General features: G+C 47.2%; 9 protein-coding genes and 1 non-coding gene across 17 annotated transcripts; 4 read left to right on the forward strand and 6 right to left on the reverse strand.

Annotated features, from left to right (window-relative positions):
• The first annotated feature begins 2,181 nt into the window (after positions 1-2,181).
• Positions 2,182-7,303, forward strand: LOC112876394 (probable LRR receptor-like serine/threonine-protein kinase At2g16250). 2 transcript variants are annotated; one of them, XM_025940493.1, is made up of 5 exons: positions 2,183-4,616; positions 5,325-5,453; positions 6,057-6,079; positions 6,297-6,879; positions 6,913-7,303. In XM_025940493.1, the coding sequence occupies exons 1-4, from the start codon at positions 2,977-2,979 to the stop codon at positions 6,869-6,871; spliced, it is 2,367 nt and encodes a 788-aa protein (XP_025796278.1). In that variant the 5' UTR covers positions 2,183-2,976; the 3' UTR covers positions 6,872-6,879; positions 6,913-7,303. The 2 variants fall into 2 exon arrangements, with proteins under 2 accessions (XP_025796277.1, XP_025796278.1); XM_025940492.1 differs by having other exon boundaries at positions 2,182-4,616; positions 6,297-7,303.
• Positions 7,304-7,573: 270 nt separating this feature from the next.
• Positions 7,574-7,646, forward strand: TRNAR-CCU. The gene has a single exon. It is a non-coding gene; the product is annotated as a tRNA-Arg (tRNA).
• Positions 7,647-8,174: 528 nt separating this feature from the next.
• On the reverse strand, positions 8,175-11,259 carry LOC112873507 (phosphatidylinositol transfer protein 3-like). Its single transcript, XM_025936465.1, has 6 exons — positions 11,011-11,259; positions 9,810-9,885; positions 9,497-9,673; positions 9,300-9,398; positions 8,935-9,180; positions 8,175-8,792 (listed from the first exon to the last, which is right to left on the reverse strand). The coding sequence occupies exons 2-6, from the start codon at positions 9,870-9,872 to the stop codon at positions 8,484-8,486; spliced, it is 894 nt and encodes a 297-aa protein (XP_025792250.1). The 5' UTR covers positions 9,873-9,885; positions 11,011-11,259; the 3' UTR covers positions 8,175-8,483.
• Positions 11,260-12,445: 1,186 nt separating this feature from the next.
• On the reverse strand, positions 12,446-15,841 carry LOC112876258 (phosphatidylinositol transfer protein 3-like). Of its 6 annotated transcripts, none has more exons than XM_025940327.1 (6): positions 15,536-15,841; positions 14,508-14,562; positions 13,597-13,773; positions 13,427-13,525; positions 13,084-13,329; positions 12,446-12,923 (listed from the first exon to the last, which is right to left on the reverse strand). In XM_025940327.1, the coding sequence occupies exons 3-6, from the start codon at positions 13,651-13,653 to the stop codon at positions 12,621-12,623; spliced, it is 705 nt and encodes a 234-aa protein (XP_025796112.1). In that variant the 5' UTR covers positions 13,654-13,773; positions 14,508-14,562; positions 15,536-15,841; the 3' UTR covers positions 12,446-12,620. The 6 variants fall into 6 exon arrangements, with proteins under 6 accessions (XP_025796112.1, XP_025796110.1, XP_025796108.1 ...); XM_025940325.1 differs by having other exon boundaries at positions 14,508-14,599; XM_025940323.1 differs by having other exon boundaries at positions 14,508-14,609.
• A 3,689-nt stretch (positions 15,842-19,530) lies between these two features.
• On the reverse strand, positions 19,531-22,696 carry LOC112878232 (phosphatidylinositol transfer protein PDR16-like). 2 transcript variants are annotated; one of them, XM_025942672.1, is made up of 7 exons: positions 22,386-22,696; positions 21,749-21,808; positions 21,164-21,256; positions 20,875-21,051; positions 20,667-20,765; positions 20,297-20,542; positions 19,531-20,110 (listed from the first exon to the last, which is right to left on the reverse strand). In XM_025942672.1, exons 3-7 carry the CDS (start codon positions 21,224-21,226, stop codon positions 19,811-19,813), a joined length of 885 nt encoding a protein of 294 aa, XP_025798457.1. In that variant the 5' UTR covers positions 21,227-21,256; positions 21,749-21,808; positions 22,386-22,696; the 3' UTR covers positions 19,531-19,810. The 2 variants fall into 2 exon arrangements, with proteins under 2 accessions (XP_025798457.1, XP_025798456.1); XM_025942671.1 differs by lacking the exon at positions 21,749-21,808 and having other exon boundaries at positions 22,386-22,695.
• Positions 22,697-23,986: 1,290 nt separating this feature from the next.
• On the forward strand, positions 23,987-25,486 carry LOC112877446 (UDP-glycosyltransferase 73C4-like). Its single transcript, XM_025941757.1, has one exon. The coding sequence runs from the start codon at positions 23,987-23,989 to the stop codon at positions 25,412-25,414; it is 1,428 nt and encodes a 475-aa protein (XP_025797542.1). The 3' UTR covers positions 25,415-25,486.
• Positions 25,487-27,727: 2,241 nt separating this feature from the next.
• Positions 27,728-28,843, forward strand: LOC112875106 (forkhead box protein G1-like). Its single transcript, XM_025938818.1, has one exon. The coding sequence runs from the start codon at positions 27,987-27,989 to the stop codon at positions 28,593-28,595; it is 609 nt and encodes a 202-aa protein (XP_025794603.1). The 5' UTR covers positions 27,728-27,986; the 3' UTR covers positions 28,596-28,843.
• A 133-nt stretch (positions 28,844-28,976) lies between these two features.
• Positions 28,977-32,975, reverse strand: LOC112875105 (BTB/POZ domain-containing protein At1g63850-like). Its single transcript, XM_025938817.1, has 2 exons — positions 31,749-32,975; positions 28,977-29,516 (listed from the first exon to the last, which is right to left on the reverse strand). Exons 1-2 carry the CDS (start codon positions 32,919-32,921, stop codon positions 29,241-29,243), a joined length of 1,449 nt encoding a protein of 482 aa, XP_025794602.1. The 5' UTR covers positions 32,922-32,975; the 3' UTR covers positions 28,977-29,240.
• A 3,589-nt stretch (positions 32,976-36,564) lies between these two features.
• LOC112875107 lies at positions 36,565-37,435 on the reverse strand. The gene is made up of 3 exons (XM_025938819.1): positions 37,111-37,435; positions 36,894-37,021; positions 36,565-36,796 (listed from the first exon to the last, which is right to left on the reverse strand). The coding sequence occupies exons 1-3, from the start codon at positions 37,392-37,394 to the stop codon at positions 36,717-36,719; spliced, it is 492 nt and encodes a 163-aa protein (XP_025794604.1). The 5' UTR covers positions 37,395-37,435; the 3' UTR covers positions 36,565-36,716.
• A 3,375-nt stretch (positions 37,436-40,810) lies between these two features.
• Positions 40,811-42,841, reverse strand: LOC112875108 (SCARECROW-LIKE protein 7). Its single transcript, XM_025938820.1, has one exon. It carries the CDS (start codon positions 42,735-42,737, stop codon positions 41,052-41,054), a length of 1,686 nt encoding a protein of 561 aa, XP_025794605.1. The 5' UTR covers positions 42,738-42,841; the 3' UTR covers positions 40,811-41,051.
• Positions 42,842-51,004: the final 8,163 nt, after the last annotated feature.

Raw genomic sequence — 51,004 nt, forward strand, 5'->3', positions numbered from 1 at the left:
AGGTTACAGGTAGGAGGGGAGGCTCGATCGACCGGTATGATGCGGGCAGCTCGATCGGCAGTGCACCTAAACCCTCCCCGGCCTAAAGAAATGGGAGATCGCTTTGCAACCGGGACCTCATCGTTTTTTCAAATCATTCAAATGCGGTTGTTTAAGGTTAGCAACACTCAGAATAGTGCTGCATCCACCCTAAGCACATGCATTTACACGGGACGCTTCAACTAACACGAGAGCTTGTAGCTAGTGGCAGCAGCTGCGTGTGTGCATGGGTCCATGCAGATCTCGGCTGCACAGTGGAATCGAATCTGGTTGGCACGTTGGCGTGGTGCCTTCCGAAGGAAATGTGAAAGTAGTGTGCGCCTTTTCTGCTCTTCGGGAATAAAGGTACGTATACCATATGAGAGGGCACGAGCGAATAAAATTTGCTTTAAAAAAGCAAAGTTCAAATATTTTTGAAATACTAGTCACGGTTCAAATCTGCAATGGAGACGTAAGGGCGTATTTTAAAAATACCGTGGCTTTGATGAGCACATGCTTTTGCAAACCACGATGCATCCAAAGGGGAAGAGAAGAAACGCCCCCGCGATCCGCCTCGGCACGACCACCCGGCGCAGGAGAAGCGGTCAAGTCAAAGGCGCAGGGCGCAGGCAAGAGGCGCAGCGCAGGGCCGGAGCGGCGGAACATTCCCCCGTGCGGCCGGCGCCCGTGGAGCGAACAGGGACGCGCAGGCGCAGATGGTTCCATTCCTCCGCGCTCCCGGTCCTGTCTCCAGCGCCAGCAGCCGAGCGCGGGGGCGGCAGCCGGCAGGGGTGGTGATCGCGCTGCTGCTCGCTGCGGTGGCTGATGGGCGCGGCGTGTCAGAGGTGGCTTTCTCGGAGCCGTGGCGTGGCGGGTGGCGCGGCGGCTGCTGGGGTGCCTCGTCCGCTTTGGCCTTGCCGCGCGTCCGGCCTGAGCGCCACACCCATGGGCGAGAGGGCGAGAGGGCGCGGGGTGGCTCCACGAAGGCAGCCGCCAAGTGGATTCAACGCGGTGCTCGATCGGCCAGTTAAACAAATACGAGTCACGTCGGGCGGCATGGGGCTCTAGCGTTTGTCTGTCTTTTCTGAACGAACGCCTGGTTCAAAATTCAGGCCGCGAGGTTTTAGCTAGTCAAATCGATAGGCAATTTTCTGCAGGATTTGCTCCGAATACAGCTAGGGCCTTGTTTAGATTGTAAATTTTTTTCAACCGGTGATACTGTAGCGATTTCATTTGTATTTGACAAATTTTATTTAATCATGGACTAATTTTGGGACACATGCATGGAGCAGTAAATGTATGTAAAAAAACTAATTGCACAGTTTAATTGTACATCACGAGACGAATCTTTTGAGCCTAGTTAGTCCATGATTAGATAAAATTTGTTAAATACAAACGAAATCGCTACAGTGGCACTGTTGCAAATTTTTTGCAATCTAAACGGAGCCTAGGTTTCTCTAACCATTTCCAGCTCACCAGGATGCTGAACGCTCGAATTTTTTTGGCAGGTAATGATCTGCCGTAAAAGGAACCGTTAACGCGCTATGTTCGCCTGCCAATTTTGCTCCAGCACTCGCGAACACAACAGACGACGTCGAATCACTACAGCTAACGCGGCCAGTAAATGCTTAGATCTAGGCAGTCAATGCTCCAGAAAATGGACAACCATGGGTGTGCTATTCACGAGCTACTTTTTCGGAAGGAACTGAAAGTGGAAACATAATAGACAGCATACGTATTCAGAAAAAAAAATCACGCACATTCTACAGCCTGTAACATTTAATACCGTTCGATGCTTACCGATTACCGTCATGGGGTGCCAATCTACCCTGCAGTGCAGATCGTTCGGACGCAGAAAAAAACCGAACCACAACCCAGCGGCCGGCGGCCGCCCACGGTCCACCACCAGCGGCCGCGCCGGCCAGCCGGCCGCAGCCGCAGGCCGCCCGCTTGACCCAAGCAGCAGCGCGCGTCCCCTCATCCCCTGGCGTCGTTGAACCTCCACCCCAATCCGTCCCGCCCCCAATGCGCCCGCCCATCCCATCAAAAACCCCACCAAACCCCCCGAACCGGCCACTAAACGCCCGCACCCACCCGACCAACCCACCGCGAACCAGTTCATCTCATCACACCTGCGCTGCGCACCACGCCCACTGCCACGGCGCCGCGCTCGCTCGGCTACCCCATTCGGCCCCAGAGCCGAAGGGCCAGCGCCGCCAGATCGATCCCCAGGAGCCTGAACTGCCACAGCCAGCAGCCAGCCCGTGCCTACACCGCGCTGCGGCCCGCGCGGCTCGGCCTGGCTGCGAGCGAAACCAACCAAACGTGGCAACAAATCGCGGACAGCGCAGAGGGAGGGGAGGCCAAACCAAACCCTTCCCATTCAAAGCCCCCGAGGATTTCAAAAACATTTAACAGCCTGCTTACGCAAAACAAAACCCCGCAATACGAGCACCGGCTTCCTTCCTCCTCTCCCGTCTTCCCCCCCCCCTCCGCTTCGTTCGTCTCCCCCCCCCTCTCTTCCCCAGCTCCGGCCGCCGCCGCCGCAGGCGCCGCGCCTGCTGCTCACTCCGCGCACGCCAGCGCGCGTCGTGGCCGCGGCGAGCTCGGGAGGTGCGGAATTCCGGTGCTGCTCGTGCTGGTTTCGAATCGGAGGGAGAGGGGGAAGTGAAGGAGTAATAATTGGGAGGCAGTTGGGGGGAGTGTAACTTTGGGCATTAATGGCGGGGTGGTGAGAGACGCCAAGGGAAGGGAGGGCTCGCTCCTCTGGTGCTGGTGGTGGCGCCCTGTAGTTACCTGCGTAGCTCTGCCTCTGCGCCCCTCCTCGCCTTTATTGCGTTTAATTTCCCTCCGAATTCCAGCGCTTCCGCCTCCTCCCCAATCCCATCGACACCTGTAACGCGGAGTGGCCATGGGGGGCGGCGACGCCGGCATCGGGAGGAGGAGGCGCTCGAGGTGATGATGCGCGCGCGCGGGCTCTGGGCGCTGCTGCTCGTTGCGCTGGCGGCGGCGCCCGGGGCGGTGCTGGCGCAGGGGAACCTGACGTCGCGGTCGGATCTCCGGGGCCTGTACGCGCTGCGGGGCTCCCTCGGCCTCCGGGCGCGGGACTGGCCGCGGCACGCGGACCCGTGCGCGGCGTGGGCGGGCGTGGGCTGCCGCGGCGGCCGCGTCGTGTCGCTCACGCTCGTCGGGCTCCGGCGCACGCGGCTGGGCCGCCTGAATCCGCGCTTCCAAGTCGACGGGCTGCGGAACCTCACTCAGCTCGAGGTCTTCAACGCGGCGGGGTTCGGGCTCCCCGGCTCCATCCCGGCGTGGCTCGGCGACGGGCTCGCGCCCACGTTTCAGTCCCTCGACATCTCCGCCTGCGCCGTCTCGGGGGAGATCCCCGCCTCGGCGCTCTCCGGCCTCGGCAACCTCACTACACTCAACCTCGCAGGGAACAAACTCTCGGGGCCGCTCCCGGCCACCGCGCTCGCGGGGCTCACGCGGCTCAGGACCCTCAACCTCTCGGGCAATGCCTTCTCGGGCGCGCTGCCTGACGCGGTCTGGTCGCTCTCGGGGCTCAGCGTTCTCGACATCTCTCGGGCCAACCTCACCGGTACATTGCCCACGACAGGGCTTGCGCTGCCAGCCAATGCGCAGGTGGTGGATCTGTCGGGGAACCTCTTCTATGGCATTTTACCGGTGGCCTTCCGCCGGCTGTTCGCTGGGGTGCTGCTGGCCAATATCTCTGGGAACTACTTTGACGGCAAGCTAAGTATGACCGATGGTGGTGGTGGGAATGTGTCGTTTGAGTTGAATTGCTTCCTTGACGTTCCGGGACAGCGTACCCAGGCCGATTGCCAGCAGTTCTATGTCAGGCGTGGGTTGCCGTATGATGGTCCAATCAATCCACCCGCGCCGCAGAGTGCACCTGCACCGGCAAGGAAGAAGAAGCACGAGAATCTGAAGTACATACTGACTGGGGCCATTGGCGGAGGCCTCCTGCTGGTAGGTGCGCTTGCAGCTCTTGTGTTTTGTTTTGTGTATTCTGGGAGGAGGAAACATGATCAGAGGGAAAGTGGGGCAATGCCAAGTGTGCCGTCGGGAGTGGCAGCTACCGCCGCGGTTGCAGCTACTGGTAGCACACAGCCTTCTGCATTGTCTGCAAACACGGCGAAAGTTGGTGATTCATTTGCTTACGACCAACTTGCCAATGCGACCTCAGGATTTGGGGAAGAGAGGCTTATCAAGCACGGTCACTCAGGTGATCTATACCATGGGGTGCTCCAGGATGGAACTGCTGTGGTGGTGAAGAGGGTCACTGCGCGCGTGGCTCGGAAGGGTGCATATCAGGCAGAGCTAGATTTGTTAGCGAAAGGATTGCATGAAAGGCTGGTTCCATTCCTAGGGCATTGTCTTGATAAAGAAGAAGAAAAGGTTCTTGTGTATAGGTTTGTTCGGAACGGTGACTTGTCAAGTGCACTGCACAGAAAATCAAGGGATGAAGATGAGGGCATGCAATCTTTGGACTGGATAAAGAGGTTGAAGATTGCAACAGGGGTGGCTGAGGCTCTTTGCTATCTGCACCATGAGTGTACTCCACCGATGGTTCACAGGTACCAACTTCTGTGTAGTTTTGTGGATGTTATATTCATTTCAGTTGAGTATTTGTTAGCAATTTTTTTTGTTTAATATGATAAATTCATAGATTTATTGCGGAAATTGGATCGTTTATCTCATCTCCTTCATTCTTCTGATCATTACATGGGGTTTAGTTGTTGAACATCATTTGTCACCATTCGTATTTCACAATTGATTTTTCTTCCTATTCGCACTGGGGGTTTCAGCAGTTGCCGCCACCAAATGTACCCATAGAATTGGTGACAGCTAGGAGTACACCAAATATACGTAATCTATCCCAGCGACCCTGAATCAGCAATTAAGTATTTCGTGCTAGATGCGACATATTCCATACCTTATCCAAGTCCTGGAAATTCGATGCGGCAATGATGTTATTTGTTTTAATTTCTTGGTAAGAGATTTTTTTCTGCTGGTCTATATCATTTAAACACCCACCAATTTCAGCATGCAAAAGGTGGGAAGTTCTTTGTTGCCCTGATTTCACCAGGCATTTTTTTTTGGTTTTGTTATCAATATGAAGCATGTAGTAGATGACAACAGATACTGATTTGTCGTTTTCTCAGTTTTATATGGCAACACAAAGTATTCTGACGGCACTTGGCAGAGACGCCTTTTTCCAAGATCAATAAATTAGATGCAATGCAAATGCGCTGTTGGCTAATTTTGTCAGTTATCTATTACAGGGATGTGCAAGCCAGCAGCGTCCTTCTTGATGATAAATTTGATGTACGCCTTGGCAGCTTGAGTGAGGTGTGTCCTCAAGAAGGGGAAGGTCACCAAAACGTCATCACAAAGCTGTTGAGATTTTCTTCGTAAGTTTAGAGTCCATCTCTGCATGGCTCGTTTCTCTTTTCCATGCTAAACGCTTGTGTGTAGTTTGCAAATCCATACTGCATTCATTCATCATCCTGTTTCATCGGTAGCTTTATTAAACTAGGAGCTTCTATTATTTAGAGTAAGCTAACCAGGATTTTTTTATTACCAGCCTTGTTGCGTGACTTTAGATGAATTAATTTTAAAATGAGCAAATTAATATTTGGTGAGCTTAAACACCAGTGTCAGCATTATTTCAGCCAATCACTAGACGACCCTACTGAAAATTCCTGGGCCTGTTCTTTGTCATGTTGATATTGTCCTTTGTTGGCGTGATGCAAAAAATCCAAATGATATCAATAAGTGTGATAACTAGAACTAGTAGGAAAATGCAAGCCTAGGTGCCGTAAGCTATTTTGTTTCCTTTCCATATTTTAGCATCCATGAATGCATTTTTGTGTTATATTAGCATCCATGAACTAGTAGTACCCTTATTTTATTTGATAGTCACATGACTGATCCTGTTATTTCAGTACTTTCATTTTCTTATATTAAGTAAATCCCTTTCCATCTTCTGATGCCGTATCTTTGTGGAAACGCAGGACAGCGGATCAAGGTTCTTCTGGTGAGTTTGTGCATACAACCTTTCATTTGTTTCAAGCATTTTCATTTTTCAATCTATAGAATTGGTCATCAACCCTCAGTTTCCTGGTGAAAATAAACTGATAAACACTCCAGTCTCCAGTGTCCCAATTGTCTGTGATAAATGCTTCAATATCATCTCTTAATTCTAGTTGTTAGTGGATGCAAGTTAATTGACCAAATCTCTCTGATGTAAACAGGTTCTCCATCTGCAACTTGCTCATATGATATCTATTGCTTTGGGAAAGTTTTACTGGAGCTGGTGACCGGAAGACTTGGCATTAGTGCATCAAACGATGCTGCCACAAGTGAATGGCTTGATGCCACCCTGCGGTATGTCAATATTTATGAGAAGGAGCTTATGAGCAAGATCATCGATCCAACGCTCATCATTGATGAGGATCATCTGGAGGAAGTCTGGGCAATGGCGATTGTTGCCAAGTCCTGCTTGAATCCACGGTCTTCCAAACGCCCACCGATGAAGTACATTCTAAAAGCACTAGAGAACCCCTTGAAGGTGGTCCGGGAAGATAACGGTTCCACCTCGGCCAGGTTGAGAGCAACATCATCACGGGGTTCATGGAACGCCGCACTCTTTGGGAGTTGGCGGCATAGCTCGTCTGAAATAGGTCCTTCAAGGGATGATAACATTCTGAAACGATCAGAGACAATCAAGTCATCTGGTGGGAGCAACGGTGATCATTCTTCCTCCCGCAGGAGGCAATCCAAGGAGATCTTCCCTGAGCCTTCTGGCTCTCGTGACACCGAGGAATAATGATAAAGGAGGATCTTTCTTTCTGATCCTTTCGGTAAAAGGGGGATCTCCATGGAGGGGGCTATGTTGGAGCTCCGCTGGCAGCTTCTGATAGAATTCATTCGTCCAAATAGTCAGGAATGTGAATTCTCTCTCTCTCTCTCTCTCTCTCTGTGAATGGCTACACATCAGCACTGGCGCCATGGTAATCATTTTTGGGGGAAGTTGCGGATGGTATGTACGGTGACCTTGGTTGACGACAATGGCGTGCAGTTGGTGGTAGTCAAAAATTCTTTCACTGTTGGAAGTCTGGTGTCTCTCTTCTGTCCATTTTTCCTTTTTTTCTTTTCCCTCTTCTCGATTAAAGAAAGAATGCGAGCTGATTCTTTTTCTTCTCCCTACTGTAATTGATTGCTTCATTGTTGATCATAGTAGAAATGTTCGTTTAATTCATGCCTGCCCTCTTGTGTTTTGTCTCGCTCCTTTTGGATTTCTTCTTTTTCTGTGCGAGTTTAGACGGGGTCCCGGAATGTTTTGTGGTGTCACCCTCACCGTATGGGAACTGATAGTGCCATTCTAGGTGGGCCAGAAGCACTAGAAAAGGCCGAAAACCTGATAGGGCCTTTAAGAAAAGGCCAAATCTTCAAGTGTTGTCTGTTTGTGACGCGCTCTTGTACTGACGGCCCGGCCCAAGAGAAATTGGTAGGAGTATTACAATACAGAGCGCCTGTAGCTCAGTGGATAGAGCGTTTGTTTCCTAAACAAAAAGTCGAAGGTTCGAACCCTTCCTGGCGCAATCAACTTTTTCCTTTTCCTGCTCAGATTTTATATTTGTTGCCTGTTTTCAATTTGAAAAAATCGGTTGCCATTATCTCCAGTATGGGGCATGTTGTACTCATGTGGCCGCTTGATCTCCATGCCTTCACAATAGTGACGCCATCAATTATTGCTAACTCCTTGCATCAAGTTTTTTCCTCAATTCCTCACATCCTGATCTCATTAGTGAAACCATTTTTTGAAAAAAATATTAATGAAACCATTTTAACAAAATATTAATGAAACGACTGTCACAAGAAACCATTAGATGTCTGAGGATGAACAGACAAAAACATCAGGGAAAGGAACAGAGAAGGAATACATAGACTACAGAGTTTCTTCTATAGTTCTACGCCGTTCTATGTCATTTCATTAGATGCAATATGCACAGTTATTGTCATTAGGATGGTTTTTTTGCAAAAAAAAACATTCGATGGAGCTGAAAGCTTTCAAACCATGACAATAACACTCGAGTGCGAAAAGATATTCCCCGTAAAGAAGCAACACATTGAACAAGAAATAATCAGAGAGTGGTTCTTGTATCAGTTATTTATCTGACAACCACTGACAAATAGGATTAGTTATTCAGTAAAGATTAAATTACAATAACTGGGCAGTACCCTGTACACCATTTCTTTGGGCATTAAATCACCCATGGTGATATCCTATTGTACCTTGTACTGAATGAAATTCGAGTACTGCTACAGCATTGAGTATGAACGACTAATACCATGTCTTTTATTTTCATTCATTTATGTGAACATTCCATTGGTCCTCAACTCGTCAATTTCCCGTCAGCATAGCAAGCAGATACTCCTCAACTAGCTTTAGCAGCAAGCACCGACGCCTGTGGTTTAACTTCAGGAACCATGGTCCCATTGGTGGCAGGGTTAGCATGGTCAGTTTTTGCATCATCTGCCCAAAAGTTAGCTGTTTTGATGTCATCCTTCATCATGAGCTCTGAGTACTCCTCATGGTTGTAGGCCACATTGTTGTTCCCCCCAAACTCTACGGGAAGGACTTCTGGATCAATGTACTTGTGCAGGACCTTCATGCTCTCCTCATCCTTCTGGTAAACAAAGTTCACCTTCTCGATTGTTTTTGGGTCAAGGAAAACTTTGATAACCTGAAAGAATTTGCAATATTTTAAGTTGGAAAAAAGGCAATCATTTTTTTCCATATCAACACTGCATGCTGGTTTTTATTTTTATGAATAAAATCAGATACATACAGCAAATTTGTGAAACGGGAAGATTGAGAGTCCATACCTTAAAAAAAGCCTCAAATACTTTTGGGGCATTAAATAGAAATCCAATGGCCAGCCTCTCAGGGTAATGATTTTGCAAGATATTCGCAGTTTCTCTGGAAGTCTTTATGGGCGAGGCATGGGCCATTGTCCATCCTGTAAAATCTATCAACCATACCATTTTCTCTTGAGCTTCAGGCAGGTGGAGGATTGCATTCTCCAAAGTATATACAAGGAACCGTATCTGCCCTTCATGGGACGAAGTATTCTGGAATTTAAAAATAGCATACAGGTGAATCCTGAGCTATGGAAGCTAGAGAGACTGAGGATTTTCAGAAAGTAGCAAACAATAGCAAGTGTGAAGTTTTAAAAGAGTGAATTTCTTGCCTGTTTTGTAGGTCTCATAACGACAATAGTTCTGCCCTCTCTGTCTCGGAAACTTGCCCTGTACATTTTACCTGTTTCCCCTTCAGCAGAAACATCAGGCTAAAAGGAGGTCAATATGACATTTAGTCACTTGGCCAGGATTCAGAAAGAAGAAAAAAGCAACACATGCACGGACAAATAAGGAAGAGCAAATTTACCCAGTGAATGTCCTCAGGCCTGTAAGCTGCCCGCCACTTGAGACTTTCTTCCAACATTTTTCTTGACTTGGCAACATTCCAGTTACGGGCTTCTAGGTATCTTTTCAAGCATGCTTCACTGCAGTACTTCTCACCACGGGCAGACAAAGGCCCAAGTGCAACTTTCAGTTCATTTATCTGCTCATAGGACATTGTTGCGTGAGATTTATCTTCTCATAGTTCATCAAAGCTAACAAATGCACCAATATTGCAATTAGAAGCCATGTATTGTGCATTCACAAATTTATGATGAAATGAAAAGTTTTAAACTTACCTTTGCTTTTCTCTGCTCAGCATCATTTGAGTTAAAATCAGGGGCATGCTTTCGTCTAAACATTATTTGTTCCGCTCTGAATGATGCTCAGACATAAATTAGATTATGCATATTGTCAAAATAACAATACTACATAAGCACACACCAAATGACGAAATTCACTCTCAAAAGTTGAAATCAAGTAAAAAAGTAGCGACGGCAAGGTGAAAAACGAGAGAATTACTTGTTCATATGGAACCAGTGATTATTAAATATTATTGATTCATAGACAGGTCGTAATACTTTGCTTTCAGGACATTTTACAAGTTGTGCAACCATTAAACTATACACTTCGTTTTCAGGATTGGAAAATAAGAGAGAGAATAATAGACCACATCCAGGATGGCCCCATTTCTGCATGCCTAAATAAAGACACTGACATGTTGATTGTTTCTATCGAAGAAGAATGGCATGGGCCTCTTAACCTTTAGTACCTTGACATGAACATCCTAACCAAATACAGGAAACCAAACATTAAAGAGTCAATTAATTCACGGGCCCCCTCATCCAAACCGAAAATGAACCGAATATGGAAACAAGCATAGAACAAGCAGCACCCAGTTACATCTGGTATGCCCCCCAGCTTGAATCCCGGTTTGCAATTCTTCTGTTTGTCAGATAGCTGCAGTGTCAAATTTCCTGTGATTACATATGACGGCTGCAGGGAAGGCCGTAAAGAGCAAGCAGCTCGTATTTGATTTCGACCGGTCTGTTACTTCTAGTCGAGAGAAAACTCTACTGCTCTAAGCCTCTAAAGATCTGCCTGCAGGTGCCAATGAGCTCACACCGGAGAATTCTTATGGATCCGACATGAGGACATGGCAAAAGTAAGACTACAAGAGCATGCACATTCCCAAGGCAGGGGCCGAGATCTCTGGACTCCTAAAGGCTCGGCGAATCTGCACAACTTTCCCCCTCTTAAAGCCCATTGTTTACTTATTTCATGCCAATGCTAACGGTATAAAGTACTCTAAACAAAGAACATAAAAGGCGGCTTTAGGGGGATTGGTACAAGAGAGCATCTCTGTAATCTGTAATCTGTACCATCAGAAGTTCAGAGCTCAAGCGGCAGCGAATTCACCACGCCCTTGCAGGACTCGACTCCACCCAAACAACAGGAACGAGAGGGGGAACAGAAGCAGATCAAGGAAGGCTTCCGTACCAGGATTCGCAGGAACCCGCGAAGTGGCGCAATGGAGCAAGGCTGCCAAAAGCCAAGAGCCTCTGCCGGCGCCGCGGGAAGAAGGGGGAGACGCGAGAGTTGGGCCGCGCGTTCTCCTCCCCGTCCCGTCTTCCTCCTCCAACGCCTCCTGTCTGTCCTCTTGGGGCGCAGGGATCGACGCCTACCTCGGCAATGGAATTAAATGGGAATGGGAGAAGAGCCACGCCCACGCGTGGCCTCAGTCTGATGGGTGAGAGAGAAGTGGGCTCTCTAGTTTTAGCGACTGTTTATCTGATTAAAGCTTTGTCCCGTCATATTAAATATCTAAATATCAATTAGTAATATTAAATAAATGTTAATTATAATGAACTAATTTATGATACGGATCTATTAAACTTAATTAATCTATCATTAGCTTATGTTTATTGTAGTATAAGATTAAATTATGGACTAATTAGGTTTAATAAATTTATTCAGCGAACTGATCTTATTTATGTAATGGATTTTATAATTAACCTATATTTGATATCACTAATTGATGTCTAAATATTCGATAGGATTAAAATTAAATTTAACACCACTCCTCCGATGTGCCCTGGCTTTCCACATTTCTTTTGGATCCATTGTTTAGTGCCGGGCCGGCTCCTTCCAGACGCCGCTGACGTGTGCCCAACGGGACGGCCCTGATGCTGGATCAGGCCACCTGCGGCGGAACCGACGGCTGGGATTCGGGTGCGCCGCGGAAGCAGCCAGCGCATGGGGGGCACGTGGGTGCAGATCAGCGGGGATCGGGGTGGCCATCTGTTACGGTTCCGCTCCCGCGCCGGCGAGGGCGAGGCGAGAGCTGGCGCCGACGTCTTGACAGCTCCGACTTCGCAGCCGTAGAACCGGACCCGCCTCGGCCCGTCGGCGGGTGTCTGTTCGTGCTGGTCCCCCCGCGCGCCACTAGCGCCCCGTCCAGGGCGACACGCCGACACCGCACCGTCGCGCGTGCACGGTGGTGTTCTGCTTCGGTAGCAGATCCTGGAGCTGTTATGTTCTGCCAGGTCATTTTCACGCAGGAAGGCTTTGAAACTATCAAGAACCCAATTCAGCAGTGAAAAAAAAACAATCATATGAAAAAAAGAGTATCACAACCTTAGTAAACTCGATCGAGTTTTCTCACATAGTAATTTGATTATAGCTAAAAAAAAGCATAAGTAGAGTGGAAACACTGAGAAGTCTGAATCAAGTTGCATATTTTTATGCAACGACCATGCTTAGTTGCTTACAATCTGGTTGAAACATGCACGCCCTGTATAACTGGACGCATGGAGTAGCACATGGCGTACTTAGAATGATGGAAGTACAATAACTGTGCTGTACTCCAGTCTCCTACCATGTACACCATTTCTTTCGGGCCTTCCAGCATCCAATTACCCATGAAGATATCCTCTAATTATAACTCGGTGTATAGTAGATAAAATGTTTGAGCACTATGAACAAGTAATATCTATTTTGTTACTTCGTTTATTCCTCTTCACTATGAACATTGTATTAGCGCCTCAACTTATCTATTTCCTCCATTAAAGCTATGCGAATATCTCCGGTCAGAACAGGCTGATAATCCCTCAACTGGCTTTAGCAGCAATTAGCGATGACTGAGGTGTGACATCGGCAACCAAGTTCCCATTGGCGACACGGTTGACAGGTTTTGCGTCATCTGACCAGAAGCTTGAGGTTTTGATGTCATCTTTCAGCATCAACTTGGTGTACTCCTCGTGGTTGTACGCCACATTGTTCCTCCCTCCGAAGTCTACCGGAAGGACCTCCGGATCAATGCACTTGTACAGGACCTTCATGCTCTCCTCATCCTTCAGGTACACGAAGTTCAGCTTCTCGATTGATCTCGGGTCAAGGAAATATTTGACAGCCTGAAAGGATCAAAGAATTTCAGACGCTAAAGTTAGAATATGGAAGTAAAAAAATATGACCATTTTTTCTGTATCAACTCTACAGATAGATTTTGAATCTTTGTGAATAAAATAAGACACAGATATTAAATTTACGAAAGGCAGGGTTGACAGCCTTTACCTTGTAAAAAGCTTCAAATACTTTTGGGGGATTAAACAGAAATGCAATGCCCAGCCTCTCAGGGTAATAATTTTGCAGGATGCTTGTAGATTCTCTGGCAGTCTTTATAGGCGTGGCATGGGCCATTGTCCATCCTGTGAAGTCTATCAGCCATACCATTTTCTCTTGACCTTCAGGAAGGCTCAGGATTGCGTTCTCCAAAACATATACAAGAAACCGGATTTGCCCGTCATGGGACGTTGTATTCTGAAATTTGAGAAAAGCATACAGTTGAATGTTGAGCTGATGATTTTTAGGAAAAAGGCAAAAAGGAGGAATGACTGTTCAAAAGAGGACGCCTTGCCTCCTTTGTAGGTCTCATAATTACAACGGTTCTTCCCTCTCTATCTCGAAAACTTGCCCTGTACATTTTGCCAGTTTCCGCTTCAACATCAACATCAGGCTAAAAGGCCGTTAGCATTTGTTTGATCATGGCTAGGATTCAGAAAAAAAAAGTAATTTGAGCACATTTACCCAGCGAATATCCTCGGGCCTATATGCTGCCCTCCACTTGAGGCTTTCTTCCAGCATTTTTTTCGACTTGGTAACATTCCAGTTCCGGGCTTCTAGATATCTTGTCAAACATGCTTCACTGCAGTACTTCTCGCCGCGGGCAGACAAAGGCCCAAGTGCAGATTTTAATTCGTCTATCTGCTCATAGGAGAGGATTACCAAGTACGTGAGAAATTGACAAGACGAGGGAGGGAGGGAGATCTTTGTAGAAACTAAAACCATTTGCTAAGCTTATACAGATGAAGGTCCAAGACCAGTTCTCTATATGATAAGATCATCCAACTATTTATGGATACTTAAATTATTAAAATGGAATGGTACTGTGGTGTTTCATTTGCAGCAAAAAAGTGTAAGTAGATGAACAAAGTGCTCATGTGCTGATGAAACACATACTCCTAGAGAGATTCAGTGTGGGCTTCTACGTATAAATTAATAGAACGCTTGGCCCCGTTTGGAACCTTAGAATTGAATTCCATTCTAATAATCATAATTTAGACATAGATCTATTAAGCTAATATGATTATATATGGAATATATTTGTATACTATTGTTGGCCATACGAGGGAGATACTTATGTGTTATATTTCTACTATAGAGGAGTGAGCCAAAAAGTGTGCTATAAGTTATGGAATTTGAAACATAGCTTGGTGGTGTATAGAATCAATTTCCATTTCCCATCCTATGAATTTAGGATAGGCTTATATCTAAACTTTGGAAAGTGGTGGGATGTCAAATTTTAAGCCAAATAGCCTAGTTTATTAAGTAGATTTCAATTCCTCCAAAATGAGAGGATCCAAACGGCCCCTTAGGGAAAACCTCAATGTCAACAAAAACTTGTGATGAGAAGACAATTATAACAATCACCTATTCACCTTTGCTTGTCTTTGCTCAGCATCACTGGAGTTGAAATGAGAGGCATGCTTTCTCCTGAACATGATTTCTTCCACTCTCAATTATGCTCAACCTTGATGATGCTATTGTTAAAAAATGATAAGGTTTAAGCAATAGAATAAAAACACATAAACCAAAGCGAGACACTGTGGAGTAATACTTGTTTTCAGAATATTTATTTATATAATGTTGGAGTCTGGATGAGTTCTATGCTTCCCTTATAAAAAGAAATGAAGAAAAAAAATGAAGAATAGACCATAACCAGGATTTGGCCCCCATTCTGAATTTGTAAATAGCCTAGACGTGTTCGAGTGTTTCTATCCTGGAAGAAACTATATGTGCTACTAACTATTGATCTTTTATTCTGTTGGCCAGAGCCTTGCAATGACAAGAAAGACAATAAGTGATTTAGTATTGGCATTCAATTGGAATATGGAAATAAGCAGGTGAAAGCAGCATGTACTTACTACATACTTTATGTCCCCTTGACTCCCATCTGAAATTTTTCTGCTGATAGTGATAGTAATGTGCATGCACAGCGAAAATGACAAATTTAATTATGATGATTAACTGGGATGACGCCATTGATTTTTTTCCCCGGTTCCTATAAGTGTATAACCTCCAGGTAAAGAGAAAAGGCTGTGTTCTCCTGGCCTATATCCATGAACTCGAATTGAAGAAGAATATTAGATCTAACAAATCACCATGCTAGATTCAAACAAGAACATCCATCGAACAGGTATCAAGATCTCCTAATTCTCAACCAGCATAGCTTTCCCCTCAAACATGATCCTGTCCATACAACTTGCGGCATAAATTTCTATAAACAAAGAATGAAAGAACAGAGAAGCAGGATTGTAGCAGAACAGGGACTTTAGCTGTGGATGATGGGTTATCAGAACACAAGCCGGCAACGAATCCACCGAACCTTCCAGCAATCCATGCAGACGGCAAGAACGCGAACGGAAACAAAAAGCAAAAAAAGAAAAGATCAAGAAAGGCTCCGTACCAGGAATAGGATACGCCAGGCGCCCGGCAGGAAGAAGCTGCGAATCACCGCAATGGCGGCAAGACGGATCGACCTGACCAGGCCCGTCGCCGGCTCGCCGCCGTGTAGAAGAGGAGGAGAAAGGGAAGCGCTAGAGTTGGACTGGAATTTTCCTCCCTCTCCACCAGGCTCGCTGGTCCTCACCTCCTGTCCTTTGGGGGCGCAGCAATCAACGCACACCGGCCTCCGCCGTCCGGAATGGAATCGCACGCGCTTGGCACCTTGCCGGGAGAGAAGGGATTGGTCAACCGTCTGTGGCTGGCTTCTAGATTTGTTCTACGTATTTGTGATAGAAGAAAAGTACGTTCCACATTCGTGAAAATAGTTGCATATCTTTTATTTGTGGGTGCTAGGGATGATGCACACATACATAGTACACGATACACCATCCCACATTCCCACGCACATCGGCACGTGCACCACATTCGCACACACGTATAGGAGTCCCGTCCATTACGATTTACGCATGCATAGATAAATAGCTGAAAGCATTCTTGTGTACAGAGTTCATGGGCACTAGATTTTTAAACTACAGTGGATTGAAGTTACCCCTCATGTTTCCAACACTACATGAAGAATTGAAGAGCCAGCCCTAGAAAAAGAGTGGCACGTTGACAAAAAAAAAAAAATCAGAGATGCAAAGTGTCTATTGTATACGCTTGTGCTATTTTCTTAGCTACTTCATTTGATCCATTGTTCTCATATCGCTCACATTGTTCTCGTCTGTGCTGATGTCAGCATTGCATTAGCATCAGTGGAGGTCCAGGAGAAAGGGAGTCGCGCGCAGAGCCGCCGCACCGCAAGCGCGCAGGCGCAGTCGCCGTACGCGCTATGGCCGATCGGCGGTCGCCGCACGGCGAGGCCGCGCCAAGTCGCCACTCGCGACTTCGCCAGGGACGTGGCGTTCATGCGACAGCTCGCACGCAGGAAACGCCGAAACGGGACGTCATTTGGAGGCCCAGATGACTTCATCAGCCCAGTCGTATACTGTGTGTACATGTACGTGGCCCCTTGGCTTTTGGGGACCAGGGCGGTTCAGGTTGAAGGCCGATTTTGGCGTAAACTGGAACGTTCGGCGGCCTTCCGGCGCCCTATCATTTCAACAATTAAATATAAATATTAGATTTAGCAGCTAAATTTACAAAGGTTAATAAAAAAAATCAATGAAGGTAACAATCGTTTGTTTTATCTATTTCAGACGACAGATGCATGTCACATAAAAAATTATCACAAAATCATAGTATATACTAATAAAAACATCGCCAGTGATACTTGTTCTATCCATTAGGAGTCTTGTTCGGCATCTTAATCATCAAACACCCGATGAAAAAACTATCTATCATCAAATACTCATTGCCAAATACATGGTGAGTATATGCCTAGACAAGACGTACCAGGTGGCTGAGTCCCTTGAGGTTCATGACGCCGGCATGGTGGGAGCAGCAGGGTACCGTCGACCATCTGGTTGATATTGCTACTGGCCACCTCCGCCACCACCCACCACGGTCTCGATGGCGCCCTCGAGAAGTAGAGCAAGGGGACTATGGGTGGTGCTAGCTCGAGCGGCTACGGGTGGCACGACAACTTCTTTCTCAGTGTGGCATCCTTCGTTGCCAACGGCGGATCTGAGCAGCGGTAGAAATTCGAGTGATGGGAAAGAGTGCAGAGAGAGAGTAGCCGGGCGAGAGAGGAACCGAGAAGGCGAGGGATGAGAAAAGATAAGGTGAGGGCCTACCACATGCCACCTGACGTGCGGGCCAGCAGTTGCAACCCCGCTCTTTCCCGGGGACTTCTATTCTCAGCGCGCGTGATCGGCTACTATGCTATCGCAGAGCATGTGTCTGAAAGAATCTAGAGGTCGATTAAAGGGGAGTGAATAGTCGAAAGTAAAAATTTACGAACACTTAAAACAATTCTGTCAGTAACTTTTGGAGTCTCCGGATATTTGTCCAGAATCTCCACAACTTTCGGAGATTTCGAAGAAATGTCTAGATACTTCGGAGAAATGTGCTGAAATCAAACTCGACCAAACAAACCTTAACCAAAAGTAGATCGAAGGACTTTTCAAAACTCAACCAAAAGTAGATCGAAGGACTTTTCAAAATTTATGGGCTTGTTTCTACCCTTTGCTCCAACCGCCTACAAGCAAAACCTTCGTAACAAGTAGATCAAGAGAAAACTCTAGAATTCTAGCAAGCAACAAGAATTTTAACAAATTATAAAGTAAACGCACAAGGATAGAAGGACTTGTTTCCCAAAATTCAGCTCCCCAAGAGGAACCTACGTCTCCGTTGAGGCACCCAAGAAGACCACTTTCTTCTTGAGCTATGAAGCTTTTTCTTAGCTACCCATAGCTAAAATCACTTACTAGAATATCGGGGTGGTTACAAACATACCGGGACACACCATAGGCTTAGATGCTCAACGGGCGATGCCTAGCCGGCTAGGATCTTGAAGCTCTAAGAGTAACAAATATGAAATCCATCGACTTGACAAAGAACGAAGTGCTCAAGAGATGGAAAATCAGCTCACTAGCACTCTCACTTGCTCTTCCTTCAATTTCCCCTCAATTCTTTGGAAGTCAAAGGAGTGAGTTAGGAGAGCTCTTGAATGCTCAGAAATGAGGCATGTGAGTTTTTTGACGGGGAGAGAGAGTTAATGTGGAGGGGGTGAGGGGTATTTATACCCCTGCTTCCAAAACTAGACGTTAGCATGTTATTGGCAGGTTAAGTTCCGAAGACTCTGAAGAATTCTTCGAAGATTCCAGACAACACTTCGGAGACTCGGAGATGTACGAGACTCCTCACGTGTCTGGACTCCGGACACATTCCGCAGAACACCCCATGTCCGGAGACTCTAGAAAACTTTCGGAAACTCCGGATATTTTTGCAGAAAACACTCCAAAGATATTCTAAGTGTTATGTGAATGCAAAGGTGTCTCTTATAGGTTTGTTAGATCATCTTGAGCACCTTATTCTACGCAAAGCAAATACATTTCATGTCCCTCTTGATACCTCTTGATAATACGATATTCCTATACTCAATTTCAAAATATAAACAAATTAGATCCTTATGATTCTTCGCTTTACAATTTTCATTTCCTTTTTGGTAGTCATCTCTTTTCAATTATTCATTTATCACCTGTTGTACCTGCTCATCGTGCATATAGATAGCATTAGTCACATATATCACTAAGCGGGCCTACATGTTCTTTGAGTGTCCACCACTGCTCCATGCGAAGATCATGTATTGCAGAAAGAGTTAGGATTCTAAAACATGAATATTGTTTGAAAATAAATAAAAATGCTGAACAGAAAAATATTCCGAATATACTCCATAAAAAATAGAAGCGGGTCCGAAAATAAGAAAATTTTCCAGAATAAGATATAATATTTAAAAAAGAAATTATTTTAGAGTAAATAAAAATATTTAAAAAATATTATTTAAATATAGGCAAGTGTGGTCTAGTTTTGAAGATCTCAATATAAGAAACACAATGGTGTAATTGAAATTTAATGTGAATAACTGGTTTGTGAAATAGAGTTTTTTTTTGTTTGGATGAGCATTGCACGGAAATTGAGATGAGGTAAGGCGCAGCAAATCCATTGCGACATGTCCCTCACGCTCTCTCCCCTCACGCGCTGATCGACGGCTCTCTTCCCTCACGTGCTGATCGACACGCGTTGATTTCCGGCCGTGAAGCGCGGAGAGGAGACCAAACAAGTGTCATTTAATCATTTCAATTCCAATAAGATAAGAGCTTGGTCTAGACTACAAATAAATTTTTTTAAAAAATAAAAAATTATCCAAGTGCTGTTTAAATTTGTTCAGATTTGATGTAATTGTCTGGGCCTCAACATCAATATAATTTCATTTACTGGGATGGCAAAGAAGAGGCCTTATGATATCAATATTTCATTTACTGGGATGGCAAATAAGACTAAAATTCGACCAAATTTGCCGAAATATTATACCCTTCATTCCTTTGGGTTGGGGGTCTGACTGACACCCAATTACCAATGATGAAATTCTCTTGAAGTACAACGTCTGGACTCTGGATGTACCGTTTGATTACATGAACAGGTCTGAGTATGAACAAGTAATACATTATTTGTTATTCATTCATTTCTGTTTGACTGTCAATAACTCAACACCCCACTACCTGTCTATTTTCCTTCCTTGAAAGCTATACGAAATAACTCTTATCTTAGGAGGGCTTGATACTCCATAACTGGCTTAAGTAGTAATTAGTGACGGCAGAGGGGTGACCTCAGGAACCAAGGGCCCACTGATGACATCGTTAGCATGGTCAGTTTTTGCATCTTCTGCCCAAATGTTAGCAGTTTTGATGTCATCTTTTGTCATCAACTCAGAGTACTCCTCATGGTTGTAAACCACATCGTTCTTGCCCCCAAACTCAACAGGAAGGACTTTTGGGTCAATGTACTTGTGCATGACCTTCATGCTCTCCTCATCCTTCAGGTACACGAACTTCACCTTCTCGATCGATCTTGGGTCAAGGAAATACTTGATAACCTGAAAGAATTCGCGACATTTAGGTTGCAAAAGAAAACGGCACCATTTTTATCTATTGCAACTCCGTATTTTTGTTTTGAATCTTTGTAAATATTTTTTGAGTGAACTTGGAAAATATTTTGTCAAACGAACAATATTAGTGAATATAGACATACATAACATTGGGGGAAGATTAAGAGCCTTTACCTTCCAAAACGCTTCGAATACTTTCGGGGGATTAAATAGAAGTGCAACGGCCAGCCTCTCAGGGTAATGATTTTGCAGGATATTTGCAGTTTCTCGGGCAGTCTTTATAGGAACAGCATTTGCCATTGTCCATCCTGTGAAGTCTATCAGCCAGACCATTTTCTCTTGACCTTCAGGCAGGTTCAGGACAGCATTCTCTAAAGTATATACAAGGAACCGTATCTGCCCTTCATGAACCGATGTATTCTAAAATTCAAAAACAATAAACAGATAAAATATGACCTTGGCCTAGAGACAGCAAGTGTTTTCCAAAGAAAAAAACAGAGAATATCAAGGGTATAATAGTTTTAAAAAAGGACTTCTATCTTGCCTGCTTTGCCGGTGCCATAACAATAACAGTTCGCCGCTCTCTATCTTGAAAACTTGCCCTGTACATTTTACCTGTTTCCGCTTCAACAGAAACTTCAGGCTAAAATGCAGTAAAAATGATGTCAAATCACCTGGTCAAGAATCAGAAAACAAAATAACTTGGGCAATACACGCAAATAGCCAAGGACAATGAGAAAGAACAGATTTACCCAGCGAATATCTTCCGGCCTGTAAGCTGCCCTCCACTTGAGACTTTCTTCCAACATTTTTCTAGCCTTGGCAACATTCCAGTTGCGGGCTTCTAGATATCTTGCCAAGCATGCTACAGTGCAGTACTTCTCACCGCGGGCAGACAAAGGCCCAAGTGCATCTTTCAGTTCATTGATCTGCTCGTTCGTGGTGGTTGTGTGAGAAATTGACGAGGAAACACTATGCTGCTGTTTGAAGCCATGTATTTTGTATTTCTAATAGTTCCACAATCTTACGTTTAGAAATTACCTTTGCTTTTCGCTGATCTGCATCAGTAGAATCGAAATGAGAGGTGTGCCTTCTCCTAAACATGGTTTCTTTCACTACCAGCGCCGCTCAACCCTTAAATGGATGGCACATGTAGTGAATTTTTTGTATACAAATGACTAACAGCAGACCAAATTCATTCCCAAAGGCATAATACAAAAGTACAAAACAGTAATTATGCCAATTGCAAAGCAATACACTTGAATGAAATTTACTTGTTCCAATGCAAACATCAGAAATAACATAATATAGTTGCATATTACTGGTTCGTATGCAGAGTACTACTGTTTCAGAATATTTACACAGAGGCGTTTCTGCATACCAAAATAAATACACACACGTGTTCAATTGTTTCTAGTAACTACCAAAACAGCAAGGACATCTCCCCCTTTAGCTGATCCACAATTATGTATTTGTTCTGTTATTATGTACCTAGGCCACAACCTTTACATGCCTTGATGAGGTAACCAGCAATACCAGACCAAACCATGTAAAAGACAAGTAATTCACTGGACTTGGCAATTGGCATCCATTAGTAGTATGGAAATGAGCAGGTACAAGCAGCACCTTCTTATTCCTGGAGTTATGGTATGTCCCCTTCACTATCAGCTTGCAAGCTTCTGTTTGCTACATTGACAGCGAAAGCGTGAAAACAATAATCTATTACGTAACACTATGTTCGTAAAAGGACGACCTCAATTAAGCAGCTGATTCTATTGAATGTCCGGATCGTTACTTGGGAGTTAAGGAGAAAGGCTCATCTACCTAACATCTGCCTGCGCATCAGAAACAATAGATCTAACAAGACGAAAAAAATGGTATGATGCAACCAAGAACTGAAGAACATGAGTTCCACAGGTAGGCGCCATCAAGATCTCTGCGTCTCTATAGTCTATAGCTGTTCGGCGAACCTGCACAGTGCCATCTTTTTCCTCAAAAGATGATCCTTTATCCTCTCTTTTTTCTTAACGAACTGGTCACGTTCATCATTAAGAGGCTTCATTAAGAGGGAGAAAGATGATCCTTTCCTCATACCACTAATTAAGAGGTAGAAAAGGGCTTTGGACGGACGATCACAGGGAAATAAACAAGAGACCAGGCTTTGGACCTACGATTTGCCATGCCACAGGACAAAAAAGAAGACTCCATACCAGAGCAACAACAAGAACAAGAACAGAGCAGCGGATCGAGGAAGGCTCCATACTAGGATACGCAAGAAGGCAGGAGCCCCCGGGAGCTGCGATTCGTAGCGCACAGGCGGCAAGACTAGCCTGGCCAGGGCCGCCGGCGAAGAAGAAGAAGAAAAGGCGAAGGGAGGGAGCTGGCGCTATGAGTTGGACTGGAATTTTCTTTCCTCCCTCTCCAGTCTCCACCACGCTCGCCGGTCCTCTCCTCTCCTCCTGTCCTCCCGAGCCCCGAGGGCGCAGGAATCAACGGGCCCGCGCCGAGACCGAGGGAGGGAGGGAGGGGGACTTCTAGAAGTTCGCCGATCAGAGCAGTGCGCTTTCGTGGAGGCCCGGAGGAGGCGAGAGGAGTTATTTCTTTCTTGAAAAGTAGGAGACGAGAGGGTGCGACGTCGATGTAGCGAGACTGACGGCTGGGATTTGGGCTTTGGCATATTAGCATGTTGATCACATGCCTCAGCGCGTGGAACGCGAGCGAGTAAGGGCGCGCGTGCCAAGGGGCCATACCAGGGTGTATATTTATTATGCTTAGATGCATCTCTAATTTTTTTATTCAAATATTTGTACTATTTTTTAAAATAAAATTTTATTTAAAAAATATAAATATTTAAACTAAAAAAAAGCTAGAGGTGCATTTAAGGATTACTCATTTGCACCAATAGACCATACGTTACGGCCTCGTATACGGATCCGGTGTGCAGACGCCGGCGTAGCCGCATGAATTTTCTGATTTCTTATTAGCAATACATCGCCATCGCCATCGTTGTAGTAGCGCTACTGCGCAGCGAGCAAAAGGAGGAGCCGACTACGAGCCAACGGTCTCCCACATGTCGTCGCCTCAACAGTGCTTGCACGGTTGCACCGCCGGTAATGATAGAATCGATCGAATATCTATGAAAATGGATCCGGATACCCGTCTTTCTATTTTCTTTCTGTTTTCATCCTCTAAAATAGAAGCGAATCGGGTACCTATCGAAACGAATTCGGATATCTCGAATATTTATTTTCTTATTCCATCTCTAACCACCGGCTTCCGTCGCTTTGGATCCGGACAGCGAGCGATTGCATTTTTTCTTTTCGTTTTGAGAGCAAATATATCACCGTGGCTGCACGGTGGAAGATCTCCTGGGGGAGTGGAAGGTAGCCAAGGTGAAGAGAGAATATATAAGGTTGCAAATTGATTGGCTGCGAAAGCTAGACGGAATATTCAGCGATGTGGGTTTAAGGTTTCTGCGTGTGTTAGTGACCCCATCAATGCACTGCTTGTAACTAGGAACAAACAGAAAATGGCGGGCCGGCGGCGGCGTTTGCTGGCCCGCTGCGTGCGGCGAGGACGACGTCATCGCTCAGAGTCGCGTACTTTTTTTTTGATTTTTATGCTTAGAGTCACGTACATGGTCGAAGCCGGGAGATGATGAGAATCCAAACCGAATGCACATTTCTCTTACCGTCTCAACGGCCCAACCTGCGGCACATCTCTCGTGACCGGCGATTCTGGGGGCCCAATCCCACACGTATGTGTGTACCTCGCTCCCCCAACCTAGAAAAAGAAGCCCAGCCCATCCACCCCAAACCACACCTCCGCGCCCACCCACACCAACCACGAAGCCTGAGCCGCGCCATGTCGCCTGCCGGGCGATCCGGCCGCCCGGACGCGCCTCTCCACCTCGTCTTCGTGCCATTCCTCGCGCGCAGCCACTTCGCGCCCCTCGCAGCCAAGGCCGCCGACGCGTGCGGGCAGCGCGTCGGCGCTACCGCAACCACGGCCGCCATCGTCACCACGCCGCACTTCGCGGCCCTCGCGCCGCCGTGCGTGCCGGTGCACGTGGCGGGATTCCGCTGCCCGGGCGGGCACGAGGACTTCTCCCAGCTCCCGGACGACGAGGCCTCCTCCGCGCCGGCCTTCTTCTCGGCCGCGGAGGCCGCGCTGGCGCCGGCGCTGGCGGCCGTCCTCCGCGCCCAAGACGGCCCCGTGGCGGTCGTCTCCGACGCCGTGCTCTACTGGGTCCCGCGCGTCGCGCGCGAGTGCGGCGCCCCGCACGTCACTTTCCACACCATCGGCGCCTTCGCCGCGTCCGCCATGGTCGCGGTCCACCTCCACCGGCCCGAGGCCTTCCTGGACCCGTTCGTCGTCCCCGGTGGGTTCCCGCGGCACGTGAAGCTGCGCAGGGCGCAGATCAACGAGGAGGCTCTGGCGCACCTCCCTCTCTTCCGCGCCGCCGAGGCCCAGAGCTACGCCGTCGCATTTAACAGCTTCGCGGCGCTCGAGGCCAACTTCGCCGCCTACTACCAGAGCCAGCTCGCCGGGCGTCCCAAGAAGGTGTTCCTCGTCGGCCCCGCGCTCGCTGCCGCCGCCTCTCCCCGCGCCGTCACCGGCGGCGCGGAGCGGGACCCCATCCTGCAGTGGCTAGACGGCCGCCCGGCGGGGTCGGTGGTGTACGTGTGCTTCGGGAGCACGTGCGCGCTGGGCGAGAGCCAGCTCCGCGAGCTGGCCACCGGGCTGCGCGCGTCCGGCCGCACGTTCCTCTGGGTGATCCCGGCGGCCCGCGGGGAGGGCGGCGCGGCTCGGGAGGAGCGCGCGTCCAGCCACGGCATGGTGGTTGCCGGGCGGTGGGCGCCGCAGGCGGAGATCCTGGCGCACCGCGCGGTGGGCGGGTTCGTGACCCACTGCGGCTGGAACTCGGTGCTGGAGGCCGTGCGCGCCGGCGTGCCACTCGCGACGTGGCCGCTCCGCGCCGAGCAGTTCGTGAACGAGGCGTTCCTCGTGGAGGTGCTCCGCGTGGGCGTGCGGGTGCGGGAGGTGGCGCGCGAGGAGGCGGGCCTGGAGGCCCTGGTGCCGGCCGGCGCGGTGACGCGCGCTGTGGGGAGGCTCATGGGCGACGGCCAGGGCGAGGCAGAGGCGGTGGCGGGGAGGAGGGCCAGAGCCAGGGAGCTCGGATCCGCGGCGCGGGCAGCGGTAGCGGAGGGCGGCTCGTCTTGCGGTGACTGGGCACGGCTGGTAGAAGAGCTCAAGGCGTTACACGGTCGCGACAGCGATCCGCAGGTGTGACTAGTGTACTGATGTTTGTCACGTACAGATGACAGTGGCAAATTCTTTGCTGCCTTGCTTGTAAGCATAAAGAACCCCAGGAAACAAAAAGAAGCGAAATAAACAGCATGCTCTGTACTATCTCACGGTTTCGTGATCACAAGCCATAGGTATTGATGGCTAAATATGCAGCCCAGACACGGCACGAACACGGCCAGGCATGATACGATTGGGCACAACACGATTAGGCACGATTGGGCATGATACGATTAGGCATGGATTAGGCACATGATTACGTGATGATAAAAAAGATCATATTGTCATGGCAGAAAATTGCACATTCGGTGAATAGGTCACTACTATATCTGGTTTAATATATAAAGAAGGGGGTCAGAACTATTTGCACAGTGTACACGTAGGGATAGAAGTGGTAGCACCATCACACCAATGTGAAGTTTTGATCAGTTTGTTAGTTCATTTATACCACATTTCCTTTGCTTTAAATCCGGATTTGTTCAAATAAAGATTGTATCAAACCAATGGTCCAGAGAAAACAAAACTTGTATCCTATCCGGAGATGCAAGCTTTTATTATAGGAAAAAGTTCAAATTACACCTCTCAAGTATCGTCAAAGTCCAGATAACTTCATAAACTATTTCTTGATTCGATTTACCTCTAAACTATATCATTTGATCCAATTTATCTCCTAATACAACTTGTGTGTTACCGTAAAATGTAAATTTTTTACATTTCCTAGGCATCAAACACGGAGCTTATGATTACTGATTCGATCAGCTAGTTGGGACCTGGGAATTCCTCCCGGCCTCGGTCGTGTGTGTTGACTGTTGACCAAGACTAATCTTTCCGTTTCTGTGGGTCTTGGCGTGTGGAAGAAGTGAAGAAGTCCGGCGTGCATGTGTCGACGCCGACTCGCCGCGTAAATCGGTCTCGATATCATCCAAGGGAATCATATACAATCCCTTCGTATATATAGTATACAGTGTATGTTTTACTCGACGTTTGAGGTTTTTAAAGCTTGATCGTTTTGTTTTCCTGTGTCGACAAACATGTGATGCTATCATTATCACGGATCGATATTTGGTGTATACTGAAACTATAGTGGAGTTAGCGGCATTAGTGGTAATACTTGAAATATTGTTGCGGGCCTGTCTATAGCCGGGCTATTTGCAACAATGATTTTACAACTTTTACAACTAAATAGAACTTTTTAAATGTTTTCAAAACGACAATTTCCATATACTGATACGGTGTTTCAGGACAAATCTATTTGGAATTTGCAGCATCATTTTGGAAGTACAAATCGATGGCGATGTGTTTGCCCAACGAGGCATCCGAAGGGACCACGATCGGTATGCAAAACCCAATTTGGCATCCAAAGTTTGCGTTTGGTCCTAGATCCAATGGTATACGTACGAACGATGTAAAATGAAGTTAAATAGAGTATTGTTGGTCGAGTACTGCATTCAGATTACAAAATAAAACATCAGGAAAAGTGCAAATGCAGCCAAGAAAATCATTATACTTAGAACTCTCATGTTTTTCCCCTTCGTGTTATTTGACTGGACGCAGGCTGCAAAATGCACATACTACTTGATTTAAAATCTAGAACAATTCCCAGGCGTTTGTCTTGAATGAATAGCAATTCCCAGCTGAAATTTCAGGTCAATCGATCCAAACCCACCACACACGGCGTATCTAGGCACGCGAACGATGCGGTCAAATGATCACGGATTTGACTGAAATTTAGGGCTTCTCCCGAGATGCCTAACCAGGAAATGGCAGTGATCATTGCTTCTCGTCCGTACCAAGATCTTCTCGAAGATTCAGAACTTAGAAGCTCTCCTCGATGACGGGCTAGAAGTTTGAACCCAGAAAAATTCGCAAATTGCTGGCCCAAACTGTCAAAATCCACGGACGCGGCGGTCTCGCCCTTGGGCGAGTCACACGTGTAGTTAAGGTGTCACACAATTATATTTTTTTAAATCGTATATCTAAATTAAAATCCGACTGCACTATTACGTTCCTTACAATAAAATTTTCAAAATAAAAACGCACTTGGATAACTCTTTTATGGAACATATTTTCTGAATGCGGAATAATTTTTGTAAAGTTAAAATAATTATTCTAACAATAAAATATTCTAACTTGCGCGATGGTTTAATTTCGAGTCACATATAACTTCTAATATTTACATTTCCGCTTAGTCCTCGCCCCTCACGCATCGAACCGTACGTCTCTCTCACTACCCAGCGGGGGCCGCTCCTCGTCAAGGGCGACACGTAACCGAGCGGACCGCGTGTGAGAGCACGACGCCTTCCTCCAAGTCAACCACCAGCGCAGAGCAACGCGATCCGCCGGGCCGGACGGGAGAACTCCTCGTCAAACTTTTCCTCCGAATATTCATTCCCCTGTTGCTAGTTTCTGCGACCCTTTTGGAAGTCGCGTCGCTATAGGCCACCACCACGCTTGCAGAGGATTTATCCTCCCGACGATCACAGAGAGAGAGAGAGAGAGAGAGAGAGAGAGAGAGAGAGATTTTGCATGGTTTGTGGCGCCAAGAAGCTCGTTAAATATGGACATCCTGGATCACTCGGACGATGAGGAGGAGCAGGGCCGGTACGCCACCAGCAGCGGCAGGAGGTCAGGCTCCAGGTTCGGCGCGCGGCGGCTGAAGCGGAGGCCCGGCGGCAGCCACCAGCACTCGCTGCTCATGGACTGCGTTAGCGGCAGCGGCGGCGACGGGGACGGCGCGTCGGAGGAGACCGTGCCGCTGCCGGACTACGAGCGGCTCTCACAGTCCGCGCGTCTCCCCGACGACCCTCCTGGTGACGATGCCAAGAACCCGCCGCCGGCTCCGATGGCGCCGGAGCAGCAGAAGGCGCCGGCAGCGGCAAAGCAGGTGGCAGCGTCCCCGCCTCCGCCTCCTCCGCTGCCGCCGGCAACGCAGCAGCAGCAGAAGCCGGCGGCGTGGAGGCTGATCGAGTACGTGCGGTCCAGGCACAAATCGGGGGGCGCCGGGGCCGCCAGCGGGTGCGGCGCCGCGTCGGACGGCGACTCGAAGAGCTCCGAGGATGGCGATGACGGCAGCGAGGACGGGAAGAAGGACAAGGCTAAGAAGAAGAAGCGGTCGTCGTGGCTGCCGGACCCCGACCGCCGGTGGCCGGTGCAGGGCTTCTACTAGCGCAAGCTCGCGTACGCCGAGGTCCTCCTCTTCGCGGTCTTCCCATCGGTAAAAGTTAAATCGTTAAAAGTCATGACGCGTCTCTGACTCGTGTATTGGTCCAGTTTTTCTCTTCATTTTCCCTCGTCTCGTTGTGAGTTTGCAATGCCAATGCATGGAGAAAAATTAACAAACTTGGCATGCTTTCCGCCTGTATGACAGCAATGTAATAATCTTCTAGAAATGCAAGGCAATATCTTTTCTGCACAGCCTCCTAATTACGTCCTCGATGTATCTTAATTCTCAAGTCCCGAATGGGTTCAGAAAACTTGTGTCCATCTCCTTCACAGCAGTTTTTACGACCAATTATTTCACAGCAAATTTCAGAGCCAGTCGCAGTGCTGTAGAAATGCTGCGCCGAAAAACACAGCACATTGGGTGAAATTCACACAATCAGTATTAAGTTAAAAACACGGGGCGACAGTAAAAAAGGAGCATGCACAATCGAGTGCGAAAACAGCAAACACTATATACAAAAACAGAGACGCAAGCACTATACTAAATCCAGAGGATTTAGGTTGAGGCCTACAGCTAGCTACAGGGGAGACTGCACAGGCAAGGAGGCAAACGCGCATTGATTGGATGATGCAGACATCCGCTCATGTCTCAGTCGTCGCCGCCCAGAGGAGCCCGGCCAGCGCGCCGGAACCACGTCTTGAATGCGGCCACCAGATGAGGGCAGTCGTCGACGTTACGGGTCGAGAACCCGAGGCACTGCCGCAGCAGCTCCTGGGCCTCTGGGACGGGCAGAGTGGAGATGATCTGAAGAAACACCTCCTCCAGCTCTTGGCAGTTCGTTGATTTGTGGCAGTGCATTGGTTGGACTATGTTCCGGCAGACGTTTAGGACAGGGAGCCAGCAACTGACGAGCTTCATCCTCACCTGATGAATAGAAAGACCGTAGAAGAGCATCAGATACACAGAGAAGCGCAACTTCATATCTAAAATGCATGAAGTAGATATCTATAAGCTATTATAGAGGCTTGTGACATTCAGATAAATTCGTAAGAATTGAGGTTGTGGGCTCAGTTTGACAAAGAATACGACATCAAAGTACTAGTACGTTGCTCACAGGAAACACTAGACAGCAAATACATAAACTGCAAATGCACAGATGTAATGGAACTGGAGAAATCTGTACCAAGAATTGAGCATAAACAGTACACATGCAGCTAACCATGAGACTTGTACCATCTGAAACGTGCATCCTAGTTTCCTTTTAGAGGCAAACCAGATACTGTGAAGAAAAGATTGATTGCAAGGAAAAGATATGGATATCAGTGCATGTGCGTGACAATAACACAAGAAACAGATGTGCCACCAATGAATAGACTTATATCCATCAAGAAAATAATCGATGGCCACGAGGCTACTGGGGCGCGGTTGTATTGTAGACACTACATGCCAAATAAATCAAGAACCAGTTAAACATCATGACCTGTCATCTCTAGCATATACTAGTAACCGAAAAGATAGGACTTGGTATTCATAAAAACTTTCTTCACGAAAACCAGTTACAAACGCTGCAATCCAATGAGTGTTTTGGGAAGAAACCTGCAGATTAGCCTCTTCAGCAAAACTAAATACTATAACCTGCAGCTACATACCACTTCGTTTACTGGCAGTAATGATGTAGATATTTAGTCATGTAATGAAAAGATGGAGAGTGCACAATTCTGGGGCATGCCTATTGTGGGCAAAAACCATAAACTTGCTTAAGATTAGAAAAACGCATCCTTGGATCTCATTAATTTGGGAGCTTCAGGCAAAGCTTCATTTTTATGATGACAAGATACTGGTTCTATCATTTAAGAGATTCACAATGGTTTAGCCTTGTTGACAGATCTGAAAGCAGACCTGAGTGTTTCTGTTTGCTAGGCTGGCCTAGCAAAAATATTCAACTGGATCTGCCACTCACCTAAAGGAAGAAACCACTGATTGCTGGCCCACAATCTGGCCAAATATTTTAGGCCCACTCTATTCAACCTAGCTTAAAGCTTTATATACAAGGCCTTTTTCCCCATTGAACTCCTTAAAGCAAAACAATAAATTATTAAAGCATTCATTAATAGTGACCCTCTTATCTGTGAAATCAGATCTAGGCCTAACTTAAAGCTTTTCCTTTTTCTTTTCTTTTCCCTCTTCTCTTTTTTGCAGGTAGCTTAAAGCTTTTAGTCTGAATTCAACCCGGATTCATTTATTAGTATTCCTACCATCTCCTAGAAAGATTCCTTCCTTTCAGCTCTTTACCATCCCTAACTCCAATAATATTATTTACATACCTATAAACCCAATCTTTATTGGAACCGCTCCTGTATATAATCGCGCAGATAGATATTGAAGTTCCCAAATCAACATCAAAAAACTAATATACATGTGTATTACAAAAAAAGGCAGTGCAATCCCCACCATTTCACATTGGCTAATTTAGCACTACACATCAAAACATAGATCACTCTGAAGTCTGAACAACTTCATCGGCTCAACCTGTTACTCACTTCATGCAAAATAATCCCGTTCACAATCTATTAATCCAACTAACCTATGAATAACACTTAACATATTGAAACACAAGCTAATCAATTTATTCAGAAAAGGTGTCTTTGCTCAGTTATGTGTTACGTACTTACACCAGCAAACACCTCTGCAAGATTAGATTTAAAGGTCAAGACTAGGAATCCTAAGACAATTGAACACACTGGGCGCTACTTTGTATTCACAATATATAACCTATTTTCCTTGTGATGAGACGTGGACAAAATTGTTATGCAAGTCATGTCTGGTTTTCCAGGCTTGACTATAAACAATTGAACACACTGGAACACTACTATGTATCAACAGAGAAAAGATGCTAAGACCATGAAGTCCTTGACTTCTAATACGGAACATTCAATTAAAATATCTAATTAGCTGCAGAAAGTTAAATCATTCTACCAGAGCATGGTATTATGTTGATATGCAATCAATTATCAACCGCTTTGTAAGAGAAGAAAATCACATGGAGATAGCCATCTTCTTACCAAATTGTCACTTTAAATACTGTGATTTACCTTCATAAGATATGATATGTATAAAAAGTTGGCATAAAGCAAGATTATCAGTTAGCAGACTAACCTGCCGAGGTACCAGAGTCTCCCCAGTGATGACTGAATTGGCAAGCCTGAGTGTGCATCTTGTCACAAGCATCGGCAGCCCAGGTGTCATGTTCCTCCACATGTCTGCGTCACTCAGCAACTTCTGCAAATCAGTAGCTAGGGCAGCCTGATCACTCCACAGCGTCACCGCATTATCCGCCACCCTCAGATCGACCATCCTCTCAATGAGCCAATACAGATGCTTCACATTCAACGCTGCAGACTGCAGGTTCAGCCTTTGTATGGCCTCGCGTTCGTCACTGTCCACCGCGACCCTGAAGTCCGGGCTCGCGTACTTGCCCATGAGCTCCTTGACTGTATCCAGGCGCGACTGAAATGCCTCGTCGAGCACCTTGCGGACGCAGTCCCGCGACGGGTAGTCCTTCAGGAGCATCGCGACGAACGCCTTGGTGGCAGCGTGGACGGGGTGGCCGTGGATCGCCGAGTGGATCAGGCCGTGCAGCATGGCCTCGGAGGGCGACCTGGCGGCCTCCCCTTCAGCGGAAGAGGGACCAGGGGCGACGGGGGAAGGGGAGACCCTGGCGAGCAGGTCGGCTGCCTCATCGGCGGGAAGGAGCGGCTTGAGGTCAATGACGCGGGCCTCCTCCTCCTCAGACCAGGGCACCGCCTCAAGGAAGCGGATGCACGCCTCGACACAAGCGTCGAAGAGGAGCTGGAGCGCGACGGGGAGGAGGTCGAGGGCATCGCCGGGGGAGCGGATGGCGCCCGCGAAGTCGAGCGTGTGGAGGAGGCGGAGCACCTCGACGTGGGCGTGGAATGGGCGGGGTAAGGAGGGGGCCGCCGCCACGGCGAGGGAGAGACGGCCACCCGCGGCGGCGAAGGTGGACGGGGACCAGCGGTCGGAGAGGAGGGCGGCGAAGTAGCGGGAGCGAAGGAGGGAAGCCGACGAGACGTGCAGGTCGAGGAATGTTCCGGGAGCCATACCGAGGTGGCAGTCGGTCTCGGGCTTGGCGTCGGCGTCGTCGGGGGAAGACGGGTCGAGGTGGAGGCGGAGGAGGAGGTCGGCGTTGGGGAAGGAGAGCGAGTCGGGGGAGGAGGCGGAAGCAGAGGAGGGAGGTGGAGAGGACGGCGGCGAGCAGAAGGCGGCGAGGCGGGAGCTGCTCGCCGAGCGCTGGCGCTTGCGGAGGGACATCGCCGGCGGCGATCGGTGCCGGGATTTGGGGACTTTTTGCGTTTTCGGGAATGGCAAAAGGGAGGGCGGTGGAGTGTGTCGGTTGCGCGCTTTTAAAAGAGGGAGATGGGGACATGGGGCCAGGGGGGATGGATTAAGATTAGGATGAGGATTACACCTGGATAATGAAGCCTGTATAAGTTTAGCTTTGGTAGTACAAAATTAATGATTGTCTAATTGAGGTGTCAGCATTGAGTGCCAAAACGTAAGCCATCCAATCTTAAATCTAGACAGAGTAGATTTAAAAAAAATTACTACTTTCGTTTCAAACATATTTAAACATATTATTTCAAAAATATGTCGTGTAGAACAAATTAATTTGTTCCAAGAAATATATTATAAATGGATGGAACATATCGCTATCTTAGCAATGCATTTCAACTCAAAAAATTGGTAAAATGATTGAGAGCCTATTTTAAATAGTTTATTCATAGAAGGAGAAATAAATTTAGATGACAGCTGTCGTAGATAATCAGCCCATCCAGAAGACACTATTGATACCATATTGGTATCCTTGCATCTCAGCAACCTTAAATAGCTACTAAAACTTCCTCTATCGATTGAGCAATTTGCAGTCATTATAAAATTGGTTGCAGCAATTACAGCTTCTTAACAAACCGGAGGTTTCCACCTGTTGCCCTGTTACTTGTCATAGAGGATGTGAGATGGATTTCTGGTGAAGGTGAAGAAAGCATTCGATCAACATTTCTCCTCTCCCGTAGTCTGTGACTCTTCAAGCTTTCTACCGCAGCTCACATTGCATGACTTTTTGGGAGCAGAAGTGCAGAACACCGCGAGGGGGGGGGGGGGGGGGCGAGTGAGCTCATCGACTGAATGATTGAAATGTCGGGCCTAAACACCAGACAAATGGGTCAGATGTGGCACTCCTGCTAGTTTTTTTTCTTAAAAAAAAAGACAAATGGGTCAGGCGAGACGAGACGAAGCAGGCCCACTAGGATGGGCTTTCCGCTTCACCTCTAATCCAGGTGTGAATTATGCGAGTTTGGCACAGAGGATTGATTCTTCGTCTTCATGTCGCAGAAAGGGACAATTGTCAGACAGAGACACCAGGTCTGAGCCACTAGGACCACTACCGGAGATTAACAAATCTAAGCTTAAGATTTCATAAAGCTTGGGCATGGACCTAAACCTCTAAAAATTAAAAACCTAATGAGTATCGTATTCTGATCGTACTTTGCCTAAGGCACAAACGCGGACGTGTCTTGGGCCTAGACACATCGGTCAGTGGAATTCCATCTTCAATCGCCTAAACAAAGCGCTGCGAGACAGGTTTATGCCGCATGTCGTCATAGCGAGTAGCGAGAGGGATCTATGGGCCTCACCGCCTCATCATCAGCACACAAATAAACTGCGCAATCATACGAGTATACTCTCTCTATTTTTATTTGCATATCATATTAAATTTGTTCTAAATCAAAGTTACCTAACTTTGACCAAATCTATAAAAAATATAGTAAAAAATATACTATCCAACGTATGCACTATCAATGTATACTTTATGGTGGATTCAATGAAACAAATTTGATAAGGTAAATATTAATATTTTTTTCTATAAATTTGGTCAAAGTTGGCCAAATTTAACTTATGACAAACCTAATTCAACATGTAAATAAAAACAGAAAAAGTACCAAACTAGCGAGATGACCCGCGCAAATAGTATTTGTAGCTAGATTTTTATGCTAAAATTTGTTTTTACTCTAAAATAGATTTATGCAAAACTTTTATTTAGTCGTGTCATTGTAATTGTTGTCCTAATATGGCACACCAAGGCATCACCCCTGTTTTATCCATCACATTGTTGTGTGGCTTATTCTTTTGGAATATGAATTCGTAAGAAAATAGAAAACCTCATATAGAAACATATTTTATTATTTATTAAAAGTAATATAAAAATTTCAGACCTTTTCACATGAATATGATAGGATTAACTTTTTAGTTTTTGACTGGTTGTGTATGTTTTTGTTTGACAGTTTCAGGTGAAAAATTACCATGGAATTTTTTTAAGAAAATCTAAAAGAGTGACTCAATGTACTCTTGCCGTAGATTATTGGAATTAAATTTTCAAATTTGAATCCAAACCTTAATGACTAGCGGTTGCACCCCCTTAGTTCTGATCATAACCAAATCTTCTTTTGTTTCTTTGTTTTACAATCTCCAATTGCTTCAGCTTCATGCATGCTCCCATTATCTGACAGATACTGCATCTTTTCTGAAGGGTTAACTGATTCTCTACTGTGCAAGCAAGGCATAGTCTCTCCTTTGTGCTGATCCCCTACAGACTTCTTATTCCAAGGATACATCCTTGATGGTTCGTGTTATCCCATCTCGTCGAGAGCTGCCTGTAGCTGGTATATACGGGAGTTGGTATCAAATATCTATCTCAATTTGCAGTTTGCATTTTTGGATGGCTTACCTTGTCGCCTCAGCATCAACCCAGCCTATAGCGTTCACACGTTATGGAAACTGACCGTGCCAATTACCAACCATCGATGAGTGCACAGGTCTAGATGCCATCTCAACGTCAAGTTGTGCTTTCCGAGACGTGTTGCTCATCCTGTCAGTGAACACCGCTACCATTCACCTTATCACTGTGAGCATATATTTATCTATAACAAAAGAAGGCTAGAGATATGCTAGAACCTGTTTGGAACTCGAATGTTCTAATGTGAATGCAGCCTGATGCGGATAGGAAGGCTAGCAGCGTCGCAGCGCTCGTGGACGTTGGTGGGTGTCGGGTGGCCCTGCGGGACGCTCGCAGTTGCCGGAGGCGCAGCGCGCCCGTTTGGACGAAAAACCGGATCGACGGAATTTTCTCATTTCATATTATTTTTATTATTTAAATATCTAATCTGCTTTAAAAATCGACAGTTGTGATTGTATTACCTCCTAATGAGTACTTGTATTACCTCCTTAGGAGTACCGTTGCTAGGAGTACCGTAGCAAGCGTGTACCTTTGCTAGGAGTACCGTAGCAAGCATAGAGCGCAGACCGCTAAGATCTTTATAAAGTCCAAATCTAACGGTGTAAATTTTTTTAATTTCTTCCAACGGTATAAATTCTTATTTTCTAAATTCAAATCTAACGGTGTAAATTCTTTCTTTTTAATTTGTAAATTCTTCTTCTTTAATTTCTTTTTTAGATTTTTAGATTACTCTGAGAATTTTTAGATCTCTCGATTCTTCCTTCTTAATTTTTTTAAAAAAAATTAGATTATGGTGAAAATGCCTCCCTAACACTTCCTTATTAATATAATAAATATAATATTAAAATATAATAAATATAATATTAATAATATATATAATAGATCCGGTAAATTCGACAAGACCTTTGTCACGTTTCAAATGGTGAAATGACATCGTTACTTGGCGTCCTTGATTAGGATCGGTCACGGGTGTTCTTATTACCAGAAGAATCGAACAGAGATAACACCATGGAAGGCCATCCAAGACCCCTCCCAAGTTCTCATCTTTTTTTCACGTTTCACGACCGTATTTCATTAAAAGAGTATTTCATTGAAAGGAGGTTCCAAGTTCTCATCTGACACAAGAGCAGAAAGAACATAGCACCAAGGGTCCTCAAGACATATTACTGAATTTTTACCACATCTCAGCAAACTTGAAATAAAATAGCATTTCTAAAGCTGCGAACCACGCGATGCCTCCCCCGAGAGCGAAGGGAACTCGGAACTACCTAAACGGCGACGAGCCTGACTCCGAGACGTGCGTCGGTCGCCGCCTAGGTGGCGTGCTTCTCGTCCTTGAGGTGGCGCGCCTTCTCCTTCTCCTTCACCTCCGACCCCTGCGTCGTGTCGTACTCTGCACAGGATCACACAGCCGGTTAGCCCAGCACTCCTCCTCGGCGCCGCACGCGAACGGCATCAGAACCCGATTTCAGAGCGGCGCGTTCGCGTACCGGGATGGCTGGGGTGAATCTCCGTGCCTGGGTGCTCCACCGGGTCGTTCCTGCCGTACACGCCGCCGAACCCCTCCTCGTCGGAGCGCGTCGAGTACCCCTCCCCGAACGAGTGGGTCATCACGTCCCTGCGCGTCGACACAGGGCAGGAAACCAAATGAAGCACAAGGCACAAGCACCGCAAGAGAAAGCACGGCGAGGGAACGCGGTGGATTACCCGGTGGTCTTGTGCATGTCGTCGCGCTTGCTCTTGCCCCCGGCGTCCTGCTGGGGCACCTGCGGCTGCTGCTGCTTCGGCTGCTCCATGGCGACGCCCTGGTCCCCCGGCACGGGCGCCTCGGCCGCCGGCGTCGCGGAGACGCTCCTCCCGCGGGCTGCGCCTGCTGCGGGCACCACCAGCCCCGGCGCCGCGGCACCGCCGCCGCCTCTCCTGCCGCCGATACGGCCGAGCGCGAACCCGAGTCCCGTGCTGCTAGCCGCCCGGAGCGTGTGCGAGTACATGGGCAACGAAGCGAACGCGCGCACGGCGAAGTGTGTTCCGGGAGCACGGGCGGGGGGAGCCGCTTATAAGCGGCCGCGCGTGCCGTGGCGCTGCCGCCGTAGCGGTGGCAGCCTCCCACTGGGGCACGTACGAGGGGCGCCTGGAAGGCGCCGCGAGGAGGCAAGCGTGGCGCCGTCTCGCGAGCGGCGGGCGCACACGTAGAGAAAGCGATACACGCGCCGGGCGCCGGAGCGGCTTCGGGCTGCGGCCTCGGCGCGGAAAGCGCGCGGAGGGATTGGGACGCTCCGTGTCCGTCGCCCCGGTCGGGCCGTCTCTCTCGCACGCTAGGCGCGTCGCGTCGCGGCGAGGGTGGCTGGGTCGAGGCGGTGTATCCGCCTCCTGGAGATTTTGTTTTGTTTCTCCTGGAGAAGTGGAGATCTCGACATCTTGGGACGGTGACATGAGTGGTCTGTGTTTTGACCGTGGCGTCGCTGCACAGGGCCGGGAGAGGAGCACCAGTGTGGAAATGTCTCGGGCCGCTACCTGCTAGTAAACGCCTGGACCTGTGGCCTCTGGGCCTCTGGCCACCTTTTTGAAATTGCTAAAATTTAAATGCTAAATTTTAGCCCATATTAATATTTATATATATTCTAATACTTTTAGTCTTGCCTAAAGTTTAACCCACTGTATTAACACTTCTGTTTGGGGAAGCTATTGCTAAATTTTAGCACTTTCACCTAGGCCCCGTTTAGATCGCTTCCAAATGTTATAATTTTTACACTCTCTCTCCATCACATCAATTTTTGGACACATGCATGAAGCAGTAAATGTATGTAAAAAAAATAACTAATTGCACAGTTTAATTGTACATCACGAGACGAATCTTTTAAACCTAGTTAGACCATAATTAGATAAAATTTGTCAAATACAAACGAAAACGCTACAGTAGCAAAAAGTTCCAAATATTATACAAATTTGCAATCTAAACGTGGCATATTAGCACTTGGATCCAAATGGATCCTAAATCGAGGTTAGCTGGTTTGTTTACTTTTGAATTTTGCGACGACGAGTGCTTTTAAAAGTGATTGGGCTCTGCTTATTTTTAAGGAAATGTTGGGCTCTAAAGCGGAAGGGCCGGTAAGAAAATATCTGCCTTAGGTCTACACTTTATCCCCACAATCAGCCCAAAGCAAGCCCAGCTGAAGTGTAAAAGAGGCCCAACATCTATATGTAGGTTCGTTGGCGTTTCATCTCATTAAATTGTTTGATCATCATCAAATGACGCCATGGAACTAGTTTCTGAACAAGAACATCATCGGGACTCCAAGAACCGATGCATTATATACCGATGCAAACAAGGGAGACAGCAATGTAGTAGACCGAAACTGTACCCCCAATGCTGTCGCGGTGGGCTCTGTCGTTCCATCATTTCTGGCTCGACAGGCAGTACAACCGCTGGGGAATGTCCGGTGCTATCCCGTGATCCTACCATGTGCAGCTGCAATTATGCACCCATGAAACACCAGAGCCGAGGACAAGAATGTGACACGGTGCACCTATGGCCTACGCGACCAGTCGACCGCGCAGCACTGATCATAAGGCTAGGCCAACCAGATCGATCACTCGTCGTGCGAGCCCGATCTCCTCTCGTCCTCCTGGAACAACTGTTCCGCCAGACAGCCGACTCAGCTTGTTTGTTGCAACCGCTTCCATGAACTGAAGACAGAGCTTGCAGGCCACATAGCTCTAAGCATTCTGATGGCCAGATCAGCCGGGTTCAGTCAAATCGGACGGGCAGGAAACGTCAAGCAGACGGTGATGATTACAGCCGCGGTGGGCAGCTAATGGCGATTAGCATCACGAATCGCTTCGTCGATGTCTCAGCTTTGCTAATCGCCGGCGGCAATGTCAACGTGGGACCTGCCGACAGCTTTGGAGTGTCCTCAACCTCAAAGCGTCATAGAGCTAAGCGAACAAGAGACTCAACTGGGAGGAAGCCGCCAAAACGTATCTGTGACAGCACCGAGCGCTTGTGTTTCATGTTGCAGTTAAACTTGCACAGTATTCTCTAGTAATATAAAAAACGAACTTGTATTATCCACAATAAATAGCAAACAAGTTGGAACTGAACAAATTACTACTAATATCCATTTGTTACACATGATTTCCGTAGAAATTCACTCTCTCTCACTGCTTGGCCGCTTATTATGACTTGGGGCAGGCCAACTAAACCAAAACAAGTAGCTGCTGAGTCCGCATGATAAGTGAGTGGGTGCGTTCTCATACAGAAAAGGGAACACCCGAAGCAACACAGTCCAAGTAACCGAAAGAACCAGAAAATCACAGCAGGCATTGAGATCCCTTTCACGAAAGAAAGGATGTTTGCTAGCTCAAATGCGCACAAGTCATGAAGATCGAGTAGTAATTTTAGCTCTAGAAGAAAAGACTAGGTATCAGCAGAAAGGAAATATGCTGCCTTCTCCATCAAGATAAAATGCCAAGCAACAAATTGCACGAAAATGACAGCTTGCAACCAAAACAGCAAGGATACAGAGCAACGCTGGAATAGGATAACGAGAGCATTACTTCTCTTTCACATAAATGGTTGCGTACTTGACGTGCATCAGAACAAACTGCTGACAACAGCATATGCAGCTACAAACAATGCACGCTGTCATTGAAGAAATGATTGAGAAACTAATTTCAAGTAAACCAGAGACAGTTACGTATATAATAACTGAGGACATGATCTAACACTACCTTGAAACAGCAACATGGAAATTATTACACTGAATAGACAAAGGGGTCCTTGCCTGAAATTTATTACGCTGAATAGACAAATTGAAGAAATGCTCGAGGAACTAAATTCAAGTAAAGCAGAAACAGCTACGCATATAAGAACTGAGGGCATGATCTAACACTACCTTGAAACTGAAAGATGGAAATTAATACACTGAATAGACAAAGGGGTCCTGCCAGAAATTTATTACACTGAATATACAAACTAAGGGCTAAGACGTTAAAGGTGAACCTATACAAATAAAACACGCACGACCAAGGAAACAAATGATCTGGGAGGTAATGGTCACTGAATTAAAACATAACAGGAAACTTTTCCTTTTTCTAAAAAAATATGACAACCTCAAGGCAGCCGGCATTATTAGTGAAATAACTGGACTAGCTAGGTCGAAATCAGCTGTGTTGCCAACTGCACAGAATTTTTTTTGAAGGAACAACTGAACAGAATTTTGTTTTCAACAGTACACTACTGCTACAACCAAATACATGAGAACGGGAGTTGCAATGGTAGTTCAAGTGAACATTGGTTATAATTAGTTTTACCACTATAAGCTTACTAATTGCAAGGATGGAGGTGCTAATATGATTGCCCCCATTCATACACAAGCAAAATGCCAAATGTAACCAGAAAATCACATGAGCAAGCAATCTACTCCACCTACTTTGAATTTCTATACAATCAGCACTAAATTTGCTCTAGCTACTCATCATGTAGTAGAACAAATATCAAACAAGTAAACTAAATCCCCCAATTATACCATCTAGTCATTGTCATCATCTTGGGAGGAAGCTAATACAATGCAAAACCAATTCTAATCTTTTCTTCCCTGATTCTATGACAATGCTACATACAACAACGCCAATGCACCAAAAAGGACTCACCGCCAAGCAGACACGGTGAGGAGCGGCCGCTTCTCCCATGCCAGGGACAAGAATGCTGGTGGTAGCTCAACAAGTGAATACTTGTACTTTGCATCGTAGTTCCAAAGCAAAAAATCAGCCTGGCTCCTGGCATAGTTGCTGAGCTTGACGGGCTCAAAGCCACACCACTCCATCAGCGTCTGCCACTCCATGCTAGCTGCCATCCTATCTGTCCTCTCCGCGCCTTCCTCTGGTCCAACAGCCCTCCGAATGCGCTCCCCAAACATACATCGCTCCACCCTCACCCTCTCTGGAGAGTCCCGTGCCATCGCCACATCCAGTGACTCGAACACTGGCTTGTAATAGCACAGTGCATTGGCAAACCTGTCGACGAACCCAGCTCGGTTCAGACTAACCTCATACTCCCCGAGGGTAACTACTGATGGACTAAGTGATTTGGCGAGCCGGAGGACTCGCCGCACCGGCTCATCGGAGTCGCCAAGAAGGTGATACAGCTGGAGCATGAAATTGACTGCCACGGCCTCATCAGGCTCAACAGAGAAATCCGACCGATCCAGTTCGTGCACTTGCCGCAGCAATGGAACAAACTCAAAGTCCACCCCAAGAAGCTTGGCGAAGTCGCGGAGACGGGCACTGGTTGCGGCGAGGGAGGCCGCAGGCTTCTGCCCCAAGTACGGTGAGGGTACACCGGAGATACGTACCCGGGATGGCTTCCCCTCGGGGCGAGTGGCGAGTGCCTGGAGCAGCGCCGCCCATTGGATACCCTGCACGATCCCGAAGTCAACGATATGGATCTTGGTCGCCGTGCCCGTGGCCTCCAGGATGGCCTGGTTGGCGGTCAGGTGCGCAAACTTGGAGTAGGGGCAGGCGTCATTGAGCGTTTTGTAGCAGAGCGTGAGCTCGTCGGAGGCGAACCGATCGTCCGACGACGTCGAGGTTTGCGCCCCGCCTCCGCACGCGAGGCGGCGGGCGAGTGCGTCCGCGAAGTAGAACGCCACGCGCTCCGCGGGGTCGCCGTCGTCGGAGGCGGCGGCGCGCACCTTCACGAGCTCCACGGCAGCGAGCGCTGGGTCAGCGGCGGCGGTACGGGAGCAGGCGAGGAGGGACTGGAGGACGGGCTCGGAGCAGGACACGTCCAGGGAGCTCGGGGAGGAACACGCTGCCGGCGCGGCCACGGCGGCAGTCTGGGGAAGCGGCGCCGGAGCTGCGGCCCCGGGCTGGGCCGCCACGTCGACGGGGGCCGCAGCCGGGGCGGGGACGGGGACGGGCGGCGGCGGGGTGGTGAAGATGAGGCGGTCGAGGTCGGAGTCTGCGAACGGCGGGTCCCCTATGAGGCTGTCCATCCACACATCGGAGTCGAAGTCCGCGGCGGCGGCGAGGTCCGAGAACACCGCGTCGGCCGCGGACGCCCCGACGAACGAGTCGGAGAAGAAGTGCTCCGAGTGGGGCCACGCGCCGCCGCCGTACGGCAGCGCGGTCGCCGGGATCTGGCCGTGCGGGGGCGCCGGGGCCGGCGGCATCGGCGGCGCCTGGCGCGGCGGGAGCTGCATCGGCGGCGGTGGCAGGTGGTGGTGGTGGTGGTGGTGGTGCCTCTGGTGCTGCTGCTGCTGTTGCTGCTGCTGCTGGATCACCTGCTGCGCGATGGCCATGAGGTTGCCGCTGTCCGCGCACATGTACGCCATGGCGCTCCCCGCCGTTTCCGGTGGGAGAATCGCGGAATGGGTGGGTGGGGAGCGGCGGGGCCGGGGGATTCGGCGGTGCGGGTTCGTGGGGAACGGAAGGGAAGCGGAGGGGAGGGGGGAACGGCGGAGGTGAGCGGCGGCAGGGGATTTAAAACAGTAGGGCGTGGGCGCTGCCGCACTGTGGTGGCTCACTCGCAGTCGCAGGCACTGTGGAGGCGCAATTACGGGAGTGCCCTCAGGCGTACAGAATCCTATAGTGGAGTGGAGTACCTGCCTGCCTTGCCTGCGTAGAGTAGTCAGTAGTGTACTGTGCAAGTGTATGTAGCGGTGGCTTCCACTTTGGTGGTCGCCGGGACGGACGGCCTCAACGGTAAAATGGTAGCGAGTGATGAGGTGATGCGGCTGGGCTTGAAGCCATGAACTGCGCTGGGCAGGTATGGCTTGTTAGGATCTTCTGCGGCGGGTAATTTCTGAACTCCGTTTGTCACTACAGTAACTCCAAGCGACCAAGCCAATATTGAGAAGTGTTTGAGTGAGAAAAAAACTCTCAATGGAATAAAGTGAAACCAATTTAATCTCCTTCCAATTACAAATCTTAAAATATTTTAGACTTTAATACTCTTATCTAAACTAGATATCCAAATGTTGCTATCATGGACTAGTGAGACTTCATGTAACTTGTTCCCCATGATTATGCCCTTGCTAATTAAATGCTCCCACTTCCTATAATCAAATGTGTTGTATTTGTACTACTCTCTCATTTTATACTGTCATCAACATATGTGATGGTGTGGCAAACAAATAAGAAAAAGAGATAGGAGAGGGGTTTCCTCTGCATGGAACCACATGGTCACTCTTTCTAGCATATTTGTCATCTTAGATTTGTTGTTTACAAAACAACAAAAATTAAACAACACATTGATGTCATGCACTATTATAGCCATCAGCCATATACATATATGGTTGTGTCATTCTAAAAAGAACATAAATATTTAACCTCTCATGAGCATCAGCCTGATAGATGCACAATATTAAGGATATTTTAACATTTCAATAATATGCATAAGTCTAAAGCTATCTACACCAGAAATCCAAGTAGCATTACATTTGGTGTGTGGGTAACTTGTTTATCTTTCATTACGGGTTGCGACTTTGTTCTATTTTTAATTCAAAAAGACGATACAAGTAGATCTATCTTGAAGTCTAATAGTTTTATAAAACTATACCTTTCATAACGGTCTGTAACACAATGTGTTAGTCAAAGATGTGTTGTGAGGATTGCTTCAATCGTCTTTCATAATTTGAGCATAATTGAGCTACTTACAGTTCATGGCGATGTTATGACCTCCACCATGTTTAAGTACAGCGTACGTTTGTATACAAGTAGTAGGAGAATTTTCCCAAAAAATAAGCAAATTCGCAGTTAAAATATCATACGTTTTTGGAGCAACAACGTCAGACAGTGTACATCACACCTGTTCCAAATCAGGTGGGCTGCTACTTTTCTTCGTCCAAAAGTCATCTGCGCGAGTTCGTGCGCCGAGATAAGCCCTGGTGGAGTCGCTATCCTTTCACTCAACGATTGTGGCTCTGGTCCCCGACAACGAACGGTGAAATGGCTGGACGCCGGCCGATCTATACCGCAGTCAGTCTCCAGCGGCCAACCACGGCACCCTCGTTTCACAGAAGATCTTCCAAACCAACCACAGGGTTAGTTTTCACAAACAACCACGGGGCCGGTGGGACCACCCTGCCACGCCAACACGACGACCGTTTCCTCCCGCACACTGGCGCGGCGCGTGCCCCCACCCGTCCGTGAGGTCTCTCTCCCTAACGCCCCGGACCACGCGCCAGACACGTCCTCCCCGCCGTGGCCTCGGCCCCGGCCCGCGCGCCGGCGTTCCGCGGCCGGCCCTGCTGCCTCGGGACGCCGCCGCGTGACGTGACCGGTGCGGTTCCCCCTGTTCCCGGCCTCGCCCCCGGGCGCCGGCGGCCCCCACCGCCCTGCCGCAGCGGCGCGGCGCTCTGCGCGGAGGGCGGCCGGAGCCGGAGCGGAGGGGAGGGAGGGAGGAGGGACACTCTGGGACAGCGCCTCCCGGCTCGGCCGTACGCGGGAGGTACACAGGGCTTTGACTGTCCTGCCACGTCTGATCGGCTGGCACGCCTACCCGCCACTCGTCCTGGGTCTACGTGGCGCGGGGCCCGGGGTCATAAACCCGGCGTTATTGCGGTGGAACAAACAAGTGCTGGCCATCGCGCGGCCGCTTTCTGCCCCCCGAATTCGGGACTGGGCGTTGCTGCGAACTGGTGATAGGCCGGCCACCTCGTGCTCGTGCGTGCGCGCCCAACCAAACTCCAAACCCACACGGCCACTCCACAAGGAGTTCCGAAAGCTTCAATCATGCTAGTACCCGTGAAAGTGTTACACGTGCAGCTGAAGAAACGGAGGGGGGCCTCCGATCTTGTAAAAAATCCGTCACGGACATGTAAAAAAGTGCCGGGACGGGGCGTACTGCCGCGCCCCACGTCGAGGCTGTTCCAAGGACGAGGCGGGGCTGGCTGACGCGTCAACGGAGGCTCCTCCCGGTCATGCTCATGCCGTGTTCACACTACAGAGACGGTGCGCGCACTGTGCAAGCAGCACGATGACCGCGGTGACGCATTGATGATCTTGCCAGCGCTGCTGCCTTGCCGTTGGTCGCACGGCGATGACGGCCGCGGGCGAGGGGCGGCGGCCGGCTCCGGCAGGACAGGTCCCCCGCCCGGCCCCCGGTGGGACGCACGAGCGAGCGCCGCTGGCGCCCGCGGGGACGGCGCTCGAAGCGGCCCCACCGGCGACGTCAGCCGCGCGCGACGCGAGGCCCCGGCGGGTAATCTCTCGTTTCCCTTGTCTCGAGATCTGTCGGCTTCCTTTTCCCGTTCCCTTTGCGGCACACGAATCTATGCGCCGTCTGCCCCTTTTTCTTGTTTCTACTCCTTCCATGAGCAGACGCCAGCCGGATAACGTTGCCGACGACGACGACGGCGGCGGCGGCGGTACGAGGACGGCAATGTAACCAACCACGCGGTGGCGGAACATAGGCATATGAAAGAGGGCTAACTATTGCTAACTCAGCTAATTTAGCTAATCTACCAATAGATAATTATGATAATACATCATATATACATCTTATAGAAATTTGCTTGATCAAGGCGAAGCCAGTACCCCGTTTGGCCTCCACGGAGGTCCGCCAACCACGCCGGTCGCCGCTCGTAAGCTTACACTGTGCCATGAAGAAAAGAAACTTGGCGGCCACGGGCCACTTGTTTACATTGTTCCATGTACACGACCAAAAAAAAAGCAAAGGGAAACGATCGTGGCAAGGCAATCATCATGTCCAGCCGTATCGGAACTAAGGTCCCGTTTAGATCACTTCAAAGTTCCAAATTTTTACACTCTCTCCATCACATCAATTTTGGGACACATGCATGGAGCAGTAAATGTATGTAAAAAAATAACTAATTGCACAGTTTAATTGTACATTACGAGACGAATCTTTTAAGCCTAGTTAGACTATGATTAGATAAAATTTGTCAAATACAAACGAAAACGCTACAGTAGCAAAAAGTTCCAAATATTATAAAAAGTTGCGATCTAAACGGGCCTAAGAAGGAGGAGCCCTTATCTAACCACGCACCGCGGGCGATCGATCTTGCTCTACCACACGAAAAAAACTAGTGTGCGGCCTCGTAACCTGATCGTTTTTACACGTGCGCCGGTCGCGCGGGTGACGTGTCTACCTGGGCCTGAAAATGATTGTGCCGCGACTTTGAGGGCCAAATTGCGTACGCTGAACATCAACCCCCCGGTCAACAGTGGGTTTTTTGTAAGCGTTCGCGCTGTCGGGACGTGGATCTCGAGCGGCGACTAGCTCTGCGTGCTAGGGAAAGCGTGCGTCCGGGGCCTACGAGCCCGGGGGAAAGCGATTAAGCGAAGGGGCACCATGATTTGGTCTTCACCCAGTTCGCAAGTTTACTTACCACTCGATGAATCCGGTCGTAATCATACTCGCTTGGGTTAAATACAGCTCATTTTGGTGAATTATGCACGCTTTCTTTTTTTCGCCGGCTTGTGGTTTTCTTACGTCTTTTCGCTCCTGAATCGGCAAAGCACGGCGCTTTGTGCATTCGTGACTCGCGACGGTTCGTGGTTTCCGTTCGTTACCACCTGCGATAAAAAAAAGGTGCCCAAGAAAAAGACAAAAGGAGAACGCACCAACGAGCGCGGCGAGTCCCAGAGACGGAGGCAAATCCACCGACCGGAAGTCACCCCGGAATGAAGCAGAGGTCAAGCGGCGCCTTCACACCAGGGCACCCCCGGTCCCCCGCCAGTGCGGGGGCGCGGACGTCGCCGTCGCCGTCGCCGTCGCCGACTCGCCAGGTCCCGGCGCCGTCACCAACCCGGCTGGCGCGACGTCGACGCCCGCGCTCGCGCGCGCAAGTCTCCCGATCAGTCAGGTGCTCCGGCTCGCGCGCGCGTCCCTGTCCGGGATGTGCGTGGCGCCACTAACGGGCGTGGCGTGGCTTTAACTAGTCCACTGGTCTCCAGGACTCCAACTACCAGACGCGCGACAAAGACGGCAGTCGTGTTCAGACGGACCTCGTCGCAACGCCGTCTCGTGCGGTTGGCTGGCTCCAACATCGGCAAAGGCGGCGGGCGACGAGATGGGCAAGTCGTCCGCTCGAAGCGCGGATTGGGGGCGGGGGCCGAAAGCGGCGGGGGCGGCGCGGATTTTCGGCGGCGGCCGACGGCGAGCAGGTGTGTGCTGTCTGAAACGTTGGTGCTGCGACGCTGCTGCCGCGGACTGCAGTTATCTTTCTTTCTGATTGGAATTTCATTTCGCCGTCCCTATTCTCTAATCCTGGTCGTACATGCAAACGTTACTGATCTTGTTTGTGTTAAAACTAGAGAATAGAATGGAATGAACAAAATAATCCATTAATTGATTGAATGATCAGTGTAATTATATATTTATATACGGTGGAAGTGTGTGTTTAAAGGACATGTTCCTTGAGAGTTCAGACCCCTTCGCGAAAGGTCCAGAATCTTTCGTGAAAGATCATATCTATCTACTAAAAGGTGTCTCTTTATAAAGGGGTGTAAACTAATTGATCACTAATAAACTTAATTCTAACACTCCCCCTTATCAATTAGCTTCTTGTATGCTTCATGTAATCTTTGTTCAATCATCCTTCATTATTGTATGGGAAAAACTCCTCCAAAAATCCTGTGGGAAAAATCTGAGGAGAAACCAAATTGTATATTGATATGCTATTAAAACTCCTTTAAAATCTAGTGAGAAAATAGGAGAAAATGGTATAGCATATATAGATTATTATCTCATCGCAAACTCATATGAGAAAATCTCAAAAGGAGAATATCATAAGAAAGTTTGGAGATCAATAATCATAATTTGTGGATCATAATCGAATATCGTTCCTCAAAACCCAATGAAAAAATATGAGGAGGAATAATGTTTTTGATACCCTCTTAAAAATCCATATAGGAAAAACAAAAGATATGACATCCAATATGTCTTGAATATCACCTTTAAAACCCCGATAGGGAAAATAGTAGATATGATATATATTTTTGTATTGATATTGCCTCCTTAAAACCGTTATAAGAAACCATTCCGAGGAAAAACTCATATAGGAAAAAAAGAGTACAATATGATGTTTGTATAGGTTATAACTTAAGGAGAATATCCCCTAAGCCTTACAAAAATCAAAGTACTTGTATACCGATATACTGATTTTATATTAATTTTAGAATTACATTTTCTAGAATATAGTAGTTTGTAAAACTTTACGAGTGAATCTCATAAGATTATCTTATCATCTAATTTTGCAAGATGTTTAGCAATATATTTAGTAATACTGCTTTCATATAATCTTTTATCATCTAAGCAATACAAGTCGTATTATCCTTGTAGATAATATAAGTGGTTCGAATGAATCACAATTAATCATTCAGTAAAGTTATGCATATTCATGTAATGCTTCAGAATGATAAATGAAGTTACCATTATAATTTATTTTTATAACTCCAATGAAAAATTTTACTATGATAGCATTAGTGAATAGTCTAGCAATATGAGGATTAATTAGCCAGCGTCTTGGTATCCTAGTTGTCACATCATAATTTATTCATAATAAATTAAAACATTTTGCTACCATTTGATATCTGTGGATATCCTCCTTGACTTCCACCTATATGGTGTTATTGAGTTGCGCTATTTTGAGCTATAGCAAAATATCTACAAATGCACTATTAGACCTGTTGCAATTTGTAGGATACATAAGCGCTTTGATAGCACTAAGGACCCCACAGTCCTTATGGAAAATAATCCATCTTTAGGGATTGACTGACTACAAGTGTTTATCGATATAATCTTCCAAAATTATTTGAATACTGGTGTACAATATCAATTCTATATTGGTAAGCTGATGTTCCTGCTTAAGTTGTAGGCTTAAGTATAGTTTAGTTTTATCCAAATTTTATATCAAAATCCGTCTTAAAATGATTGCTTGCTAGTTTGTATATTGAGATGATAAAATTAATTTCAAAATTTCTTTATAGACATACATACGCAATCATAATAATTGGAGTATTCCTTGTATGGATGATATTCACTTGGTTAGTTGTACCACATCAACTTAACGTTTTCAAGTCCCCATGTTATACATAATATATGTTACGACTCAATTTCGATTTAGAAAATAAAATCCATTGCATATCTGATTCTATCAAATTCATTTGATCTGCCGGTGATTGAATAAGAAGACATAATTTTCAAACATACCATGCGGGTATGTTGCTCACTCTCTGCACGAAACCATGTACTACAAGTTGTCGCTATTTCACCACCTTGCTTTCGTAAATAATGCATTATGAGAAGATATTTCTTCTTGAATACTTCTCCCTATTGAACGAGAACACTTCTCCCTAATTGTCACCTTTGATTTGACCAATTTGAGTGTTTGGACACTATGCCTAGGACGTTTGGTCTGGATCCAGCTGAAGGTGTATGATAATTTTGATAAGGAGTATATGTCGATAATTTGTAGTTTTTATATCATTGATTCGATGGAAACAATATAGCTTGTGAAAATATCCACCCTTTATAACTCTTATCTCATTTCCCACGATGATGGAGTTAGGGTGTTCCATTTATCTAGTGCTTGAATTTATATGCACAAATACTGGGTTTTCGAATGTTAAACAACATTTATAGGCTTTAGATTTAAATATCACAAAGTGTCTAATAACATGCATGATGTTGATTCGTATTTACTATCTTAGAGGATCTCTCCCTATTAATGTCCATGGAAGCTTGAAATGAGCTATATTACCATAGTTCTCCCCCACTTATTTTAATCTGGGGGCTGAGTGATTTGTTAGGTACTTCCACTCTTTCTGATACATTATCAGTAGGGTTCGAATGTGATGACACTTTTGCTGAGTAAATGCATGTGACAGACTATTTGTAATGTGTTACAAATATAAGATGTTCTGAATTATGGTACAGATATTATTTGGTGCGTACGTGGATCTGAGGGTTGAAATTGTATACCATTCACTTTGGATTCCTGGCATTATATATGTGGTATTTATCTCCCCGTAATGTCAGGAATAACCCTGTAGTCAGTATATAGACTGTAAATTAATCTTCTATGAGCGATCAAAGGTACTATGATGGATAATAATACCCTCTTATAGATCCTCAATGCCATGAACGTATACTGAGATGGTGATATCGTTATGTGTAAAACATAAACGGCACGTAGATGGAAAATATTTGGCTGAGGCCAATCCTCCACGTACTAACTGCAACGGAGGGAACCGTATGATTGTAGTCTAACGCATTTGTTATAATAATATGGTATGTAAGTGCGTATTTACCAAGATAAATTATAATTCTATTTTATTAGTCATATATTTTAAATTATCTCGATAAGATATTCAATTAGCCAATAATTAATATGAACATAGATTACTCAATGTTATAGTTCCCAAAACCAAATAATTCTATGAGATTGGATTTGATCCCTTGTCCGGAATAATTAGCTCTATTTAAAATACATGCAACGAATTTGGTAAAATTATGGTGCCTTAAAAGTAAGGGACACATGTGGAACTATTTTTAAATACATTAACAAGTATATTAGAGTAACTACATAATCCATTGAATGGCTTTTTTTTTCAAATTTTAAGATAATAGGAT

The sequence above is a fragment of the Panicum hallii genome, chromosome 9 (assembly GCF_002211085.1).
Source record: "Panicum hallii strain FIL2 chromosome 9, PHallii_v3.1, whole genome shotgun sequence".
NCBI lineage: Eukaryota > Viridiplantae > Streptophyta > Magnoliopsida > Poales > Poaceae > Panicum > Panicum hallii.

Coding starts and splice junctions, on each gene's coding strand:
- LOC112875107 (XM_025938819.1), bottom strand. CDS start 37,394: ATGTACTCGCACACGCTCCGGGCGGCTAGCAGCACGGGACTCGGGTTC. Junction 37,022..37,110: donor GACATGCACAAGACCACCGG/GTAATCCACCGC, acceptor GTCGACGCGCAG/GGACGTGATGACCCACTCGT. Junction 36,797..36,893: donor GATTCACCCCAGCCATCCCG/GTACGCGAACGC, acceptor GATCCTGTGCAG/AGTACGACACGACGCAGGGG.
- LOC112875106 (XM_025938818.1), top strand. CDS start 27,987: ATGGACATCCTGGATCACTCGGACGATGAGGAGGAGCAGGGCCGGTAC.
- LOC112875108 (XM_025938820.1), bottom strand. CDS start 42,737: ATGGCGTACATGTGCGCGGACAGCGGCAACCTCATGGCCATCGCGCAG.
- LOC112875105 (XM_025938817.1), bottom strand. CDS start 32,921: ATGTCCCTCCGCAAGCGCCAGCGCTCGGCGAGCAGCTCCCGCCTCGCC. Junction 29,517..31,748: donor AGACTCTGGTACCTCGGCAG/GTTAGTCTGCTA, acceptor TCTATTCATCAG/GTGAGGATGAAGCTCGTCAG.
- LOC112876394 (XM_025940492.1), top strand. CDS start 2,977: ATGATGCGCGCGCGCGGGCTCTGGGCGCTGCTGCTCGTTGCGCTGGCG. Junction 4,617..5,324: donor ACTCCACCGATGGTTCACAG/GTACCAACTTCT, acceptor TATCTATTACAG/GGATGTGCAAGCCAGCAGCG. Junction 5,454..6,056: donor AAGCTGTTGAGATTTTCTTC/GTAAGTTTAGAG, acceptor GTGGAAACGCAG/GACAGCGGATCAAGGTTCTT.
- LOC112873507 (XM_025936465.1), bottom strand. CDS start 9,872: ATGTTTAGACGAAAGCATGCCCCTGATTTTAACTCAAATGATGCTGAG. Junction 9,674..9,809: donor CTGAGCAGAGAAAAGCAAAG/GTAAGTTTAAAA, acceptor TCCTATGAGCAG/ATAAATGAACTGAAAGTTGC. Junction 8,793..8,934: donor TATTTGAGGCTTTTTTTAAG/GTATGGACTCTC, acceptor AAATTCTTTCAG/GTTATCAAAGTTTTCCTTGA.
- LOC112876258 (XM_025940325.1), bottom strand. CDS start 14,570: ATGTTCAGGAGAAAGCATGCCTCTCATTTCAACTCCAGTGATGCTGAG. Junction 13,774..14,507: donor CTGAGCAAAGACAAGCAAAG/GTGAATAGGTGA, acceptor TCCTATGAGCAG/ATAGACGAATTAAAATCTGC. Junction 13,330..13,426: donor TTATGAGACCTACAAAGGAG/GCAAGGCGTCCT, acceptor CTCAAATTTCAG/AATACAACGTCCCATGACGG.
- LOC112877446 (XM_025941757.1), top strand. CDS start 23,987: ATGTCGCCTGCCGGGCGATCCGGCCGCCCGGACGCGCCTCTCCACCTC.
- LOC112878232 (XM_025942672.1), bottom strand. CDS start 21,226: ATGTTTAGGAGAAGGCACACCTCTCATTTCGATTCTACTGATGCAGAT. Junction 20,543..20,666: donor TTATGGCACCGGCAAAGCAG/GCAAGATAGAAG, acceptor TTTGAATTTTAG/AATACATCGGTTCATGAAGG. Junction 20,111..20,296: donor TATTCGAAGCGTTTTGGAAG/GTAAAGGCTCTT, acceptor GAATTCTTTCAG/GTTATCAAGTATTTCCTTGA.